Source organism: Passer montanus, unplaced genomic scaffold, assembly GCF_014805655.1.
Source record: "Passer montanus isolate IOZ18808 unplaced genomic scaffold, ASM1480565v1 scaffold129, whole genome shotgun sequence".
Lineage (NCBI taxonomy): Eukaryota > Metazoa > Chordata > Aves > Passeriformes > Passeridae > Passer > Passer montanus.
The window spans coordinates 479039-551127 of NW_024359721.1; the positions used below are offsets into that span (position 1 = coordinate 479039).

General features: G+C 38.8%; 2 protein-coding genes across 6 annotated transcripts; one reads left to right on the forward strand and one right to left on the reverse strand.

Moving 5' to 3' along the window:
• The first annotated feature begins 1981 nt into the window (after positions 1-1981).
• CUNH18orf21 (chromosome unknown C18orf21 homolog) lies at positions 1982-7135 on the forward strand. 3 transcript variants are annotated; one of them, XM_039698721.1, is made up of 5 exons: positions 1982-2287; positions 2401-2527; positions 3126-3325; positions 6313-6521; positions 6927-7135. In XM_039698721.1, exons 3-5 carry the CDS (start codon positions 3212-3214, stop codon positions 7078-7080), a joined length of 477 nt encoding a protein of 158 aa, XP_039554655.1. In that variant the 5' UTR covers positions 1982-2287; positions 2401-2527; positions 3126-3211; the 3' UTR covers positions 7081-7135. The 3 variants fall into 3 exon arrangements, with proteins under 3 accessions (XP_039554655.1, XP_039554653.1, XP_039554654.1); XM_039698719.1 differs by having other exon boundaries at positions 2124-2287; positions 2401-2423; XM_039698720.1 differs by lacking the exon at positions 1982-2287 and having other exon boundaries at positions 2493-2611.
• Positions 7136-9411: 2276 nt separating this feature from the next.
• RPRD1A (regulation of nuclear pre-mRNA domain containing 1A) lies at positions 9412-52539 on the reverse strand. 3 transcript variants are annotated; one of them, XM_039698697.1, is made up of 7 exons: positions 52204-52539; positions 42727-42856; positions 41950-42056; positions 41773-41867; positions 40808-40934; positions 40534-40709; positions 9412-14061 (listed from the first exon to the last, which is right to left on the reverse strand). In XM_039698697.1, exons 1-7 carry the CDS (start codon positions 52352-52354, stop codon positions 13912-13914), a joined length of 936 nt encoding a protein of 311 aa, XP_039554631.1. In that variant the 5' UTR covers positions 52355-52539; the 3' UTR covers positions 9412-13911. The 3 variants fall into 3 exon arrangements, with proteins under 3 accessions (XP_039554631.1, XP_039554633.1, XP_039554634.1); XM_039698699.1 differs by lacking the exon at positions 9412-14061 and adding an exon at positions 37975-38067; XM_039698700.1 differs by lacking the exon at positions 9412-14061 and adding an exon at positions 37975-39919 and having other exon boundaries at positions 52204-52538.
• Between the last annotated feature and the right edge of the window lie 19550 nt (positions 52540-72089).

Consider the following 72089-nt stretch of genomic DNA (forward strand, 5'->3'; position numbering starts at 1 on the left):
CCTTGAAATGCGGATGAATTCATGCCACTGATGGCATAAATACTGTGCCGGGGATCTGAGGGTTGTCTGGTTTTAAGGGTTTGGTCCTGCCAGCACTGGATGCACAGAAATACTGCCTTTTGATGGGAGTTCTGCAGGAAGGGGCTGGTAGAGAGCCATGAATTTGAGGCCATGGTTTTTGGCCATTTCCCCCTTGTCTCCAGTGCTTTGTTTAGCACATTCAGCACCGCACCTAACATGGGAAAGCCTCATGTGACGGGACCCGGGATGAGGCACATTGCCCTGTGTGTGGATGGCACTGGGAGTGGCTGTCTGCCCTGCTTGTTGGAGAAAGATGATCCATAATGCAAAGAGAATCCGGCAAACTAAGATGAAAAAAAAAAAAAAAGAATGACCCAGTGTTGTCTCAGGAGCAGAAGGAGAAAAAAGTGTAAAAGCATTTCAGACAGAATGGAAGACACTGAGGGAGAAAAAGCAGGGATAATAAGGAGTGTAAAAGTAATGGGGGGGGGGCGAATATAAATGAATCCTTTGCATTGTGTTAGTCACTGCTTAATAAATACAGCACGTGCTGGTTAATCAGGTGGCTCAGGCACTTGTTCTCACAAGAAAAAGTTAATCCACGGTGCTGGTGCAGATGCTCTGGCCCACCTGCACCACTCCAGGGGCAGGGAGGAGTCAGGTCCCAGCTCCAGGCAAAAGAAGAATCCCGAGCACATTTCCCTTTATCTAGGCAGAAGCTGGGAAAGCGCTATCTTGCCTCCCCATTCTTCCTCCACAACCAATTTCCCTAGGGAATAAACGTGTTTTAAAAATTATAGATGCAGACCCACCCCTCAAAAAAGCATTGGAATCATTTTTGTTTACATGCGTTCAAAAAGTACTTTCATTTTCCCTCGCCAGTATTAATAAATGGGAATACTTCATTTGCCAAAAAATCTGTAGACTGATGGACACTGATTGTGTTTTGAATAGATATTACATGACATCTCTGCTCTTCCACTCAGAAAAGGTAGGAGCTCGCTCAAAAATTAGGATCAACAAAGCCAGCAAAAGGCAACAAAAATGTAACATTGAAAGATTAATTGAAAAAATTAGTTTCATTAAAAAAATAGAGTCAGCAGAGGCCCTAATTATACCTATTATGAACATTTCCTTAACAAGTCCAGATTTATTGACTGTGCAGTAAAGTTGTATTAAAGGAAGCCTTGAAACTCCTTTTTCCCATTGTTTTTCTATTTTTAAAGCCCTTGGCTACTCTGTGTCAGAAAATAAGAAATAATTACATTTATTCAAATTCCTTGATAGAATACCAAAGCCTGCTCAGCTGAATACCTCTCCTAAATGAACACCATTACCAATAGATCAAAGGATAAAAACGTCTAGCAAATGAGCACGTCTGAGGGAATTAATAAAACACACATCAAATGGTGAAAAGCTGAAGGGTTTGGTTTTGGGGCTTTTTTTTGGGGGGGGGGGGGTGGGTTTTTGGGGGTTTTTGTGTATTTGGTAGGGGTTTTTTTGTTGTTGTTGTTTTGGGGTTTTTTAGTGGGAGCACATTTGCTGAGTGATAAAGTCTGCAGTCACCAAAATCCACGGAAAAGGCACCTCCAATAAAGAGCGTGACAGATGAAGTTCAGCATCAGGCGATTTCTGGAGCTGCTGCTGCAGATCTTTCACCTGACAAGCCCTCACAGAGAAATGTGTGGGGTTTGGAGTATGTGTTTTTTTTTTTTTTTTTTCACAGAATCACAAAATTTTTACGGTTTGAAGAGACCTCTGGAAATCATCCAGTCCAGCCCCCGTGCCAAGGCAGGGTCCCCTGGAGCAGGTGGGATTGGAATGTCTCCAGAGAAGGAGACTGCACAACCTTTCTGGGCCAGCCTAAGCGCTCTGCCGTCCTCAGCGTAAAGCACCTTGGTTTTTCCCCTAAGGTTAAAGTTTCCTTTCCTATCGGAAAAACTTTTCACTCGGCCGGGGACACGAGCGGCTCCCGGGGCGGGTGTCGGGCTCCCAGCGGGCTCGGGCGGGCTCGGCTCCCGCGGCCGCTCCGCGCTCGCTGTCCGGCCCCGGGCCCTCATGCGGGGCCCGCCCCAGCCCGGTACCCTCTGCCGCGGCCGCGGAGCCGCCGGGGCTCGGCCAAGCGCTGCACATCGCCCGCCTTCCTTTCTCTTCCCTTCCCGTCCCTTCCGGCGGGGCGGGCGCTCGGTGCCATGGGGCGGCGGTGGCAGCTGGCGGCGGCGGAGCAGCTGGCGGGGACCTGCCCGGGACAGGCGCGATTCCTGCTGTAAGGAACCGCGGCGGGGCGGGGACGGGCGGTGCGGGAGCCCGGCGGCGAGGCGCGGGATGTCCCCGCCCGTGCCCGCGGCCGCGCCCTGACGCTTTCCCTCTCTCCCGCAGGTGGATGCTCCGCAACTCCCGAGGCGAGTGAGGCGCCCCGGGCGCAGGCGGTGGAGCGGGGCCGGAGGAGGGGGCTCCGGAGCCGGGCAGCGGAGGCTCGTGCCGTGGGAGAGCAGCGGAAGGACAGGAGCGTGGGGATGAGTGCCCGCTCGCCCTTTGCCTCCCTTTTCCCCGTGCCCCTGCGCTGCCGGCAGCAGTGGCGAGCTCGCCGGGAAGTGGGGCCAGGTGTCCCAGGGGCTTTAGGGAGAGGCGCCCGAATCCAGCTCCGGCAGCAGGAGATGATGAGGCAGATGCCAGGAGCGAGCCTCTTGTTGGGTCTGAAATTTATCTCAAAGAGTTTCCTCGTTTTAGCCTGAGATCGTGTCATTTTCTCACACTTAAAATGGGCAAAGAGCTTTACAAGGCCTTGGTGACCCTGATGTGGTAGACGATTGTAACTAAGTGGAACTCTTTACAGAATTGTGAGCCTCTAGAAATTTTTGGGAAGGGATTAAAATTTTTCAAGAAAATCTACAGTTACATATTGTGAAAACTTGTGCCATGCGTTAACTTCCTCTGAATTGTGCTCAGCTGAGCACATTCTGGTGCTCAGCTTCCTCTTGTGTTCTAGTGGCATCTTAAACACAAAAACATATACCTAGGTAATGTTAAAATTGAAACACACAATTTTAAAGTTTGCTTATAGAACATAGTTATTTTATCCTTTTGCTTTTATTTATCTGTAGGTGACGAACGTGGATTAGAAAGGATATGTCCTTACTGCTTCCAGTTCCTGGTTCCTGACAGCTACCGAGTGCGCCTCAAACCAAAGATGAAAGTGACTCCACAGATAGAGAAGGTTCTTAAACGAGAGGCAAAGAATCATAAGCTTAACATGAAACAGACAAAGCTTTTGAGAAAGTACAGGGAGTCAAGAAGCATTCTGGTAAGGACAGTTATTTGGAACTGGCATGTACATGACATTTCCCTAAATTTCATGTTCCTATTTCAGTGGCAAAAAAAGAAGATACAGAAACCTTTCTCTTAGAAGAGGAGCCCACACATTTCTTTTTCACAGGCATAAGACTCTTCCTTTCTTTTTTTGGAATAATTTTTATGCATAAATGACATTTTAAAAATCTATCTTCCACAATAGATAGATCATGAACACAGGAACAGTAAGCTTTTCTTGTCGAAAAAAATACCTTATGACCCCACATATTAGAGAAGCTACACAAACATCTCATTTACTGCCTTTGTTTCAATTTATCTCTTGTTGAACAAATGTTTTGACACAAGCTTTACTTCTTGTATTTCACTAGCCTCTCGTGGCTTCATCAGATTATTATTGCCATCTATATTGTATTAATAGAATTTTTTACTTTTGTCTGAATGTTACTGCTTATAGAAACTCTCTTAAAAGTACACTACAGAGGTAATTTCAACAAGTTGATGTTTTTCTTGAGGCCTGAGTTATTTTTCCTAAAAGCACTCAGGAATGTGACATTTAATTACTATTGGAAGAGTAATAGTAAACATTTTACCTAGTGTTGCCAAGGTATGTACTGTTTTTAAAACAGGTTATGTATGTATTTAAAAACAGTATGTACTTTTAAAACAGGTTGTTGTAATAAATGAGACAGCACCCTATTGTGCCCAGCAGTTGCTGGCACACTTGGAATTTTCTTGGATAAGAGTCTGGTGGTTACAGGAGTAAATTTTGTGAAACCAAAAATGATTAAAGAGTCAATTAAAAATTTTAAACTGAGGAATATATCACCAAGGGTTTTGGCTGTCAGAGCAAAATAAGAGGCTTCATAAAGGCACTCTCCCCAAATTGTAGATCGAAGTTGAGCTTCAGAAAGGACATCTGAAAAGGTTCTTCACCCAGAGGGTGGTTGGGCACTGGAACAGCCTCCCCAGGGAAGGGGTCACAGCACCAACACTGGCAGGAGTTCAAGAAGCATTGGGACAACACTCTCAGGCACATGCTGTGATTCTTGGCATGTCCTGTGCTGGGCCAGGAGTGGAAATTTGATGATGCCTGTGGGTCCCTTCCAGCTCAAGAGGTTCTGTGGTTCTTCAAGTGGAAATGCTTGCTTTATTTTTCTGGTGTCACTAATGTTGAGGGTACATTAAGAACTGTCCCTTTAAGCACCTGATGAACAGAGCAGTGTCCTATGAAATGATGATGGGCTCTTAGACTTTCTGTGTAGCTGGAGAGTGTTTGTTGGGGACACACTGTGCATTCATGTGAGTAGTTTAAAATTCAGTTTAAATAGGTCCAGTTTAAACTCTGGGTAATATTTTGATCTTGGTATGTAATTACAGTTTGCTGTACTTGTGTTTTGTTCAGTTTGAATTTGTCCTGTGGATTATGATTTAAGTGTTTCTTGTCTTAAGTCTTTAAAAATGCTGTCAGCAACTGGCAGCTTTCAAATTAGCAATGTAGATCCCTGTAATCTAATACCTGAGGCTTGTGCAAATGAAAATTCCAGTGTGGTTGGAAATTAATGTGAGCAATAATGTGACAGGTTGAACCTCTGAGAACTTTCTTAGCAAGTAGAACTTGATTTTAGATTGCTTCTGTCATAAAAAGGCATGTAACATAGGGACTGTTTCAAGGCTTTAAAAATTTTTGAAGTGAACTGCTGATCCATTTCAGGGAATGGAAATTAGCTGCGAAGTGCTATGATTAATCCAGTAATTCCTTCATTGTAAAGTGGTCACCTCCATTTATATTCCACGCAGTGCTAAGTCACCATGAAATGCTGAGTTTGTTTCCCACCTGAATTTAATTTAGAAGAACTAAAAATACATTAGTACCTGAGCATTAAAATAGTTAATGCTATTTCTTTTTTTTTAGTTTGTTAGGCTGACAAAATACAATGTCTAGAGGAAGTCAAAACACTTAACTAAAAATGTTTCACTTCAGCATCTCTAAATGTAATTTTTAATAAACTATCTGAATTTATACACTTTGAAATGAAGAATGATGTGGTGTAGATGTTTTCAAAACTGCTTAGACATTTTTGTGACAGTCTTTTGAGTATGTTATTTTTAACCAGAAGCGTCACATAACTGTTTTTCTGTCAGTCTAATTGGTGCCTCAGAAAGCTGTCTGGCTGTATTACTTTCATATCTCTTAGTATGAGTAGTTGCCATGGCAGTAAGGGATATCAGGAATGCCTGACAGCCTCTGACTGGGTGATGTGATCAGTTCTGATGCACCTCTCAGCCTGGTGTGCTGCTGAAGTTCCCCGCAGCCTAGAGGTACACAGAGAGAAGAGAAAGTGCCCTTTGTTTCGAACATCCTCCTTATTGTAGTAAGTACTTTTGCCCTAATACAAAGCCTTGTCTTTGTTCACTGAGACTTGCTGTTTTTGGTAAAATGGATGACTGGGTTTGAGAGTTTGGTAGTTTAAATATTTTATCCCAAGATTCCCTGAAAAGTGTGCAATATAACTTCATTGGGGGTAGAATATGCTAATGAATTTAGATGGCACAGAATGTCACATTTTTTAGCCAGATTCCCAATGTATAGGAATACTCCAGTATACTCAGTATGTCTTGTACACTCAGAATATGATTTGCCCAGTTCAGGTGCTGTGTCATGCCTTGACAGTGCTGTTCTCTGTATTTCACTGTACAATATTACATTCAGCAGTATGGGTCTCCGGAAATTAGTTTGTAGGGAATTGGAGTAATCTCTAGATAAACCCAAAGGACTTGTTTGGCTTAAGAAGCCTGAATTAAAATATGAGTTACAAAATGTATCTTTGTACTTTTTAGTATCTCATGTTTCACTTAAGCAAATATTTAATTTGTGTCATGGTATTTGTAGAACAGTTTGGATAATTCTTCTAATGGCTTTATAACATAAAGGTGGAAAGACTGAAACACAGCTTGATACTTCCTTTCTTCTCTCCACAGCTGGTTACTTGCAAATCTTGCAACAAAACAACAAGATACTATGGTAAAAGCAGGGATTTTCTGGCAGCCAAAACACAAAATTGTGGCACTCCAGATATCAAATCTAGCCTGAAGACACCAGATGTAAAAATTCAGTCTGCAAAGAAAATGACACCTGCAAGCTGTAGTAGGTTGGGATCGAAAGGGAACACTCCCTCATCCCTTTCCAGGTACCTGTTTCTTTCCTATTTAAAGCAGACCTTTGCCAAGTAGAGTGTATTAAATCCTGTTTATTTTACATCAGTCATTTAATAAAGTTTAAATTGATAACTTAGTGTGTTTCTCATTTGGTATGGTTGAAGAGATCAATTTTAACTTTCTCACCTTTAAAATCAAAGATTCTCATGAAAAGCCACTGTGTGCAAAGAATGCCCAGTTACATTTGTGTCTTTAATACACTTTAATGTCTGTCCTAAAATTTGCATGACAAACAATTCTGACTGCTCACCTGCACATAAAAATACACGATTTCTCTTGGATATTTTTCACTCAAATTATATATGTGTGCTTTCACAGTTGCTTTATGTTAATTCTGATTTCTCCCCGTTAAGACATGTGAATCTTTTGTTTTTCAGGACACGTGAATCTGGACAGACAACAACCAACTCTACTTCCAAGACTCCCCGAAATTCCAAATTTCACTTTTCTAAGCTAAAACGGATGCTTGACCTAGAAGAAAAAGAGAAAAACCAGAAGGCAGATTTCAAAACCTTCTTGACTTTACTTTAGTTATATATTATTTCAAAGTAATAAAGATTATAGCAATAAATTTGCTCCAGTTTTAGTAAATCAACAAAGTGATTTCTTTCAAACGCAAGCTAACGTCCTGTACCTTGTGGAAGCATAGACCATATTTTTTAGAAGAAAGGTCTGTTTTTAAGGGGAGTGATAGTCTGCCAGAGGGAGATGTAAAGATAGCCAGTTTAATATGCTTGGGAATCTTGAACATGTTTTGCAGTTTCTGATGCCCCAAGAATTAAAAGCCAGAATTTATCCTTTGAGCAAGCTGATGATGACCCCATCAGGACCATTTAATTGTCAAGATTAAAGATTTTCAATTTATGTTTGGCAAGAGATGAGAGGAGAAAGTATAAAGTCCCTGTTCAGGACTGAGGTTATAGCCTGTCCTGCATACAGTCTGCAGTGAAAGTTCTGTGGATGGTGCTTCATATTCGCCCCTGAGAAATAGAGCCAATTAGTTAAAATCACTTACTTTCTTGGATTTAAAGGTCTGTATTTTCCTTTTTCTTTTGCTAGTTTAATGAATAGTTTACTTTAAGTGCCTTCAGACTCAGTGAACACTGCTTAAGAAATAGGACCAGCAAATAACTTGGTGGACTGGGAAGCAGTCCAGGGCAGGGGAGAAGAGTTTGTTGTAAACTGTACTTAAGAGTCTCAGAGATTGGCATATAAGCTTTTTATATCTCCTGTACACTTGCACAATAACTGAAGGATGCACTGCTCATTGTCTCCTATGTACGTGTAGGATAAAATGAACTGCCACTCTTTAATCAAAATACAAACCTTGGAGTGTTGCCTTTTCCAGTGTAGAACTTGGCATTAATTAATCTGTTGCTGTACTTACAATCCAGTCCTCTGGAAAAATACTTCATTTTGTTGATGGAAAACATTCATTGCACAAAAGTGTTTGAAAATACAAATTTTGCACTAAATTTTCCCATTAAAAGTACACACATTAGGTACTGCTGTGCTTCCCGTGAGGCCAATGTGAAACCTGCACAGGCATCTGCTGTGTTTTAAGGTGCCCCAATGTGTTTGTTAGATCAAAGCACATTTCCCCATTGTCCCTGTTTACAGTGCTTTTTACACATCCTGTGGTCTCAGGAGCATATTCTTTTTAGATAAAACTGCAGAGAAGGGATAAAAGACATGAAGCGGGGAGTACAACCAGTGTGCAGAGAAAGCTAATGGGTGATCTATCCACAGGATCACAGGAGAGCTTGTCTAAACTATGCATTTCCAAAAATGTTTTGTGGGTGGTAGGCACTGAGCTACAGGCATTCTGAACACCAAGTGTTGTTACCTTTGCAGCACACTTTGTTAGCAGAGATAGAGCCTTGTCATGCTCCAAACAACATATTTTTTTTCCTTTGGAATTACCAGAGTTATCAGATACATCAAGATGTGATGTTAAAAGGGATTGTTATTGTGAGCTATTAGACTTTATTCTGGGAACAAAGGGAAAGAAGTCATTCAGTACGTGCCTTTTCTTGTTTTACAAGTGTACTTCAAAATGCTGGGTAGAAATTATCTCCAGTGCTTTTACATTACTCCTAGGCCTTTAACAGAGTGTTTTTTCTGTTAACTGGACTTTCACAGAATTGCTCAGAAAGACAGACACACATACCTATAAACACATCTCTATGCATAGTATATGTAGGTATATACATACCCACATATCAGAGGCTGGTATGCAAACACGTACTACATACGTGCACGTCATGCACTCTTCCCTTCAGGACACATTACCTTCCTGTACTTGATGAAACACTGAAGGCTGTGGCTGTGAGAGACTTGCTGAGCTCCCCTCCAAGCCACTGCCAGGCCACATTACTGGCTTGTGTTTGAAGAGCTGGAAGAACAACTCAAGAGAGGAAATGCCTTCACTGATTTCAGAGAGACTTTGTAAAGTAAGAGCAAGGTCTTCTTTAAGCATACAGCCCTGCAAAGAAGCATTTGATTAGAGACTGGGAGTTATTTCCCAGCTCAGACAGATTCTACTGGGCAAAGGTACGTGTATCACTGGCAGTTCTCGTACCACACTGAAAATTTACAAAATGTGTTTTAAAATAACCAGCTCAACTAAATTTACAGTTCTAGAAATAGAACCTCAGACCCTTTAATACACTGCTTTCTCACCGAAAACTGTCACACAAAATACAGGGAATAATAAACCTTGAAATTAGTATCAAGCATTTCCTCAGCATCACCACTGAGATGAGATCGTGGCTGCCTCCTGAGTACAGGGAACAGCTGACATTAAAGCCATTTCCCACCATGAGACTGAGAAGGCAAGCAGGGAACAATAATTTTCAAAGATGTTTTTACAACAATGTTTTATTAAATATGAAAGAGCGTACATACAGGTGTAATTCTGAGGACATAAATTACACAAGGATTACAGGTTCTGTCAGAAAAGCACAATAATGAAACATTACATTTCAAACTTTTCTTGTTAGCTTTTAACAAATAAGTCTATTTCTGTTGCAAACAAGTAATGAGTGCTATTGAACTTTTGCAAATTCCCACAAAAACATCATGCTTAGTAGGATACTTCAACTATTGTAAATATGAAGTCAGAATTAGATTCCTAAATAACACGATGGAAGAGATTTACTACTTAATCAAGATAAATGACACACTGAAATAGGAGCCGAGACAAAATTGGTCATTCATTAGAAAAAAATTCCACTTCAGACACTATGTTTGAGTCTGCTTTCTTTACTTGCAGGAATAATCACTGTGATTAAATGTAATGAGCAGATAAACTGGCCTAAATATTTGTAAATGTAACCATCAAATTTTAGACGTGCTGGTTTTCACTGATTTTTCCACTGAAAAAACCCCACACCCACAGATCTATTTCCTTACATTTCAAAAGGCTCTTCTGCAGAAGGCCAACCAAGCCTCCGTATGATTTCCACGTCCTCCATGGTCATTGCACTGCTGGCTACTGCTTCCTACATATGTACATCCCACCTATGTGTTCAGGGTCATCATTGAAGTACCAGACTGAGTTACCACTGAGATGTGAGAGCAGAACTACTCTGTGCAAGTTTTAACACAATGGTTTTTTTAAAACTTCAGGTAAGCAGGAATGTAATTTCATCATAATGAAAGCTCTCAATTTGACACTCAGAAGACTAGTCGGATAAAATACATAATAAGCATGTGGTTTGGGTTGTGTTGCTAGGGATTAACAGAGGTGCTTTAATATATTAATACAAACATTAAGAGAGTGAATCAGACAAACTGGTATTACTGCAGGCTGTAGTCTAATTTCCAAAAGAAGTCATGAAACATAATTTCTAAGAATGGCAATTTTTGTAACTAAGGACTTCACATTTATTTTTAAACCCACAAAAGTGGGGTAGTATTCCTGATATCTTTCAAAACATTCTGCAAAAAACACAGTTTGAGCCTGCAAACACTAGAATATACATACAAGCAGTCCCAGTGACCTCCAAGGTAAGCATTCTCATATGGCAAAGTGTTGCAGGAATATCTTTGCTTTTTTTCAGAGAATGCTTAATAAAAGTGCAATATAGTGAAGCAAATAATCTAATTATTATGCCTTTATTATTAGATGAAAAATATTCAGATATTTTATAATTGTGCCTTTTGCAGGGCAGGCATTCTGCATTGCCTAGAGCCAGACCACAATAGAAGAGGTAGGCAGGGCATGCCCACACATTTTCTTTCCCAGGATGGCAACACCCCAAAGCAGTTCTGTGGTACAACCCCACCTACAGATAAAACACTGTGCTGCCCAGTCTCACAGTTATTTCTGTTTTGACAGAAGCTGACATGTGGTTTGCTTTACCTTTCCACCCAGGCATGTTCTCCCTTTTGTCTCCTCGGCACCCTACTCTTCCCCACACAGCCTCTTTTCTTCCTGAGATGTCAGAAGTACGTACATTAAGCTTTGGAACCTGAGAATTTGGAGGTATTTTTTGACACTACAGGGCTGCATCTGTACTGTACCATGCTATCTCCCACTATACTATTACAGTTACAGTATAAATCTCCTAACTACTTGATACCCAATGCCTTTCCCATATAAATAAAAAAACCCCAGCGTACCATTCAGCCACTAATATATGACACTTGCTCTAAGAGTGACCTTAGCCTTTCACAAGCCCTCTTTTCAAAACAAATATCGAGGGATCATTTCCAAAACCCCAGCTATGAAAAACTCCTTGAAGTAAACCATTTCACAGTAAAACAAGGAAAAATATATCTAAAAAATAACTCTCAAAAGTAAAACTTATATACAGCAAGAAAAAGTTGAGTTTTTTTCCTCACTCTTTTATCAGTTCTACATTAACTACAGATAAGCAATGTTATCACTAGGAGTTATGAATAGGAAAAACAAATCCAGTGAAGTGTCATGGTTTTTTAAAACCTTTGAGAGATCAAGAAAATTCAGCAGTCAACTTTATTATTATAACTAATTTCAATTCAGGCAGCAAAAGATTGTTTAAGCTTAATTCCCTATGATTCTGAGTAACCAATATAGATCTTTCAGTGCAGTGTAATAAGCCTTGTCACTGTACTTATAATCACCTCTGGGCACAAATTAAGTTTTCTATGGATGGAATTCAACCATGAACTCACTATTTATGCCTCTTGTTTTATGATTTGTTTTAGAATTCCTAATAGATGATTAAGCTGGTTTCATATTTACCACAAATTTGGTGCTATTCTTTAGCAAAACTGAGCTTTAACTGCAACTGCAATGCACATACATGTGTGTAAGAATTTATGTGAAGAGTTTAACATACTAGAACAGAAATATTTAAAACATTAAAATTGTATCAGAACATTTTCTTATCAACAATCTACACTGAAAGTGTTATTCAATTTTGCATATTACACTTAAACTAAAGAAACTAATCCTCTGGATTCAATATAGTCAGCTTTTTTGTCCTATGGAATGGAAAATTGCCACTCAAAACCTTGAAATTTTGGACCTGTAGTGAGCTCTGATAACTATTTTGTGCACTCCTATTTATCAGTCAGAATTTTTTAGAAAATCAGTATTCTACATTGCATGCTATGGACTGCTATGTCAACAGCTTGTATGTCTGTCTTTTCAGGCTTTTTCCCTACTTAACTGAGGTCTAATTCATGGCAACTTCCATGAAAAAAGGAAACTGGACTGAGCTGCCTATGTCCAAGTGTATCTATTTTAAAGAGAGTGGTTATTCTCCATTCACTTCCTACAAGTATTCTAGTGATTAGCCCTGTAGAAGCCAATAACAAGTGACAGATAACTACCTTGAAAAATTTCACTCCAGGACTATTTTGACTTGTTGTGGCTTTTGAAAAGAAAGAACAGCTTTTTGTAAAAAAATTTGCTTTCATGTGAGGTGTATTAAACTTGTAAACTGTGAACTTAACTGGTACAAAAACAATGCCTGACAAGTGCAAAACCATGAACAAAATGCAATCATAAAACAGTCCTATGATGTATCCAACTCAAAACACTTGCAGCCCAGGTTTTTTAGGTCATCAAAATGCCAAAGGTACAGGTAGGCATTTTTAAAATTGCTCAATGATTTCATGGCTCATTCTGATGAATTGAAAAGCCGTAAGTTTCTGGCAACGTGCTAAATGCCTATCTGTATCTTTAAGTTTTTAAGTGAACTTAAAAGCTGATGCATAGTATGGAAGCAAGGATTCTTCAAAAATTCAGCTGTTCCCAGAAAAATACCACATTTATGCCACGCAACAGAGTTTTTTAACTGGGCAATAGTTTTCTACTGTTTGAGTTATACACAGGCCTGAACAGTCTCCTCCTGTTGTGTGAGAAAAAGACAACTGAGATTTAGAAATATTTGCTGGAGCAGGTGAAGGTGGGGAGGTGGTAGTCCATGCTGGCCTCCAGGGTTTCTCAGTGGAAGAGGATGTACAGTACAGCTGTATCACCATTTTGTTGCATGTACGGATGGTACATTGTCCAATTTTAATAATGGGCACTTAGCAACTGCGACAGTTTAGAGAATGACCTTTCAATTTAATTAAAACTGTAAAATGGCTTCACATTTCTGGGATTAACCTTTTTAGATGGAAACAGATGTTCCAGAAAGGTATTAGATTGCAAATGAATGGTCCCTCAATTTAGAAACGAAGCTGCTGTAAAAAGCTACAATTTCAAAACATAATTAAACTGGTCAATTTTATAGTTTCTACATGCTGACTTCTAAATGATGCAAAAATATTGTAGTATTTTGAGTCGTTTGAAGATCTGCTCAGTGTAACATGATTAATATTTTCCAATAGAAAATTGGTTGTTAGCATTTACTTCAAAAAAAACCACACATTGTTTTGGGAGTGGGTAATTTAAATGTAATGGACAGTAAGATCACTTTTAACTTTTAACTTTGCATTAAATTGCATCAGCCTTCTTGCGAACATAAGCCTGTGATTTCCACATTTCACTCTCTCACTAGTAACGGAAATGTCTCAAGTTAGAATTGTGTTTTCATTATATATTGATCTACATTAAATACAGGGTACATAAGAAAAATCTTAGTATGTTTTTTTACAGGGCACCCAACTAAAATCTTTACAAAAGATAATTATTCATTCTTCCATGTAACAGACAGAGATGCCACTTTTATAAATGTACCCTTATGTTCACTCACCAATAAAATAGTAAACAAATCAACTTTTTAAACCATTTTTTATAAATTATTAAAGTATTTTTACTGACACTCTGCAACAATATACAAAAATAATACTACAAGAGTACTGATCGGTCTGGCCTACCCCTCATTTCACAGAAAAGCAGAGGTTATGGGGGATGTTTGGTAATCAGTCATCGCTGTAGATGTCTCCTGCAAACGGTAGGTGCACGTGGCTGCCCGTGACGTTGGGAAGTCGAGAGAGATCAGGCAGGTTCTGGATGCGTGACCTGAGCTCTTTCCGTACTTGGGACACTCTGGCTAACTTGCGTTTGTACTCCTGTAATGCAGAAGAGTTCAATATGAGGTTTTATTGCTATTGCCATCCTAACTGCTTACTGCACCTGTGATTTTCCAAACTAAGCATTCCTTCTGCAAGTTAGGTAAACAGTCTTTAACAGGTGAGAACCCAGACATTTGGGTATTTAGGAGGCAGAGGTATCAGCTCTAGCATTTTCCCAGCAATGGACTTCAAAAGCATAGCCATGGGATTATTTTGGTTTAAATTCTAAGAACATAAATGATAAAAAAGGAAGACAATCCCAACTAACACAGCCACAGGCTTTTCTCCATGTAACTAGGAGAACAGGATTATTCTAAAAACTTAATTAAGGATAGTTGTTAGACATATTCTGCTACCAATAACAGAGGCTGGAAGGATAAACTTACTGATGTCAAAGAAGTTACTTTTATCTCATATTGCTGAAATAATAAAAACCAACCAAATACCCCCTAACTAGGACTAACAAGTTCCACCAAGCTGATAAATTACAAGTATTTTGTAACTTTTGTAATTTTTATAATAAAAAAGTACTTCCTCAGTACATTTATGGATTTACCCCTGACTTTTCATAAGCTTTTTTAATTGGGAACTTAGGATTTCATACTGTCTTGGAATACATGTCAAACCATACACAATTGATGTATTTAATGATTATGAGACCCTTTTCACTTGAAACAACATTGTATAAATAAAGTTCAACATTGTAAATCAGTGCACTAGAATACAGTCATTGGTCACCTCTTAAGAACACAAGACTTAATGGAAAAGAATACCAGTTTTTATAAAGTTATTCCAAAATATAAGAAGATTAACATATAATTCACAGGAATATTTGAATTTCAAATACTTGGCAAGTGTGGAAAGCAGAAGAAACTAAGCACTAACAGACAAAGCAGTGCTTCATTTAAAAAATACCACAATTCACAACACATCAAATGCAGATGCTTTCTAGTATGGCTGCAGGTTTTGCTGCAGCCTGAGAATGCCTGGAAGTAAAAACACATAGGTAATCCACAACTTGGCTAATCAGCCCATGAAAAACCAAGATGTCATGACTACAACTACTTCTAAATAACAGCTGGGGACCATTCTACATGATCCAGCAAAAGTAACAGATCTAAACACTTGATAATTCCAGCAAGTATGAAAACACTGTGCAATGTCTATAAAAGGTAACAATCAGGCTGTTTCTTTACAAGCTCTAAACATAATTTAAAATATGTTACTATATTGTTAATAACATGGAGAAATAAAGAATAAGAATGAAAAGACCTTTTGGTAGTATAACCCAATTCAGTAGAAAAATGTCATAAAAAATGTTAGATAACTGGGACATGATCAAAATTATTGGACAAGGTCCAACACAAATTTAAAAAGTTTGCAACAACATGACCTTCTTATCAAGGGCAGTAAGAGAACCATGAGATACCTTAAATTCTTAATAAAAATCGTAACGGGTAGCTAAAAAAATTATCAAATCTTTACATAGGAGAAAGAAAAAGTGTCCCTGAATTATGATCTTCAATTCCTTGGTATCATTTATATTTCAAAATCAAATATTATATGCAGATTCTTATGAGATACTAAACACAGTGAAAATACTACAGATGCCCACTCAGTAACAGTACACAGGGTAACAGTACACAGGGTAAAGCAGCATCTATTTTAGGATACAGGTGGCCAAAGAAGTCTTACAATGGCGAGTCCTTGGTCCTATGAAAACTTGCTCACACTTGTCCAAAATGTTCTCTTCAGTGCAAGTGACTTCAGGACATGGCTGTGGAAATGAAGGTCTGTATCCCAACACTATATCCCTGCACTAATGCCTTAAGGCCACAAATACTTCACTGTTTCACACCTGATTTTACAGCAGCATCCAGAGGCCTCACTGAGCAGACTCTGTGCCAGACACGTAGTCTTTTTCCAGCAGGTAAAAGGCCAATCTCAGGCATTCTCACTATGCATTTGTCCAGAATGCAGAGACTCCTGACTATTATTTTAGGGAACAGATTTTAAAGCTAGAGGATAAGACCAGCTCCAGGTTTCATTGCTTACTAAAACAACCATTTTCGTGCTATACAGAATACTAGTCAACTAGAATCCCTATTTTCAGAAGCAGGATGCCTGGAGATTGCTCACTGGGTGACAAGGATTTTGAGGAAGCTAGGTGATCTGGCCTCCAATGTGAAAGATGTACTGCTATACAGAAGAGGATGAGCAGAACTGTAAACAGAATCAATACACCCAAGGGGCCTAAAAATCATAACATATATTAACTATAAAATCCCTCCTGCAGTTAATTCTTGTAAAGAGCTGAATCCTGCTCAAGTTTATTCTGTCAATGAAGAATGTAAAGCAACAAACTGTGAAGGTACCCCTTCACAAGCTTGAAGCCTGAAGTGAGGCAAATAGACACAGTCACTTAGCAACAGACTCGGCAGCTATATTCCTGCTAGACTTTACTCCAAAACCTGAGAAGTGCCTTATATTAGACTATCAGTTCCTTGACTCCCTTAAAATTCCCTTTAGCTGATAATAAATCATTTCCATAACAACACTGCATTTCTGACATCCAGCATTTTCCATATAAATCTGCCTGGGACTTGTTGCCTAGTGACTATCAGCTTGATCAATACTACTAACAGTAGGTTCCTTTTCCTAAGGAAAATGCTCTCATAAATTGTGTGTCCCACATAACACAGTCATCTTCCTCTCACCAACATCTCTGGCATAATGCACTCTAGGGAGACAAAATTTGCTCTTTAAGCCTTCTCAGAAATATGAAACTCTGAGAAAATTTGCTTAAAGTTTTTACTGAAAAACTAGAGTAAAAAAAAGTAAGATTTATAGTTGATTAAATTATTGATGCAGTATAAATTACAGAATGCAATTTTAATCCAATTTTGGTAATTCAAAGCGTATGTGAGAGCTGAAACTGCAGGTTAGATGTTCACAGCAATCCTCCCCCACAAAGAGAAAAATTATTCACCTACCCAGAGCACCTAATTTCCCATGACACTCCTGAAACTATTCTAGAAATCACTGGAGATGTTCAGTTTTTATGACTGGTGAACAAGTCCAAAAGAGGACTGATTTTCAAGTACAGTGACTCAGCAGTTTAGAGGTATTTTCAAGGCAGCTGCTGTTCACGGTTTGATTCTATTTAAAACCACTAGTCTCTTCTGAAAGGTTTGCTTGTGTATTTTTATGGCTCTTACTATAGTCCTGGCATGACCTAAGTAGTCCTGGACTACTGGAATCCAAGTATTAACTACTCATTATCAACAACACTCACTCCATGTACAGTCTTTATTGTTTTACAATAGCATGCACATGTACCTATAACCTTTTTCCTCAGTGTGTATGTTGAGAGTTTGACAATGAAAGAAGAGACGTGGGAACTGGGATATCTAGATGTTATTTCCAGTATTGTTGCTCCATTAGAAATGCTGGATGTTATACAACCAAGTAACAATTTAACCCTATTTTTGACACTTTTAACTGTGGAAATCCTCATGGAGAATTGAGAATTTCAATTTGATTGTCACTATGCTGATATTAAGATAAACTTCAAATTACCCCTGTATAAATAAGGCAAGATTTGAGATATGTACTTCAGAGAGTCAAGGACAGGCAGAAGTATGATGCTTTATTTTGTTACACTGAGCTTAATTTGCATTTCTTCCTACCTATGGAGAACCTTAATTTTGGGATATATGGGCAACCTGATGTTTGGAATTAAGGTCTCTTCAATTTCTCCAGTGGCTTAAGCTAACACTACTTTCAGGCAATATTTGTTTCTACTTCCAGTCACAAAAGCAGCTTTATGAGGTAATTAGAATTTATTTTGCTCATTAGAGTCCCACCAGTTATTACAATATCCATTATTTGACAGTGTATATGGATATTTTGTGAAAGCAATGCTAATAACATATGGATTCAGAATCTAGATTAATAGTGATTCTCTGTCAAAAAGTACCGGACAAAAAAGCCAAATAATTTTTGATTAGACATTACAGACATCATAAATAATAAAAATGTGGGCAGGTCAAACAAGCTGTGCACTGCAGAGAATATATACCCTTCCAAATAAAATAGATATTTCTAAAGATGTTCTGCAATACGAAGGTGGTACAGATAAAAAACTTCAGGGATATGCTTTCCCTTTATAACATTGATATGACTTTGAACCTTCATCTGATTACTGCGGCTATGGAATGCAACAAAATACCGTGTGGCAGAATATGAATAGCAAAGCAAGAATAAAAGGTTTGCAGGAAAGAGAAGTGTTTAATCTACACCCTCATGAGCTACAGAAAAGTAAGGTGGAAATAAATACTTCAATACAGAAAACAAAACCCAGAGATTTAAAAGGCTTTTACAGTGTGGGGGGCATGTGTGTACAACAGCATCCATGGCCTGTATGAACATAGTACTTAAAACTGAGATCTCTGACTTTCTAGGTCCATTCCAACCTTCAGTTTCAGCTGCAGACGTCAGAGCTGCATCACAGAGCAAAGGCTTCTCCTGTACTGCGTCCAACAGTGCAGAAACTACCAGAATTCTTCAAAGGTTCAGATGAAAAGCAAATGTCATGTGCTAGCCTGATATCTAGATTCTCAAGTTCAGAATCAATTATTATAGACTCTTACCTTACTAGACTCTACCTCACCTGGTTTGGGTATTTTTCTGTAAGGAAGACTGACAACTAGACTTAGAGTACTCAGGTAAGCCTCACTATCACCTTGGAAAACAGATGAACAGGGTTAAATTTTGTGCTGCCTTTAAAAATTTGGTACGGCTCACATTTGTCAGCAGTACAATTAAAAGCTCAATTTTGTGTTAAATTTTGTGCTGCCTTTAAAAATTTGGTACGGCTCACATTTGTCAGCAGTACAATTAAAAGCTCAATTTTGTGTTAAATTTTGTGCTGCCTTTAAAAATTTGGTACGGCTCACATTTGTCAGCAGTACAATTAAAAGCTCAACCTATATAAGTGTTTAGTATAAATGAAATCCTGAAACAACTTTAAGAGACTGAATCAATAATATCCATAAGCTTCAGACATGAGGTAGAAGAACTAAGGACAGTTAAGACAAACTTAGAAAAGGATGGACTTGGCTAACCTTCCACTGCAAATTGCCTACTTCCCAGAAAAAATATTTCTGGAAGCAAGCTTCAATTTTTTAAATACGTTAATATCTAACTGCTTTGCATTTGGTCTTGCCAGGTGTTGAACTAAGCAAATAGCACTGAAGCAATGAGCATTGTTTGACTGCTTTGTTTACTTTGTATTGTTCTATGCACTGCCCCATGCATTACTTCCTGTACACATTATTCTGTGCATAGATTTACTAATATTCTCAGGCTTTCTAATGGCAAGCTTCACCATCACAACACACAATTTATTCTTCAGAAACCTTCTTTGAGCTGGCGGATGAAAATGAAATGCATCTTCTAATTCCAGGTATCCCATTTTTCTTAGTACTTAAAATTTCCAAGAAATTAACACTTCAAAGAAATTTTCTAAGTTAAAGTATTAGAGACTCCTCAGCTTGACTGTAAATGAAACAAAAGAAAGTAATCAACTCAGAAGTTTGAAATCCACAAACTAAATTAGTGACCATATGGGGAAAGCTTGATTATGTCACTGACTACCATCAACTGCTATGGTGTGGTACAGACTGGAACACACTGCAGACCTTCAAACCACAAATTCCTGTCTGGAACAGTAGCAGACAGAAACAAAGTATTTTATCAGGACATTTCCCCTCTAAGTGTGACTATCACAAATGCAAAGTCTTCTCAGTGACCACAAATTATTATTCCTATTTATTGAAAATGCAATGTTTGTCCAACTCCTTCCAGCCTGAAACATTATGTCAAATATCATCCACTGCAGCCTTGACTCCTGGTCTCCATCTCCATTCCTGAAAAATTACTCCTAGAACCAACCGTTGTCCAGGAAGGATGTTCAATGCCTCTCAGACTCCTGTCACAGCTCTATTCAGACACAATACAAACACTCACAACTAGTTCTTGCCTATCTCTTCCCATTTCTAGCTTTTCTGATTCTGATCTAAATTTCTCCCTCTCCAATCCTGGTCTCCATTTATCAGTCTCTCTATAGTTCCAATTCCAGTTATAGCTATATCTTCCCAGTCCTGTACTTGGCCTATCCCTATTCTCCACCTATATAATATCCTAATCAGATCTATTACCTCACATCAGTTTTTGCTTCCATAGTCTTAATCCAAATGAATTCCAGTTGATTTCAGTCCTACATGGCATTACACCCTTCTGGCTGGTCACTCCCTTCTCAGCCAGATAATCTCCTATTCCAGTCTTTACAGTAATGTCTAGTCCTGCATCCCTTCTTAATCTTCACAGCCTCTGGTGCCAAGTTCCATAACTTATCCAAGTTTTGCATTCAAACCCATTGGCCCCCATCTCCCCATTATTGAGACTCATGGGAGCCATGGACAACCCACCCATGGGAGAAGTTCTCACATCACAGAGAGCAAGTGGCCAAGCAGCACACGGCCAGCATAGAGAACAACTGTACGTGGTTGCAATTGCAGAAGTCTTCTTTAGTCCAGGCTGGAAAACTCTCTGGCAGAGATCTTCACAGAAGTTAGTAATGTTTTAAATAATCTCTGATGAGCATAATAAAAGTAAGATTTTTTTCCAAAGGCTTGTAATTTCATTAGATTCAAGTTCATTTTCATTAATATATTAAAATGCATGTCCCCTTACAAAAAAGGATTTCCCCATTTCATAATAATTTGAGAAAAAACATAAATTACTTAACTCAAAGCTAATTTTTAAGACTATTTTATTATAAACTTCTCTTTAGCCTTTCCATTGGAAGATTGCCAAAAAGTTGCTCAATGTTTGAAAAGGTAGAAGAAAAAACAGGATTTGCAAGCCTTCAGGGAGGTGGTGGAGTCACTGTGCCTGGAGGCACTTTGCACCATGTTCAAGAGGCACTTGGATCTGGTAGTGGGTGATGTGGTTTAGGGGTTACAGTGGTAGAGCTGGGTGGACAGTTGGGCTGGATTGGCTTGAAGGTCTCTTCCAATCTTGATGATTCAATGAGTAAACTTAATTAGCAGGGATATAACTAGGCTGGCTTAGTTTATATTTATCTCCCCTCAATCACAAAATGTCCAGGGTGATGAATATTAATTTATAAAATGCATTACTATATAAAGACATTGATTTAATTAGTCAATCTCTACGGGACTATGATTTAATTTAAAGCATTCCAGGATGGCAGATATGAGCAGCAGCTGAAATGAAGGATGCCTGCCTAAGGTTACACTTGGTCTACTTGTGTTTTATTATCTGATACAGCATTTATTTAGCCATTATAATAAACTCAAAGCTACACAATTCCAAGAGATGCTTAAATTATACTGAATTCTTAAGTTTCAAACACTGGATGACAGAACGAAGCTTTGGAGAACTTCTGATGATAAGCAATCAAGTACTTCAGAACAATTCTGAGCAATTTTCTCAAATACTCAAGTTGCTACTCTGCACACAAGGAATAAAGCAGAACAGTTTTGAAAATAAGAAAAAAATTAAATGGCTGGAGGCTTATAGATAGCTTCTTGAAGTTTCACTTATTCATGGAAGATCTACATGAAATCCAAATTAAAGGGTATCAGTGTTTAATTTCATAAGAATTTAAAATGAAAGAAGAATTTTGATGATCTATTAGAAAAGCATGCCTTTAACAATGGATTTGTGAACAGTTGTGCAAAGTCTTCAGGCTCAAATATTTGCTACACCTAACAGATGAACTGTAAAAATTCGGATGTGTCAGATGCACATTCCTCACTTCATGCATCCCTTGCCTGTAGGTCATTACAACAGTCTCAGTTCCAACTTGAGATTTCACATGTGCAATTCTATCTACCTAAAGCTGTAACTGTTGAACCACAAAAATGTGGACTGTGTAGTTATCACTACAAATGCACACACAAATGTGTGCTAAAGTATGAACTTAAAGTTCTTAATGTATGAAACTGCTGTAAAGCTAAGACTACGTGTATTTATTTTGAAGATGAAAGTAAATCTGAGAACGAAAGTTAACACTGCAGTCACTAGGCAGGGATTTATCTATTGCCAGCCAGGTCACAACTCTCTCAGATCTTTGTCAAAGACAGATCTACGTAACCATAAGAAGCATAAAACCTAGTTTTATTGTAGCAAGGCTAAGCACTAGTAGCATCTAATCCAAGCAACATAGAACTTAAAACAGGGTAGCGTATATAGCTGCTGCAGCTGCAGTATGGAACCACTCAGTGTTAATCTGTGGGCAAGAAAGAAAATAAGAAAGCATTCTAGTGACCTGAGACTGGGTATTGTCTTTATTTAGGGTGAAATAAATAAAGGCAGTGAAGATAGAGGACCCCAAATTTCTGCTACAGGTAAGCCCACAGTGGTGACCTTGTTCATTTAAATAATCTATCAGTGTGGGGTCTACCTGTGCAAAACTGGTCTTGGACATTTTGAAGAAGTTCTTCCAAATATCTTTTATTTTTTAATAATTCATGTCCATCCTTTTCAAGTTCACAAATTATGCCAATCCAACCCAAACAAAGAGGTGTGAAACACAGCCACCTTAAGTTTCAAAACAGTCTTACTTTAACAACATGTGATTTTTAAAGATTTTTAATGGATAGTTCTCAAAGGAAGTCAAGAAATGCTATGGGCCATCCAATATGTGATTGTTTCCAACATTCTAATGAATTTTATCAGCTAGACAGTTTCATATTACACTTGTCAACTCATTCTCACACCTTCATTAAGTAGGTTGAACCATCCATTTTAGATACATGGATTCTCAAGAGAAGCATTAAATTACAGCTCAAAGATAAGCATTCCCAGGCCTGATTTGCTTAATGGCAGTTGAATATGCTCAGTGTCAACTGATAACTGAAACTATAGTTTACATGACTAATTAGAGCAATTCTGTAAGACAAATTGTTGATATGCTGCATGGTGATTTCTGGGTTTTTCTCTCATTTTGTGTGAAATAGATATTTCAGATGCTGTGTGGAGCAATGGGGATGGGAGCATAAGAAAGGTAAAGCTGGAAAGGAGAACTACACAGCAGCAAGATATTCTGATTTACTTGCCCCTCAAAGACTCTGCAGGAGTATTTCCAGTGAAAACTCTACCATGTGTGAAACAAGAATCATAATCTAAATTTTCCAAAAATGCACACAGATACAAGTACTATAATTTAAAAAACTGTAGAAAAAAAGTGCTTTTAAAGAAAGTGCTTACCCTCAAGCTTTAGCATTAAAATATTATGACTAGAAAAATCTGCCTTAGAAAAGTGATACCAATAGAGAGCACAGAACAATTCCAAGAAAAATTCACAATGAAAAAGTCCCTTATCAATCAACCAATTTCAGGCAGCAAAATTTGGCACACCCACATGTTTTTTACATTTTTTACTCAATTCTAAATTGCTCAAATAGCTGGTTTTATCTTATAATAAAAAAGATGTAAAAAGAAGTTGTCAGGGAAGAAATTATGAGAAATCAGAGGGAAAAAAAGGCCTAGAGAGAGAGCAGAACACAGAACAAGTAAACAACATTAAAAAGAACAAGGAAAGATATTTATAGTGTTTTTTGCAACTCTTCTTTCCCATTATGAACTATATTGCTCCCAAAAGCCTACAGATTGCAATAACCTGACTAATGCACATCTTTCTGTGATCTACTGATAAAACATGTATCAGAGGTTAGCAATCACAGAATTACAGAATTTGCTGAGTTGGGAGGGAGCCACAGGGATCACTGAGTCCAACTCCTGCCCAGGACCATCCCCAAGAGTCACACCATTGTGCCTGAGAGCATTGTCCAAACACTTATTGACTCGTCAGGCTTGGTTCTGCAACACCATTTCAATCTAAAATATCTTAGCATTTTAAAGCACCTTTCTTTCATTGAAGCCACCTATAGTTGACTAAAATGATCTTTAAAATCATTATCCTGGTCTATATAGAACTCTAGGAGTATCTGTCTGGGTTTCCATTCTGTATGCCTATCTGTATGTCTGTATTCCTATCCAGCTGTGGAAAAAATTACCTTGGAAGATCAGGTCACGAGGCAAAAATAGTAAGGTTTAATGCTGTTACAGTAATTTACTACTAAGATATCTGCAAACAAAATTATGAGTAATTCAGTACACTTGTTACTGGGGGAAAAAAAGCAAATGATGCAAGAAATTCCTTAGGTCTTCATGTTTACACAGTGTCAAAAGAAATAGAATTATACAAAGCAGTAAATCATTTAAATTCCCTTTTTTTGTCATGTGCTTCTTGCATGTCAAAATGCAAATCACTTAAGTATATATTTTCACCAAGTTCATTACCCTGGGTTTCTTGCATGACAGACACTTCAATCTTCTCTCTTATTCACACTAAATCTGCTCTCACAAACTTGATACTGCTTTAAATTTGCACCAAGGGTTCTAAACAAAACCTCAGGCTCTACTTCCAGTTGCACAGCCTAAAATAAGAACTTGTACAACCTCCCTTTTAAAAAGTTGGTTTTCCTGACAATGTCTTAGAAAACAAGGTTTTAGCAGATTTGCTGTCCAAATTAATGTCCAAAGTAATGACATGTCTCATTTCACTGGTAAGCTGCTTCAAATTCCCTCAGAAAACAAGACCTGAAGTAGCAATGGAAACAATACTCTTGCTGCAGAAAAGAGCCTTCCACGGTGGCAAACTGAATTGAATACAAATCCAGTATAAACGGCTAGTATAGCAAATTAAGAACTTTTTTATTAATTGTCTATTCCTACTTGCTCTTAAAACCTTTAAGGCTGGTCTCTCCACAGAGTCATGTTTCCAGATCTGTAAATGTGAAGTCTGAAAGAAAAATAAAAATAAAGTACACCCAGCATCTGATGACTAGGGAAACAAAACCAGCAAGTCTGAACCTGCAGCTGATGTTCAGGCAAGAGCTGGACTGACTGGCTGGCACAGCAAAATCAGCCTGTCAAGACCTGTTTAAGATTTCTGGTCATGATCTGTGGCAGGCTGGAGTGTGTGTTTATTAAGAACTACACAAATGCCATCTGGGTATATGTTTCCAGCCCACTATGAGGTAGAGGGATTGAGTATTAGGCCTGGGTGTGCCACTGTTCTGTTACTCTGCAGTGCAATGTCAAGGGAAACCTTTCTTCATGTAGGGTGGGAAACATAACAAAATTATTTACTATTTGGCCATGACTTACAATAAAATGTAAAGATTTGCACACAAGATACCATCTTAAAGAGTACCCATACAAGTCACAAGGCATTTCAAATTTTTAAAATTTTTTTTAAAGGGCTTGCCTTATAAAGTAAAAGGTAGTTTCTCTACTGACACCCCACAAACACAGGCTAGCCAGGCACCACAGGCTGAAGGGCTCAATGGCCCAAATGAGTCCCTCAGTGACCCCCAGACATCTCTAGCTGGTTTTTGATGGTGCAAAATAGCAAGAGGAACCCCTGCTGAGAGGGGAAGTACCTGCTGATAGAACAGAAAAGACACATTTGTCCCCCCACTTCCACAGCTAGAAAAAAACAGAAACAAAAATCACCTTTTTGTTGCTGTTCAGGGAAAGTGATTGCTCATAGCTACCTTATCAAGAAGAGTCAAGACTACAGGATCAAATAAAAACAGCAAAAAAACTCTCCTCACAATAATTCAGGTGTAGGTGGAAAGCTGCAACTGTGTAGGGCATATTTCATTATGTTTCCAAATGAACTGAATTTTGGAGGAGAAAGTTCATTGTGCAACATGGCAAAAGCTGCATGACATTATATAAAAGCATGCTAGGTACTGCAATGTTGGAAGAAAAAGCATTGTTAATCACAGATGTGCCACGAAAAAGTGAGCAACATGCTTTAACAAGTACATCTGTATGCAGCAGCAGAAGAGAAAGCTTGTCTGCCATTAAACATTTTGAGGGACATGAAGAATGTGTCTCCTGAGGAAATTATTTCAGTGAGACTCTGGACCTTGCAGCATTCTCAGAATTGCACAGTATTCCTCCCTCCCACTGCAGCACTAAGAGCCTGCCCGCTGACCCTCACAACAGTCTGTCTGTGCATGTATGTTTTCTACCAGTAGTTTTATTTTCACTGGAGCTCTAATGAAATTCAGTATTTTCCAGCAACCTCTTCCTACTGAAATTTGGGCACTGTCTGGCATGCAGAAAATAAATATGTTCTAAGTCTTAAATCTCATAATACATTTATGACTTCTTAAATTAAAAATATATATCCTTAAATAGTAAGCCTTTATCGATTACATTGGAAGATGCAAATCTGGAGTTTGTACTCACCATTTTATAACTGAAGATTGTAAAATCTACGTTATGAACATCTGTCTTTATTACTCTTGGTATATTTAAGAGTAACTTCTGTAAACTCTCTTGCTATTTTAGTTAGGTACCTAACTGGATGTTAGCTATTCAGACTCCAGAAGACAGCGAATACTTTCAGGTAAATCCGAACCCAAAGTTCAAGTGACCAAGATTATTCTACCAAGATTTACCCCCAGAAGCCTAAGAATTATTGCTTACTATTTAACAGACACACAAGGTTGAAACCTACAGCTGCCATTGAGCATGTACAATTTTTCTGATCATACTGCATAAGAACATGAATTTTCCATTAACTACAGCAGCTGCTATTGAGCATGGCTTCAAGGATTTGGGGCTAGGATAGTTGCTGACTTGTATATGCACACACAGAGTGCAGAGGACACTAACAGAATAGGTGAGATGCTCCTAGTCAGCAGTGACAGGAATCTTCGCTATCTTAGAGTTGAAAAAAATTATGCTAATAATAATTTTGTGGTTTACATATGGATCAACACAATCATTTTCAACTGGCTTAAAAGCAGTTGCATTATCCAATATTAATAACAGTGATTAGCCAAATAATAAAGCAACATCCTTCTGGGACTCAAGGACTAAGCACAAAACTCAACAACTCTACTGGTGTGTGGGTTGGAAAAAAAAAGGAAGACCTTGGTGTTCCAGAAAACTGGATTCCCCTCTTTGCATAAAGTAGAAGACACTAATCAGCCAGAAGGCAAAAAATTTTTGAGGTGCTCTTTTCTAGAAATGCTGAGAACATGGATACAAAATAGCTGCAGATTACATTTTCAATGATGTTACGATGACTTTGCCTTAACAGGCACTACAGTAAGGAAATGCATCAACACTCCATATAAATTACAGGTAAGAAGCCAGCTAGGAAACCAAAGGAGTAGTGTCTTAAACACTACTGTCTGGAGGATAGCCTAACCATTTTAAATTTCTTGCTTCTGTGTTCTAAGACAGCACTATCGTACAAGAAGAAATCCAGAAAACCAGGAATAGAATGTGTTGTCTGAAAAAGTTCAGGCAGCTTCTCAAAACCAAACCTATGTGTAGTGACTGTACTTTCTGCTTTGGGTTTGCACCTGAGTGCAATAATCATTCAGCCTGAGTATAAAACATCTGTGAGATAACACTGCTTGAGCAAGAATGCTTGATTTCTTCTGCACATAATATTATAAATAGGGACCTTCCATTCCTGCATTTTCAGATAAGCTAAGTGTAGGTGTTGCGTTATCACCAAGAGAGCAAACAACAGGTATACACACACACAGAATTTAATGCTCTCTACAGAAGCTGAATCTAACATCATCCTATGACACGTTTCTCTACTGGAAATGGCACTCTATTCACTACATGACCTGTGACAGCAAACACAAGAAATGTCTAGCTTTCAAGATGGCATGCTAAATTGTTTTGTTTAAAGAATCAGCATATAAAATACTAATTACAATGGTACATCTCCTAGATTTTACATCTCCACGTAAAACTAACGACTGTTTAATGTACCACCATTTAAAAAAAAAGTAGCAACAAAAATTTGTCACGACAGAAGTTGTGTCAGTAGAAGACAGAAAATGAGGAAAGAGGAAACCATGATCTACTGGCACTCATCCAGCATCTCTCACACTGGTTATTATGGAATCATAGATGAGTAAGACTAAACAGATATGTCTGGAAGCTATGTGCTGAGTAACAGTTTAACAAAAACCCTGATTTCCTCTGGATGACAAATACTCCAAAATAAAGTTGATGATGGCACAGCTCACCAAATTTATTTATCAAATATGCTGGCCTTTTGAGCTACAGCTACCACCTTTTGCCCATGGTTCACTATAGCTGAAGGATGTCAGTTATCTCCACCAAAAAACACATAACAGTATGAGAAATTTCATGTTTCTAGAACACATTAAGAATGTAAACTTGGCTTTGCCTTTATACTTGGAAATCTTGAGTGATGAAGAACTCCAGCTTTCAATGTTGAGTCTGGATGTGTAGGACAGCAAAGACAAGGTGGAGGGATGCAGAGAAAAAGGAGATTTCCTATGAATGCAGTGTTCTCAGTGGTCTCTGCTTTGGTGCCCATGGTTTGAGGAGAATGCAGAATAAATGACGGTGCGCAAAAGAAAAAGATAAAGTGATGGGTCATTACAACTAGCAAATAGGAATGTGATGCAGAAAAGTACTGATTTCTTATCCACTGCCTTTGCAGAATCATTCCTCCTACTCTGGTAGCTACTAGCAACCTAGAAATAAATTACATCAAAACTTTGTGTGTTTGAAACATTGCCAAGTGTAACACTCGGGGGAGTTACACCATCTGCTGTCTCCTGCCTTCTACCTTCTTTGGGATCAAAGGGCTCACATTTACTGAGAACATGATGGTTCTAAGGCTTGTCTTTCAAGAAGTTATAAGGAGCTCAGTGTTCCACATAAAATCTGAGAACTGTTTAAAGGCATAAATAACTGTGGTAAAAACAAACAATGACGTCCCTCTACCTCCTTTGCTGTCCAATGAACGATTTGGGCTGGAGTAAAATGAGCCTTTGATACTGACTGATGAAAAATGAAGAAATACATAATTAGGAATGGAAAATGGTCATGACAACCTAACATCTGAGGAAACAGAGCGCAATAAGCTAACTTAACATGTAGGATCACAGATGTCAATCTTGGTTCTCCAGGCCTCTTCACATTTTATTGCTACTTTTGACATGTTCTTCAAGTTATATTTTCGAAACTGACCTTAAAATAATGGTCTTTTGAAGGGTGGAACTCAAGGCTCAATGCTATCTCCAATTTTCAATTCTTTCTGTTCTTGAAATCTGACTTTCAATGTACTAAGCAGCCACTATACATTTTCTACCCTAAATTCTGCTTGCAGCCAAGCTTTAAAACTGTTGCATGTGCTGACTACAAAACCAATTCTCCACACCTCTACAGGGCAAAAAAAAATCTGATTTGGATGCACAGGAGGAAGAAGAAAAAAAACCACCAAACACAGAGGGAAATGTCTAACTTTTGGGAAGTTAAAAAGTTAAATTTTACAGTGATTTCTAGCTACTTGTTTACATCAGGTTACACTTAAATCAGAGACTCACAAAACAGTTTTAAATACTTCAGGATTTGTGCTAGATAATCCAATAAAATACCAATGAATATCCCAGCACTTTGGTGCACAGCTACAGTAACATCTACAATTATTTTAGAAAGCATGTGGCATTTCTCCTACTTCTCTCACCCTAATTTAAAAATTATGTGTATACTATGGAACATAAACTTAACTATGGAGAGAGAGCATCTCTTCTGCACTGAGAAACAAGCCTGATTCAGGGACAGAAGGCCTGGGGTAGATAATGTTCTTAACAGTCCTTTACTCATCAGAGTCCTGATTTCCTCCACTAACCAAAATGTAACAAACTTGTCTCCGCCTAAAACTTTGCAACGTATTCCTCTCCTACCCAAGGCCCTCAAAAATACCATCCTCACTACACTGACTTAAAGTGCATCCGTTCCGGTTTGGTAATGTAGAAGTGCAGAAAAAGAAGAAACCAAAATTTCTTTTTGATACTAACAAAATGTTCCGAATGTTTTCATTTAAGCATGCACCATCTCACTTCAAATTCTGAACATGTTATTCAAATTCAAAAAGTTGTAAACAACAGTTTTTTCTTCTTTTTGTGATGAAGGGGTGTACTCTAGTAGATAATAGGGTTATCATCCTAGTGTGCATAAGGTTGGGGGGTTTTATAATCAATTTGAATTCATAATATATTTCTAAATTACCAACCCAGTCAGAATATAAGAATCTGCTGTGATGCCAGTTTCACAGATGAAAGAAATTAAATAAAGATGCTTTTGTGCAAAAAAGAAATGTAATATTGAATCAGGCAAGAAAACAAAACAGCTAGTGGTATTGGGAAAGAACACCTGAAATACTGGCTCCTTAGATTACTTACTTTCAGAGAAACATTGTTTCAATGTTATTATTTCAGGCAATTATTTTACATCCACATGTTCTAACTTCATCGCAGTTAGTTCAACTCTCCATCTCACAGTAGCTCCCAGCCAGTGTGCATCATCCAACTCTCCCCTTTCCACCCCAATATTCCTTGATGTCTTCTACATCACCTAACTACTGTTGTGGCAAAGAACAGCGTAAGTTATGGCTGGTTCCATGTTCCATAGGCTGACTAGGATAGACTGAGGGGAGAAGAGCTATGAAACATTCCTCTGGGCCACTCTTCTCTTTACATATTCACAGAAGTAATTTCATCAAACTTTTAAGAGCTAAATAATTAGGATTGTTTCCCTGCCAAAGGAAAGAATTTATATGACTGGCAGCATAACTGCAACAGTCAAGTCTCACAGGAAATTGGACAATACCTGTAAGCCTTATGTAACTGCAACTCACTCTTTCCTCTTCTGCCAATCAGTGCCAGCAGCACCTGAGAAATACTACAAAAGCGTTCTGCCCTCTCTAATAAAGTCAACTTTATGCACTTTTTATGTCAGAGATACACCTTCATACTATATAAATAAAATTAAATTCCAAGACAACATGGAGTTCATTTACATGATTTATACATCATCCTGAGTTGTTTCTCTGCATTCTGCTCCTCCATATTTCAACCAATTTTAGTCCACGGCATTTCAAACGTTACAGTTTGGCAGTAGAAAAATTTTACCTACCACATGTCAGATTAATACAATATTCTTTACTTTCGTCAGAACTGAAAAACAGCATAACTGCTTCAGTCAAATGCAAAAGTCAATGTACTCTGGCTATCCCTTTAGTTCAGAATAAAGTTTACACACTTAACAGGTGGTGGTGCGTACTCCATGACAACTTCCATTTCTTCATGGCTAAGAAATATTCTCAGCAAGAACAACAGCTGTGGGATACATTGTTTTCTCACTGCTGCTAAAACTGCATCAACTGCTCTTACATCACACGGCCCAGAATAACTACGCATACAGCTCCAAATGACAGTCAAAGAGAGCTGGTGTTTCAACATGTTGTCCTCAGCCTCAACTCACTTTCCAAGTTGTTCTCTCCACTTTGCAGACATATGTACCATACACCAACCAATGAGAGGAATCCAGGTATGAAAAAAATAACCCAACTTCCCAAGACATTTTCAAATAAGTGCCATGGGAAAAACTAAACTACAGGTGCTACTACCTGAAAGGAAACATTACCCAAAGTTCTGTATTTCATCAACGAGCTTTAACAGAAAGACAGTTTTTAAGAACTAGATTTTTCAGCTCAGTCCAGCTAAGAATTATGTTACCTAAGAGTTTTCATCTTTCCTCTTGACCTACTGCACCATGAAGTGGCCTACTATTCTCCAAGTATTTTAGGAATGAGTCTTAGCTGGTTTTATTTTAAAAGACTGGATATTTTGAAGGTTAAATTACCTAGGTTTACTATATGAAGACATTAGTGTAACTGTGGTGGTTTGGTGATTTTGATTTGTAAAATTCAGTTTCACTGCGAGTCCTACTGAAGAGTATTTCCCCCCCTCTACATTTAGCCTTAGCTGAAGAGACAGATGTTGTCAGCAACATCACAATAAACCCTGTGATTAATTTAGTAGCATCATTACAGAAGATCATAATGAATTTGAACTAGGAAAACAGAATAGCTTTGGTTCCCAATTAAAGCAGTTCAACTACTAACTTCTTCATTTTGATTCATTAGCTCAATTTTGACAAAATTATTAAAACTAAAAATTCTGATCTGATGAAAGATTCATATGTATTCTTGAATGTCCTTATTATTTCCAGTGATATTTTACCCATAACTGATGGGCTTAGTAGTAGACAAATTTCAATTAAGGCTCTGGGCTTAAAGAAAAAAATAAATTTAAAAAACTGTAACAAAACCCAAAAAGCAACAACAAAAGCCAAACAAACAAAAAACTCACATGGAAAAGTGCACTGTTCTCATCCACTACAAAATGTTGATTGAAAACTAGGACTATTTCACTCTTAATAATGCTTTTTCAAATGCAAACATTTTGTCTTTAAGATGGCACCTATACTTCCTAATCACTTTGTGCAAGTTAACATTTCTTACTTGCCCTTATGCTGACTTGAAATACAACATAAAAGGCCATACATTATTCACTAATAGGCTCTGACAGCATTTGCTACCTCAGACCACTATGCAAGATGATTAATTATTTTCCTATGGAAATGTGAGTACAGTGAGATATCAACACTCTGTCAAAAATCCACAGTAACTGGATGCATATTTTCTTTAAATGCCACCTCACAGCTACTTGCTGTCCACCTGAAGACTTTCCTTGTTGTGTACATTCAAATTCTCAAAAGGTATCAGCTCTGTTTACAGCATGAGTGCCACTATGTTCTACACTGGATGTTACACAAATTTCTTAGTCTATGTAACACTGGAGCGGTTTTGAGTGAAAACATCACGTGTGCTGTAGAATAAAATCTATTTTGCATTGTTTCAGCAAGGCTGAGAAAAAGCAGGCTGATGTTCCAGCCATTTTCTTCTTTATTCTGTCGGAGATTTCTACAAGCAGTTCTCATCAGCCCTTCTAATCAATCAGGCAAAACATTATCAAAAATGCAGCAAATGAATGGAACTACTGTTATAGATCATAGTAAAGTATAACTTGAGCATGGTGCTTCCTTTTAACTTCACATAGAAGCTTGTTAGCCAAAAACCCCCTTATTTATCCTTAGATCACTAGATTTTAGTGATAGCAGAAAAATTAAAATAAATTTAAAAAACTAAACTGTAAAAGTTGTAGAACAACTTTTGAATATTAGCCCAACAACACAGGCCTTAATGTGGACACTGTTTACAGAGAACGCTAAGGAACACTGCTGTTGAGTCAACTGCATTTATCTTCAAATTCACATGGGTTTATTTTACTATTAAATGAAACTAGCAGAAGGCATTAGCTAAAGCAACATATTTTGATTCAGCTTTTTCATACAAGTCATCTCAAATTGTGAAGCAGAGCTTTCCAACACCCTCCCTTCCATCTCCTTTTTCATCCTTAACATTAAGGGTTTTTTGAAACTAGATTACGAATATTTCCTTAGTAACTCCAATGCAGAAAGACTGATGTTTAGTCTGGCTAGAACGACTACCTACCATTCAGTGTGGTCTTGTGTTCCTATTTAGAGTTTATAGCTGCTTCAACAAATAATTCCAAAAGCTTCTAATTGTGGGAGGAATACAAGCAGGGTTTACAGTTCTACTTTGTATTCAAAATAAAGCTTTTAAAAAAAATCTTTAAATTTATTATGTCCAGGAACACAAACATCAAGTAACAAAATATTTTAAAAAAATATTTAAACAATAACAGTATTATTGCTGGAAATTAAGGCTTGCAGAAAAGGTAGTTTGAACTTGAAAAATCTCACTGCTACTACCGACATAACATAAACAGACACTAACAGTATTTCCTACATAATTTTCACATATCTACGTTTTCTTTTTAGTCGAGCAAACTCCTGCTCAAAGCAAATACCTACTGCAGAATACACTACAGAAAAGTGACTTGCTAATCTACAGCTATCCTTCAAAAAACTTAAGTTAGAGCACTGATTATTCTCCTTACAATTTCCCATCATCTCAGATGTTTGCACAAGGTTTTACATACCTGCAAAACTTGTTCTTCTGAGGATGACACAAATAGATGCATTCATTTTGGTTAACAGTATGAAGTTTTTGGCTGGCAATAGCCAGGAACATTCTGGCTAAAAGTCTCATAAACAACAGCAAGTTCTACCTAGGCAAGTCCAGTATCTTCCCTCAGTATTTTTATAATGAATTCAAAATGCACTTCAAGGGTAATAAAGTAAAGTACCTCGTATCTTGTAGTATCTCATACATATATACTTCCCCCCTTCAATAAAAACTAACAAGTAAGTTGCAGAATGAATGCTAAAAAATTCCTACCCTTCACAAATAATAAGGGTGAAATAGATAAAAAAAGCATAAGAGCTGTAATACATTTATTACCTTGTTTCAAAACCAGAATATCTTGAATAACAAACTTATTTTTAGTTTACAAGGTTGAGCAAAGTATAACCTACAACTTGCTCAATTTGTCAGAAAAGCCAGGATTTGTATGCAAATATGTGGTAAGTCAATTTAAAAGGCAGAAGCCTTCAAGTGTTTCTGCAGCACTGAATGACAATACTGAGCTGTGAAGTCTAATCTTTCAGGTACAAACTCAGTAGCTCTATACTATGGTATCTGAGGCTGCAGTCAGTAAGCCACTTTATGAAAGAAGTACATTTATTGCTCAAGTACAGAGAGGTTGTAAGTTTGTTATGAAAGCAGTTCAAATTAGCATTATTCTGACAGAATGGCTGTAACACAAAGGAACAAAATGCACTGACCATTTGACTTTGCTTTGTTGTGTTTGACATAACGGCTGCTGTTCTACACTAGTCTTGCAAATTACTTCTACAAAACTCTACAAGTTTATCTGTCACTGAAAAAAGTGCTTATGGAAGGTAAGAATCACATCTGAAAGATAGGTCAGCAACCTGTAAAAACACTTAGCAAGCCTAAGAGATGTAACCTTATGTCTTACTTTAAACATCCCCTCACCTTAACTTCTAACTAAATAAACCTTAAGGAGAAATTACTATTTCAGTGATTACTTAATTCTTCCCAGTCACCTTTGTGTAGATAATCCAAACTACTGATCTTACTGAAATATAGTTTTGGTTTTTACAAAACACAACCCCAGTGCTGGTATTCAGTAAAAGATTTGCACTGTGAAACTCTAATAAAGCATTTACACTACACAAACCCTCTCAAATGGCCAACCTATAAGCAAGGGATTTCAACCAATCTACACAAATATTTAAGTATAGCGGCCTGCTCCTAAATTATATTTCATTTCGTACACAGCAGGATAGGGAGAGCTAGAACACAAAGAATACACCCATTAGAGAATACACCCATCTTTACCCTACATTTCTTTCCTGATGATGAAGAACTACATGCATTTATCTGAAAAACAGTGCAACTTACTTGGAACTGGGCCACTAGAGAAAGAAAGTAATTTCAGTGAAGGCTCTCCCCCCTTTATTATAGAGATCCAGAGTAATGTTATCCTCAGCCCAAGAATATGCGCCACGACTCAAAACATTTCCTTCAGCAGAAGTCATATAGTCCCTGAACTGGAAGCTCTGCCAAGTCAGCTTCAATTTTTGAAGCTGCCATTGTGAAAAATGAATACAATGCTTCATCATGTCAAGAGATCACACAGTAGAGTCTGTTTGTACCACTATCAGGTACTATTTCTCTTACCAAGCATGTACCAGAGGATCTGAAAACAGTCCTAGTGGGTTTGGATGAACCTTACTGACCACTTCCTGATACCTTCCAGTTACCAGTTCTGTAATCACTACACTGTTAACTGCTCAGCTCCAAATCCAAAACAACTTGAGTTACTGTGCTGCTGCCACATTTATGGAGCTGTAGATCACCTTCACTGCTGCAAATTCCACCCCATAACAAAAGACAATGTAGGGTTCATCCTACAAATCAATCTTCAACCAAAGCTCAGTAAAATAATTTAGGTGCTCAATCGGCAAGGTTACAAAGAAATTAATCCCAATTACCAGAAGTGGACTTGAAAAATACGAAGCATAATGGAATATATCACCCTAAGCACTCTGTCACTGAGCAAAAAGAGCTGACATACTAGCATACTAAGGATGAACAATGGGTTTAAAGAAAAAAAAAAAAGCCAGCAAGGAAATCACTACACCCTGTGATAACATGAAGGCTATGGTGAAGGGCAACAGTAAACTGTAAAACAAAACTTAGGGATAAGAGGTCTGTTATACCACTGCCAGCCCTAAACTGTTTGGTTAGTATTTTTGTCCACATTTGAAACCATTAAGTGTGAACTGAGTAGGAAAAAAAAGTCATTGAAATCCAGAGCTAAAGTCAAGGGTAACTGCTTGCTGTGTATTTGTAAAATTCCAAGACAAAATTAAAACCTTTAGGAAGGTAAGTCAAGCTATATGGAGCCATAAAAGCTCAACCATGAAATAAATGTGCATTAAACATACCATATTCTCTCGACATGCTAAGAATTACCATAATTAAAACTAGACGTGTGAGCGTAAGAATATGAATACTACTTACAGAGCTGTAGAAAATCAGAAATGCAAGATAGCACCGTTAAGTGTTTTAATTGAATGCAAGCTGCTAAATGAGAGCAGGCTTCCACGAGTAGCACTTTCCTCACAAAACTTTGAATCTAGTGACAAGATAGTCCCAAACTTAAAGTGGTAAACTGATAGAAGCATGCAAGAAACTGTACATCCACTATATGCTAAGTGTAGCAATACTACATCTTTCCATAAAGTCAAAATGAATGTGAGATGGTGTCTTGTGATCCCCTACTCACACCTGTTCATAAGTCACGTAAGATGTCCAACTATCAAACTTTTTATTTGAAATTTAGTAAGAGACTAATCACTATAATCCAAGAGACTGTGGGAGGGAGAGGTAAACACAAAGACACATGAGAGAACAATAAGTACTTCTCTTGTTCATGTCACTTTTAAGGCCATATTAATTCTAGAATAACAGGACAGCCTAATCAAAAGGACATGAGCCAAATTGATACCCAGATATGGGTATCAATTTATGTACCCAATTCCTTGTTCCTGTAGAACATAAAAATCTCATTTTATCCTTCAGTGACACCAAGAGACCAACCAATATTTTTGTTCAAAACCTAGGGGATGGGCAGGGAGATAGGAGGGAGATATAACACAGAGGGAAAGAGGGGAAAATCAACCAAAGTAGTAGAAAACAGGAATGGAATTAGTCATCAAAGGCTTCAGAAAAAAAGTGTTCCACAAAAATATTTCTGTAAAAATTTCCATTTCCTCTAATAGACAGAATCCTATCTAGCTAGAAATCCTAGCTGGAGCCACAGTACACTGAACCTTAAATATTTATACTGCTTTAAAACTACAAAAAGTGAAGGGAACAGACTCCTTGGTACAATCCTAAATTTGAGGGGGGTTCTAAAGGCACCTAAGTGCAACTATAAAGCACACCTTCTCTGTTACCTAATAAAGTGAAAGTTTTTCTATTGTGCTTGTAATGGAAAAGCCCTACATTCATCACTTCTCATGTCTGATCATGTAAACCCAACAGTGTAAGTTAAAAAGCAAAAGGCTGAAAAACTCTTGTTTTCACAGCTTTCTCCTTTCGGAAATGGCAGTTTACTGTAAGCAACCCCCCAGCTTCTGCCTTGGAATTTTGAATTATTTCACTGAAAGAATGTGAGAGTTTTAGGAACAACCATGTGAAAATTTTAGTCTTCAGTAAAAAGAAATGACAGTGGATAAATACTTATCCATCTCAGGCATAAACTCAGTAATGCTTGTGAGAATATACATGAAAATAGCAGAGATTTGGTATGAGTAGTTACAGAATTCTTCCTCCTCACGTTTTCAAAAACAACAGACAATGCAAGATTTTGATTCTTAAATTTATTTTTAGCAGGATGTGTTTACTAATGGATGGTGATCATTAGAAGATAGGTCCATGTCCACCACCTGCAACAGAAGCTAGACAGACGTTAAAGAAAACAATTTAAGAGTTAAAGATGACACTACTTACCCCAAACATACTTAAGAAAAGTCACCTACCAAGCAGTACAGTTAGCTCTTGATGCAGACATAACATTATTTACTTGTTATCAAAATTTCTTGTCAAGATTTAGCACATACATTACCTTGATTTTGACGGGAATCACACACTTCTGTTTCAGAAATAACTATTAGAGAGACTCTTATTCTTACAAAATTAAGAAAGATGGAAAGACTGGTTATGCATAATTACTTACCTGTAAATTATCTTTAGGAGATAAAAGAACTGCAAATTTAGGTCTAAAGCTTCTATCTAATGCTAAAAGCTACCGACAATTCTTTGGGAATTCCAATTCAAATTGTTAAACAAAGTTAACATCAGGTAATATTTCTAGACTCAACTAAGAATACATCCACTTGTTCCTTACTAAACCTGTTTGGTATAGTAAGGAATCAGTAAGGTAGGATCTCAGCATTATACTCACAGATTGATGATAGTAATTCAGGAAGAAATAAAGACTTTCTGTTACAATTGAGAGATCATGTTATACTCGGGAAAGTATCAATAGCCAGAAGTCAAACACAAGAAACAAGCTTGTCTGGAACAAATTATTTTCACCAGAAATGGAACTTGAACAGCAAAAGCTAGGGACAGACAGTTCAGGGAAATACATTCGCAAAGAATACATGACAGGCCCTTCCCAGTGCTATTTCAAATGAGAAGCCAAGAAGCAAGGTTCAATTTGAGCCATGGAATTTCCCAAATATGTAAAAACAGGGAGTCCTTGCTTCATCTTCACCAAAATAAATCCTACATTTGCTACGTCAGCAAGCCCTACAGACAACATCACTAAGACATCCTAATCTTATATTTCAAAACTTCAGAATGTTTATCAGCCTCTACTTCCCAAACAAAAAAGCACTACTGATAGTGAGCACGAAGGCACTTTACTCATCACTTGTTTAGAAACTTCATTTTTAGGTTCTTGTTTTTTGAAATCTCTTGGCTCAAAGGCCTTTATTAGTAACTGGGTTAACACCATCCTAGCTCATAGATCTGTATTAGGACATCATATTTATGCCACAATAATCAGCCTAAAAACATTCTTGCAGTGTAGTTCAACATCCTAGGACTTCACTAGTTTAAAACAAGCTCCTACAGACACTGAGGACTATCTCCTACTTTTTAAAGAAAGACCTCAAATTAGTCCAAAAATGAAATTATACTACATTAGAATTAAGTTCTTTAGCAGTCTAAACCATGTGAAAGACCATAACAGCCCAGTAATATGCAATTGCTTTGTCTCAGAATTATTAATTCTCTGATCTAGCAATATTGGGAAATTACACTGGTTTCTATTTGTTGAAAACCAAGAAGGGTGGAACCTGTTCACAGCTGTGCTACTATTTTTAATTTCTTTTAAACTGAGCTCCCTTGTTTTACAGAAGAGTAAATCTGTCTAAGGACTAAGTCACGGCCTTACTGTCACTAACTCACTATCCCGGCAGTCTACCATAACTACACAGGATGCAATTGCTAGTAATGAGCTACATAAACAAGTCAGTGCCTCTAGACAACCAGCCCTTCAATGAAATTGTTGGAACTTGTCCTTCAAACCCATTACACAGGCAGAGGGAAGGTAGGGCATGTGATGAAAAGCTTAAGGCTTCCTGCTCTTTTATCTTCCAGGTTCCATTATGCAGTTGGATCAGTTGCTATTGAAATCAGCACCACTGTGCATACCATCTATCTTACATGAAGCTGGTTGATATCCTTCCCACAGGATTAACACAGTAAGGTTGACAGGAAGAACCTTCATCAATTGCTTTTCTGTGAGGCACAGAGGAAAGGAAGTAAGTCAAGAAATAAGAGTAGGCTAGGAATGACACAACTGATCTGAATGATGACTTCAAACACATTATGAACAGCATTTTCCAGAAAAAAAAGCGTAACAAAATCCGAATCCAAGTTATGAAGATAAAGGTAAAGAAACTACTAGAGAAAGCAAATGTTCTTGACAGGCATATATGATGAAACCTGAAGAGTAATTAATGTTGGGACCACATATGCATATGCTGCAGTTACCTGGAATTAAATTCTTATCCTTTAGCAAATACATAAAAGACTTAGAAAAATGAATTAAAAGAGCGTGGAAAGAAAATGACACTATGAAGAATTAAGTTTGTAACACCAGGTATAAGACTTTCTATCTGCACTACTAAAACTAAGTCTGTAGGTATAACCAAGGCTGAAAAGCAGAAAGAGCTGGTTTAGTAGGTTTAGAGCATTAGAATCAAACAATGTGTTATTAACATGCTGGAAGCAAAGACATAACAGTGGCAATAAAATATTTATCTTTGGAGAGAAAATTTGTTCAGGCTAACTAAAAACATTTGCAAGAACAAGATTTAGTGAAGAAGAGACTAAAACAAAACATTACGCACTTCCAGCTTATGTTCTTTCTCTGCAAGGAACTCTTTTTGACATCGGAGAAAGTCTGATAACATTCGAGTTAGCTGTTTTCTATCATCTATTTCAGCTGCCAACCTGCCATTGTAATCCGCCAGCAACATACATGCATCATCTACCATTTTGGAAAGTTGCTCTCCAGATTCCTTATCTAAAAAGCAAGCAGAGAAAACCAGGTAAAGTGTGATTCCAATATGTATCATTAAGTTCATAGAAGAGCATTTTGGTTACCAGGCCCCCAACCCTCACCTGTTATTCTGTCTAACAGGGACACATCCTGGACCTCTATAGGCAAGGAAGCTATTCTCTGGTGAACTGCTGCATCCCCAGAGGCAGCATTTTCTAGTTCTTGTAATGCTCTAATGAGATCTGTAGTCTGGAAAAAGCATGCAAGATTGAGAACTAGTTTAAATAAACAGATTCTAGAACAAAACAGAAGTATTTTACAACAAGCTTATAGTATTGGTTTAATGGTAATTTTAGCAGCATTTACGTATCACCTTTACAGTCAAACAAAATAAAACCAAACCTTTAATCTCAGCACAACATTGCAGTGTTTCTAGTTTTAAAGGTCACCTTTCTACAAGAGCTTTTTCATTTAAACTTTTGGTAGAGGAATACTTATAAACCTTTTCTTCTTGACAGTAGTGATTATTTTACAGTACCTTTCATTTCATTATACATTTTTTAAAATTACTTTTCTTGTTGTTTTGCTTCACTATTGCAAAAGACTGTATCACTGCACTTCTTCTGGAAGTAGGGCTGATGTTCACAGAAGCCCAGATATCTGCTATAGAGAAACATACTAAATTGTGATGACTTGAGAACAGTCGTTCTTTGCTGTAACAGTTCAAGGCAGACAAGAATTCTTCACAGCCATTGTGAGTGAAACTTTGGGAAATATTTTATTTATAAATCCATAACAATCTTACACTCTAACACATGTGTTACTACTACCCTGAAAACCAAATGAGAACTCAATACTTTGTAGAAACTACTGCTGAAATACATGAACAAAGCTGGACATACAGTTCATACATCTGGGTTTAGTGTCAAATATGTAAAGTTACAGCATACCCTATTAAAAACTATTAAAAGTTTCAGGTGTAGCCACCGTTGCCCAGAAACAGAGCCCATTAACAAAAAAAAAGAGTAACTGAAAAATTCTATATGAAACCATATATAAGTAGAGAATTTTATAAACATGCTTTTACCTGAGGAGGATCAGTGGGAGAGCTTCGAGGTGAACAGTTATTTTCATCAACTTTGATCTGTTCATATGTGCGCTTCCTCACCTTCCTGTCTCCATCTAAATGAAAACAAACACAGCAGTCAGGGAAGCACCATTTCAAATAGGAGACAGAACCTTCATACACTCACAAAATACTTACACAAAGCTTGCCTAAGTTGTTCTAATACATCATTTTCATAAACAGACCTTTCTTCCCAGATAGACAGCACTCGGCCAAGGTGCTTCTTACAACTCTCATCAGACTCACTGTTACAAGGAAAAAAGCAAATATCAGCAATAGGTAGAAGTATAGCACTGTTTTATAATTATTTTTCACAGATCTTAGCAATATCCAAGTATCAGAAATCAATCAACCTCAGAAAATAACAAATTCACATTTTAGCAAAGATGAGTTCAATGTGCCCTAGCAAGCAGATGAAAGAAAAAGGGCCTACACCCAACTCCTTTTTTTTTTTTTATTAACCCATAAATCTGCAAACACTACAAATAGGTTTAAGTTGCTTCAACAGCTGTGTATCATTGTGAAGATAATCCTGTATCAAGACTCCAGCTTTCTCATGCATTAGAGGCTGCTGGGGAAAAACAAATCATGTAACACCCAGTAATGAAAAATGTCAAACTGTTGTAGCACATAACACAGACAGTAAGCAAGTCTTAGCTTCTTACTTCTTGGAAGGCTAACAGCCTTCCAAGGCAAAAAAGGGACTCAATGCTGATGCATTTACTATCAAACTTCATCCAACCATAGTAAGACTATCCAAGTTCACAAGAACACTGAATAAATGAAACTAACAAGATTTCAAGTACAGAAACAGCACATGAAGAACTAGACGGGCCAGAAGACATCAAGTGATGACTTCTCTAAACGCCCCTCAAATGCAGTGTGAAGGACACTGCACATACAAGTTTACTGTACCTTGAAACATGCTTAAAAGCCTCCACTATTACTGGAGCAAAGTCTTTTGTAAACTCTGGTCCTTTCCTTTTGCTGTTCTGTATGACATCATTGGCCAAGTACAGGAATGTCAGCTTCCTATTTGGTTTTGCTAATAAAAAGAAAAATTAAAAATAATTAGAAATTTTATTTCCTTCAACTAATACCTATGTATCCAGGCTCACACTGAATACAAACATCCACTCCCCCACAGCCTGAAATCAAGTGTGTTTTTCCCATTTTCATTACTGCTTACACCATTATACATTTTCAGTATTTTCATTTGAAAGACTTCAGTCACTCATTGGGTTTTCTCTCCTTTCTGCTCTCTTTGTTCAAGTTCTTCTTCCTTTTAGCATGACGCAACTTCCTTTTAGTGCAAAAAACAAACAGAAAAAATCCCCAGATATTCCAAAGTGTTCTTCATCCCCAAACTATTTTCAGGTGTTTTCCTGAGCCTTTTATGATTCCTGTTTGGCAGGCCTTCATGGATTTCTTCAAAGTACTTCAGCTTTCTTCTAAGCTTACTTAAATTTCTTACACTCATGAAGTCTCCTGATGAGGCACTTCACAGATCCACAATCACTCATGTGAAGAAACTCCTCCTTTTCAGTCTGAATTTCACTCAGTCTTACATAATCACTCCTCATTCTCACATTTAAGCAAACTGAACAGTCAATCCCCTAGTCAGTGTCCCTGTGTCACTGATCACAGTGATACTCCCCTTCCTCACCTCGGAATTGTTAAAACACTCACGAGCCAGCAGCTGTAATAGCACAAAAATGTTTTCAAAAATCACTGTCAAGCTCCTGTGGTGTAGCTCTTCTCCAAGCCCCTTAAACATCTTATCCCACCTCTCTTAATGTGCAATAGACTACAAGCTTTCAATTTACAAGTTGCTTCTCAAAATTTACTCTACGTTTTCTAAGTGCTCCTACCTGGGTATTTTCATTTACACTTCACCTAATTTTCATTACTCTACAAGTTTATTGGAGCTGAAACTCTTATTGTAACATTTCTACCCTTGGTTAACACTGGAATACCATTACCACCACATAACCTCAATATGTACACTCTGATTTTAAAAAGAGGTTTCTCCTGAAAGACAAGTTTTTTCTGCTCTCTCAAGGAAAGCAGCACTGTGGTAATGACAATCCAGGATTTCTTATAATTTATGCAAGCAAATATGATTTGATTTTGTTACTTTCTACTCCATCCTTTCAAAAATGCATAACTACCACCCTCACATATAAAGAGAAAATTCAATGTTAATATGCTTTCACTCAAGGGAAATGCTTTTGAGAATAAATTTTGCACTACAGAAAGACTCCTCTGAAGGATTTCTCCTTGAAGTACTGAATTCTTTCCAGTCTCTTGAACAGACATATCTAACAAGTTGGGAGTTCTGGATTGACTGGAGAAAAACCCTCTGTTAAATGTAAAAATGCACTTTGCTTACAGTCAAGGTAAACTAAAGAATAGGAAACAAAAAAAAAAAAAGCTTGGAAGTGCTGGACACACTCTATTTAGAGTCTATTTAGAGACTGCTCTAAACAGTGAAATCACCACATGGAAGCACACAAAAAATTAATCTATTTTGGTCGAAATCTGGCTAACCTATAATGTAGGTTTTACAAACTTGCGCTGCTCAATTTCTATATTTAAACCTGACTGATGATAAAACAACACATCTCCCATGTTCCACATGAATCAGAGTTCTGACACCTAGCAAGTTTTGAATTATTCAAAGAGAGAATGTCAGAAAACACATGTTGTCTCATAGGCATAATCAACAAGTAACTGAAGTTTACCAAAGATGGCCCTGCCCCCTCTCTCAGTTCTTAAATAAGCCCAGAATTAGGATTCAGGCTCTTCCCCATCCTATATCCTCTGGAACTGCATGCAGGACAGGCCCTTGTCTATGCATTCCACCAGGAAAAAAACCCTCATTTTTTAATCCTGAGTGATGTAACCCATTTGTGAGAGACCCTAAATTCCTACTTTCCAAAAACAGCAAAATCAACTGGGCTGGCAAAGACATGAGATGGATACACAGTGACATGAAGTCAGGTAATGCTGACTCTCACAAAGCCGAGACTTTATCTATTCACTACAGTAAAAGATTGATGTATCACATTGGATAAAAGCATCCTAAATCACAGAAAGTCACTTTCAGGCTTACTTCCCTGAGTATTACCTTTTCAACTTCCTACTACAATTCAACATAAACAAAGCTGTGCAGAATGAACAGAAATCCTCGACCCACTATTAAGCTATCTGTGCCTTTGGTTGAAAATTTTAGTGTTCTACCCTTATCATTCACAAGGAAAATGGTGAATTAAAATTTAATTCCTCTTGCTTTAAGAATGTGCTGCAAAAAATTCCAAAGGTAAAAATTATGCATAGTCTTGAGAAGGGCTCCCTCTCTCTTCACAAATCTTCAAGACTTCCATACTGGTCTATTGGCACTATGCCTTGCATGTGAGACTGAAGTGCAACGTAACCTCTGGCAACTGAGACTGACACCCGAGCTGAAAACATTCTACTGCTAGCATGACTATAAATTGACTAGTGATGTCTGAAACAAATTAAATTCAGGATCAAACAGATCTGTTTTGGAGAAAGAACTATGTTTAAAGCATCTCCAGTAGCAGTGAAACTAACTTCCCAGCCCGGGGCACTGATAAACCTCAGAACATCAAAATGGATCAAACAGACAATTTTTGAAGGTCCTCAACACATGGCAAGGCTAATAGGAAAAGCATTCTTCCTGTCAGAAGAAAATGAAGGGAGAAAACCTGCAAGAACCTAGGTTGAAGAAGGAGCTGAAAGGCACACACTGCCTGAATGTACAGTGTTAGAAGTACATCTCTGTACCAACAGTACCCTCTGCAAACACAAAATTGCCAAGAAATCATCCGTGTTGGATTGAGTCATCTTTTCAGAAGCTCTGTGCAGAGCTCACATAACTCCTCTGCTCGTTGCAGCTAGATTCACCATTCAGCCACCAAAGCAGCTCCCTGAAGCACTGGATTCTGAAGTATTTTAATATGTCAATAGTGCTGGTTGGTGTAAGAGCCATTTTATGCATATTACTCTTGAAACATCTTCAATGAGACTACATGGGATTGGCACCTTGTAAATGAAACTATGCCTGTATCAAAAATGTATCTGACATGTTTAAATGCCAATGAATATTCTTCAGATAATAATGATATTTCAGCAACAATTAGCATACTGAAGATATCTGCAGTGGAGACAACATTATCAAGTCTTAGTTTTTGGCAATCCATTCTTCTCAGGCCTGCCTGGGTCCACCTGGTTCTCTAACAGTTCAGTATCAATGCCTGACATTATTTGCTTTAATCCATAAGACTTAGAGAACTCTTAACACTGACAAGCCACCACTTTAGTGCAAGTAACCAGTATTTTACCCTGAAAGGCAATAAATCAGTCATTTTCACCGAGGTTAGCCCTGGCAATCAAAGTCAGTATAATCACCTGTATTTGTCTTCTCCAGATTTACCTCCTGCATTTGAAATTGAGCTCCCATGAAGTTTGCTAGAAACATGCCCATTAGTTTCATGCTGTTTTACACCTAGAGCCAACAGATTTTTGCTGTCACGGATATACTAGAAGAAACTACAGAAAAACACACAAGCGTAAGAGATTTCAATTACATCCCACTACAAGTGTACAGACTGACTGAACCATCTGAAAATGTTACATCAGGCTGTGTGGCTTTCGACAGGCCAGCTCTGCTGTGTCAGCTGACCTTGAAAGAAAATACCTCCTAACAAAAGGGTTTGAGACAATAAGCATCAGTATGTTAAAATCTCACAACAGTCAGCAGCCCTAAACATTTCATTAGCATACTTAAGTTCTCTAGTACGGATTCAAATAAAGACTTCGCTAAATCGCTTTCGAATTACTTTAGTCTATACACATGCAGGACAGTTTATGAGTGCCACCACTTCTCCCAAAATCTCTGGAACACTCTCACAGCATGCTTCACACCTTTGCAAGAGGAGCTCGTGACATCTCTGTAAATATCTGACAAGCTTTCAAGCTTTTTATTACGAGACCAATTATCGTTAAGTCAAGCAGCACTGAAACTTGAGTGCAAGATCACTGATCCTTCACACTGCAGAGAGCTAACCTGGGTTTTTATGCAAGCTGACTAAGCAGAGCATCTTTGGTAATATGACTCTAAAAAGCCACTTGAGAGGCTGCCACCCGAAAAGCCAATTTAAAAGACAACATAATCCATAAAAGGCATGTTGCACAACAAACCCTTGACCTTAAAGTTCATTAACCTTCTACTAAGAAAAGGTTAAACTAAGCGTTCCACCCTGTGCAGTCACTGGGTGAATTTTACCAAGGTTTGATAATTGCTGTGTTTTCAAAGAGGGAAATGGGATTGCCCATTGAATGCGTTCAAGGTTTGAGAGTCTAAGTATTTTGACAGGGTTTGGAGATGAGTAACAAAGGGAACACAACACACAGCCACTGCTGGGAATAAGGCCATTAGCAACAAATTACCACAGGAATGCCAGAAAGCTGGTCACAGACCAAGGAAACCATTCCAACATAATTAGACTGCAGAAGCTTCCCACAGCACTTAGCGCATCCTGAACTACCTGAACATATGACACAAACCAATCCCTTTCATTGCCTCACGTGGCAGGTAAAATGCCAAGATGGATATGAATCAACCGCAACAACAGCTGCAGGATAGTAAAAAGACCCTACAGTTAAGTATTCAGAACGAGAAAGGTGAAAGACACACAGGCTTGACACTACACAACCCAAATATAGTTGTTTTAAATAAAAGGCTCTTATATTGCCACTCTGCTGCTCCTAACTGCAGATCATTTTTTGTAAATCATGTACACAGCAAATAAGTTTTCCTAACTAGACTCAACAACGCCCATTCATCTGAAGTTTTGCCTGTTGCTCTCCAAACCTTTTGGCGTGGATGGGAAGATTGATATGGGCATAACCAAAAAATGAAATCCAAAAAATGAAATCCAAGAGCCATAGTGTTGCTTCTCTTAAATAAAAGAAACCAAAATTATTTGTTCTCTCACACTGGACAATGACACTATACTACCACTAAGTAAAATAATCTTACAATCACCAGAAAAGAAAGATTCCTCCTCCTGGCAGAAAAAACTACACTACATGGTACAGAAAATAATTGCTTTAAAGTGGGTACTTGCTTCCTGCGAGCCACTTCCCATCTGCAAGACAATATATTGCAACCACTTTTGGCTGTAATCGTGCTCAAAAACAGCTCAGTGTTAGAGTAGTTCAGATGTAGTACAACTTTCAAATCTGCTTTAAGTGTTGCTAGGCCTTCTCAATTTACTCGCTAAAATCTGCTATCTTCCAAGTTTCAGCAGCTGCCACAACAGCCAGTACCCTCAGAAAAATATACTTCATCAGTGCCAACAGTTATAGTGGATGAGGACCCCAGCACCAGCATATGTCCCAGTGGCAGAAGCTGTAGGCAAACCATAAATACGAAGAAAAGATGTAGCTTCTCATACCACTGAAAGAAGAGTGGTATGAGAAGCAACACCAGGAAAAAACGAAACAAAAATACATCTCCCTGTAGCAGCCCAGATGTACCTACACAACTGTGGCCCTCCTAAAGGCAATACACAATGGCTCTACTGACCTAGATAAGCTGTGGCTGTGCAGGGAAGACAATGATCAGTGTGACACGGGTGGGGTGACACTTGACAGCCTAAACAAGAGATCAAGCGATTAAGGAGGATGGGGGATGATCACGATCAGTTTCTGTTACTGACTTATCATTGAGATGCCGTGTTGGGCTCTGAAGAAACAAGACACTTGAATCTGAAATTAGGTTTAAAGATACAACACAACAATGTCCCGCGAAGAGCCAAGACTTGGACACGATGATCCCTGTGGGTCCCTTCCAACTCAGAATATTCCGTGCTTACTAAAATGTCACTAAGAAATAAAAACAAGTGACAGAGCTGAACCTGGAAAAGCTAACAGAAAATGAGATGACAGGAAAAGATTCTTACAGATAACTAACTGGAACTGAAAATAACAAATCCCATATTACAAACATTTAGCAATTTTGGGTTTTTTCCTTCAAAAAATAACACATTTTTAACCAAGTACCGCAAATCGCACATTGAGCCTGCTGAACAAGCAGTTACTGTTCACCCTTGAAGACAGATGCTTTGAATTACAGAATTGCAATCTTTCATTTCCAAAAATGAACAAACAGGTAGCAAACCTCCACAGTTGCAGAGCATCCTGAAACCAGGGAGCAAGTGATGTATGCAAGAGAACACACCTGACTGCAAATAACAAAAAATAATTCTCAAGAGACTCCATCTCAGAGGAGCCTATTCAAAGGCGTTTCTTCCTAAGGGGTTTCCCAGCAGCCATTCAGTGACTGCAGGTTCATACAACAAATTTGTTATGCCACTACTCAGTTTAAAAAGAAACCCTATAAGTCATTCCCTTTATGGATACACAAAACTACAAAGGTTTAAATGGGCCCACCAGTTGCCTCTTTAAGTGACTGAGGTAATCACAAGTTAATTAATTAGTACTACTTAACTACTGAAATACTGAATAAGCTTATGACTCCTGAGTAATTAACTACTTAACTTTGAGAGTTACATTTCATACCTCTGAAATCTAGCTGAAGCAGGACCATTTCCCTCAGTACACGCTTTTCAAGAAAACCTGTCCATGAAGGCATACTGAACTGATGATCCATAGGGATGCCAGAATATGGGACCTGACCACTGCCAATTAATCCAAGTAAACAGAAAGGCACTAACATTTTATGCTGTCTAAATTATATGCAGATTTGAAAAGTTTTCTTTTCACCTCTACTATAATGTGGCATAAAGAAAAAAGTTATTTTAAATATAAAAGATTCAGAGCTAAACATCTAGGAAGGAAAGAGCTCTGATCTTAGGACATGTCTTTATGAATAGCTAGAGACATGTTCAGAAAGGCTCATGAAAGCTCATCTGACGTGAATGATCTTTTACCAAAACTGAAACCATCCAGCAAAAAATGTAATATCATTGCACTGTGTTCAACCCAACTAGTTATACAACGTTCCTGAAAAGCAGTGGGCTGGAAGGAAGGTCTGGAGAGGCGGGGTGACAATAAAAAAGGGGATACAATGAAACAAAATAAAATCTAGAAAGACAAGGTCCATTTTCAGTTCCAGGACACTACTGGCTAGCAATAACAGCTGACAGTGTCAATAATTTTGATATCCATATTCCCCAAATAGAGGCAGTTTTCCTCTAAGGTAGGAGAGAAATCATTTGCTATGGCTTGAATGACAGGCAAGTCAGGAGCCTTAAACTTACTCTACTTATGGCCTCATTTCCAATATCCTACTTTGTGGTGTTTTATGCACTCACTTCACCACAGGACAGTTGTTTTCCTCTCATCCTTCCCATGCTGTCTGCTTAGATGACTACTTCCACCTTTGGGGATTGGGCACCATCTTACAAATCTGTGCAGCAATTAGCCAGAAGTTAGTATCAGGTAAATGCAAGCTAACATTTATTAAGCTCAGATATTATAAGAGATGGAAAATTAAAATACATCCTGTGTGTATTAACTATGGCAGCTTCAAATGAAGCTTCCTGTCTTCCAAAATAAAGCACTTCACATAGGTCTAAAAGCCCAAAGGGTCAGGACCTTGAAAGCAACTAAACTACTCCTATAGCACAGGTAGGGTTTCACATGCTTTCCACAGACCCTTGAAAGCTGACATCCAAAGAGAGGTCACAGCAAAATTTTACTTTGAAGCAGCAAAAGCAGGACAACAATGTCAATTAACAAAACAAACCCAATTATGGCAGCTATTCTCACCAAAAGCTCAAAAGAAGGTTGTTATCCTTGCCTCTCAATGCCCCTTTCAGACACATAGCACAGGTTTCAAAGATTTCACTTCATTTCTCTCTTAGTCAACCAACACAAGAGGAAAATTAAAGTTAAGGACTGCCCATTAATATCACAGAATACTATGAACTAATATTGTTCATGATAATTAAGATGAGCAACCAAAACTGTGTGTCTATTTCATTTAGTTTAAGATACCTTCCTGGCATAATTCAAAACCCCTAACATTCCTGTTGTTTGATTAGAAGGCCCAGAAATGTGAAATGTTTCAGACACAGGTGGGAGATCCATTGTTCATTTGCTCCTGGAACAAAAAAAAGCAAGCCTGCAACTAACACAATGAAAATGAGCTTATGTCCCAAGATGGAATATTGCCACCAAGTCAGTCTTTCTTCAGTCAACACGAAAAAGAATTTAATTCATACCTCAAAGTTCAAAAGACAACAAATCCCAGGAAAAGAGTATCTTAAACAAAATCACAGTAGGCATATTATACTATACTCTGTGGTTTCTTCCTCTTTCTTAAGTCCTGTAATGCCTTAGTACTGTTTTTCTGCTCAGTCTGAAAGACTGAGACTTCCATTTTTCCCATTAAAGATCCATATATTAGTGAGGCTCCAAAGGAAGCTACTGTAAAACAGCATCATTGTGTAGATCGAAGTGGAGTTCCAGTAAGTGAGTTTTCTTTTTCTTAAAAGAACCAACTTAAGATCAAGTTAGCATCCAGTCATGCCAAATAAACCTTCATATGCCAGTTCTCCCTCTCACTCCCTGAACCACTGTCTACAGCTGCAAGTTCTTTCCTGTTAAACAGAAAGCCAAATTAGCCTTTAAGTCTGCACACTGATCACAGCTAAAGAAACTCAAGTTTTTATTATGTTAACATTGGTATTAACCATCTGGCAAAACCAGGAAGTTAAAACCACTTTGGATACATTACAGTGCTCTTCCCTCAGTGTATTCCCATCCTCATCTGCCCTTCAAGAACAGTTTCTGGCACGAAAACCTGAGTAGACATAGAATTCAAATAGTATTACACCTAACCATCACTACAGACGATGAGGAAAAATACCCAAAAAGGCTCCGTCTTGAAAGAGCTGTAATTAATATAAACAACAAAAAGCTCTAAAACCCCGGCTCGCCGGATTCCTTCCGGTTTCCCACTTTCCTTTCTCCTTAAAAAACGGGAGATAGAACACAAGGGGCAGGCTCCTCAGGGACACCTCTTTATGAGGAGACGGGAAAACGGGAAGAAAGGAGCGAGTGAAGCGGAAGAAAATAAAAGGGAGAAGAAGCACCTGCCAGCCCACGGAAACGGAGACCCGACGTTTAACGCTGGCCCCAACAGTTCCGCCCTCCCCGGGCGCTCAGGCCTACCCTCCCTCTCTCCCCGCCCGCTCCCCCGGCCTCGCAGGCCGCGCCGCCTCCCTCCGTCCCTCCGTCCCCGGGGCAGCCGCGCTCCGGAGCGGGCCCCGCCGCCGCCTGTGCCTCCCGCCCGGCCCCGCGCCTCCGGCGGGCCCTGCCCGGCCCCCGGCTCACCTTTGCGCAGCTCCCGCTCCCACACGCTGACGATGAGCGCCGAGTGCTTGCGGTGGTGGATGAGCCACAGGCTCAGCGTCTGCACGCTCTGCTGCGAGTTGCTCAGCTCCGACAGCTTCCGCTCCAGCGCCGCCTCCGAGAATGCCGACATCGCTGCACCGCGCTGGGCCCCGCCGCTCCGTCCCGTCCCCGCCGGGCCGCGCTCAGTCCCCGCCTCTCGGCCCCGACGAGGGAGGAGCCGACGGGCGATTCCCAGCGATTCCCGCCCCGGCGGCAGCGCCCGGCGCCAACAAAATGGCGGCGGCCGAGCCCCGTGGGGAGCCGCGCGGCCCCGCCCCCTCACTTCCGGCCGAGCGCGAGCTCCCGCTGGAGCAGGGCTGCTCGGGAATGGGATCGCTGGGGAGTGGGATCCCTGAGGGATGGGATCGGTCCGTCAGCGCTCTGCCCTGGGAAATAACTTAAAAATGCAAATGTAAATTTGCCCCCAGAAGGCAAGCCGGGCCCTACGGTTTCTTTCACCCCGCAGGTTACGCATTACAGAATCGTTGTGGTTGGAAGGGAGCTCTGGAGAGCATCCAGCCCAACCCCCTGCCGAGGCAGGGTCACCTGGAGCAAGTTAGACAGGAAGGTCTCCAGGTGGCTTTGGAATGTCTCCAGGAAGGGAGACTATAATCCTCCTGGGCAGTCTGTTCCAGTGCTCTGCCACCCTCACCATAAAGCCGTTCTTCCTCAGGTTAGGATGGAACTTCTGGTATTTTAGTTTATGGTCATTGCTCCTTGTCCTGTCACTAGGTGACAATGAAAAGAGTTTGAGACCTTCCTCTTGGTATCTGCTTTTGAGATATTTGTCTGTATTGATGAGATTCCCTCTCAGTCTTCTTTCATTCAGACTAAACTGACTAAGACTGAGGCCGTCTCTTCCTAAGAGAGATGCTCCAGAACCCAAATCATCTTTGTGGCTTCCACTGGACCATCTGCAGCTCCTCATCTTCCTTGTGCTCAGGAGCCCAGAACTGGACACAGCACTCACTAGGGCCAGCTAGAGGGGCAGGATCACCTCCCTGCACCTGCTGGCAGTGCTCTTCCCAGTGCATCCCAGGATCCCACTGGCCCTCTGGCACTGGTCAGCCTGTCACCCACCTAGACTGCCAGCGCCTTTCCAGCAGAGCTGCTCTCCAGTGCTGGCACTTGGGGTTCTTCCTCCCCAGGCACTTACTGTGACACTGCGTGTATGGTATTTTACATTTGCAGGTAGACACATACTCCACACAGGTGTCTGGCCTCATTTCTAAAAGCTGTCTCTTTTATTTTTGATTTCTGGCACTAACATTGTCATGTGACACAATTCTACTGTTCACTGGCAAGATTTATGTGCAAAAATGCTTCGTCTTTGTTTTTGCTCCTTAAAGCGTCATTGCATTCTTGCTACTTCTGCTATTTTGGCTATAGTGAATAAAAATTACTGTCTGCTTACCTTTACATTCTTTTCTAGATTTTTTTATTCCCCAAATAATCTTTGTGGCTTCCACTGGACCATTTGCAGCTCCTCATCTTCCTTGTGCTGAGGAGCCCAGAACTGGACACAGCACTCACTAGGGCCAGCTAGAGGGGCAGGATCACCTCCCTGCACCTGCTGGCAGTGCTCTTCCCAGTGCATCCCAGGATCCCACTGGCCCTCTGGCACTGGTCAGCCTGTCACCCACCTAGACTGCCAGCGCCTTTCCAGCAGAGCTGCTCTCCAGTGCTGGCACTTGGGGTTCTTCCTCCCCAGGCACTTACTGTGACACTGCGTGTATGGTATTTTACATTTGCAGGTAGACACATACTCCACACAGGTGTCTGGCCTCATTTCTAAAAGCTGTCTCTTTTATTTTTGATTTCTGGCACTAACATTGTCATGTGACACAATTCTACTGTTCACTGGCAAGATTTATGTGCAAAAATGCTTCGTCTTTGTTTTTGCTCCTTAAAGCGTCATTGCATTCTTGCTACTTCTGCTATTTTGGCTATAGTGAATAAAAATTACTGTCTGCTTACCTTTACATTCTTTTCTAGATTTTTTTATTGTCATCTTCAGTCATTTTTCAAGGATTCTCTGAACAAGGAAGGTACTCTGTGCTACTTAACATGAGTAGCATTCCTGGTCTTGATGTGAGAATTTCTTGCCTTTCCTGCTGTCCATCTGAAAAACATTTGACTTAATTTCTTATTTTAAACATTACCAAATGGCTGACAATTTCAGAGAGCTATCCACCTTAACTCCTACAGGTCTATCCTGAATCCTGTTTCTGTAGCTAATAATTATGACTGCAGTTATCAGTATTTTTAATTTTTCTATTAAATTGCATGTGTATTAATTAGAAAAATATGCCTATACCTTACTCTTAGGACATACTGACAATGGCTAACTATCCATCCTTAAAATGGAGGATTCATATAACCTTTTGCACACCCAGTTTGTCCTCATCAAAGAGCAGAATGCTAGTTATGAACAAAAATATTTGTGGAGTATTTTAAAGAATCACAGAATGGGTCAAGTTGAAGGGATCACAGTGGATCATCTGGTCCAACCTCCCTGCTCAAGCATGGCTATCCCTGAAACATGACACAGGATTGTGTTGGGACAGTTCTTGAGTAACTCCAGTGAGGAAGACCCCACGCCCTGTTCCAGTGCTTGGTCACCTGCACAGTAAAGAAATTCTTCCTCATATCCAGGTGGAAGTTTCTGGGCATCAGTTTCTGCTTGTTTGGTCTTATCCTGTTGCCCAGCACCACTGAGCAGAGCCTGAATCCACCTTTTTGGCACCTTCCCGTTGGGTACTTACAGATATTGATGAGGTCTCCTTTCAGTTGTCTCTTCTTGAGGCTGAACAGGCCAAGTTCTCTCCACCTTTCCTCACAAGAAAGATGTTCCAGTCCCTTGATCACCTTTGTTGTCCTCTGCTGGACCTGCTCCAGGAGCTCCGTGTCTCTCCATGTCTCTGCTGTGCCCAGAACTGGACACAGCACTCCCGATGTGGCCTCACCAGGACTGAGGAGAGGGGCAGGATCTCCTCCCTCCACCTGCTGGCAATGCTCTTCCTAATTCACCCCAGGACACCCCTGACCTCTTGGCTACAAGAGCACTGCTGGCTCATGGACAGCTTGTTGTCTGCCAGGACCCCCAGGTCCTTCACCACAGAGCTGTTTTCCAGCAGCTCAGCCCCCAGCCTGTCCTGGTGCCTGGGGTTATTCCTCCCAAGGTGCAGGACCTGGCACGTGTCTTTGTTGAATTTCAGAATGTTCCTCTCTGCCCATCTCTCCTGTCGAGGTCCTTCTGAAGACCTGCACAGCACTCTGAGGTATTGGCCACTCATCACTCATTACACCTTTTTTTTTTAATTTCTTAAAGGTTTATCCCTATTTCATATCTGACATTCAGAGAAGGTGTCTCAGTGGATTGTTTTGGGGCAATTTTCCTAATATTTGTTCTCAGTGAAATCTTCCCTTTAAACATAAAATTTTGGTGGGGGAGAGGTGGGAGTGTTAGGAGGTTTTAATGTGAATTCTATTTACAAAATCATCCATAGAATGAGTGATTTAGGGGGAACTAGAAAGGATTTTGCAAAAATGCTTGACAGATAAATTTAAATAAGTTGCACAGATCCCTACAGAGTTTCTTATTCACTGCCTTTTGATCACCATGAATGAAAGAATCTGTAATATACTGCTATTTTTGCTATGTACAGCAGAGGACACTCTGGCATTAAATGGAGCTGACCAGTAAAGAAAAATTAAGACAGAGCTAGCAAACAGGGATGCACCCATTAGAAAAATGAAATATGAGTGTTAATCTAGTAACCAACACCCAAATAGCATTTGTTGAAGTAATATATATTCTGATGTTAGCAGGAGAAACTTTTTGAGCAGCTATGGAAAAAAACTATTTCTTTAGCAACCAAGACTAGATAGTATGCAGCAACAAACAGTAAAATTTACATGGTAAATCCAATTTAAAAATTAAAAAATAAGGAAATTGGTAGAGAATTTTAGTAATGTTTGTGAAAATGTTTATTACTCCTTCCTCTGCATCTTCCCAGATTATCAGAACATTTTACAAAAAAAAAAAATCTCTTGAGATTGGTATTTTTTTAAATAAATGTATTTTAATATTGAGAGATTTATCTTCTGTGTTATATACTGTACAATAAACTACAATGCAAAATAGAGATTTCACTTTTCTCGTAAATTTTTGTAACACATTTTAAATTTGTAATAAGTGTTTACATCAGTAAATCTAATTTAAAAGCTATGCTTTATCCAGTCAGTGAATAGAAATTTGCCAGGAGACTTCCTCAAAGCAAAGTGACTCTCAGACAGGAAGCATGCACAATGGAAGGTTCATTTGTTGCAGAGCTTGGAAAACCTCAGCTTTCATTCAGAAACAAGTCATACATTATTCACCTGCCTTTAAAATTTCACCCACACCCACAGGGGCGGAGCTGTCAACAGATGTCAAATTTTCTTCCGCCCATTCCTGTGTTCAAACTGCAATAGCATCTTCCCCCTGAATTCCTAAGAACAAAGTTCTGTACTGCTTCCCTTCTGCAGGGGTAGTCCGCTGTATTCTCCCAGTCCGGGAGAAAGGAGCCACATGCAAGTGTAAGACAATAACTGTGAATAAATTACTGGTTTGATGTTTTTGTAGAACATGGTACTGGGACGCTCTAGGTAGTTCAAAGGCGTAATTATAGCCACCAAGAGGTTGTACAGCGCTCTTACTTTACATCCAGGTTTTTTGTTTCTTATCCTTAGTATTATTCTATGCTTCACTGGAGTTTTTTTAGGAACCCTTATTTTACACTATTACATAGAGCAGTACAACAATCTGTGTATGTACTGGTTTCCTAAACATTGCTCATCAGCCATGCGGGATTTGAGTTAAAACCAGCTCTTGCACCAGAACAGATCAGATCTTTCTCTGTATGAGCCTGGCATTTTCTCATTTTAAACTTTGTTTTGTATCTTTTTCTCAAATAGTCTCACCTGGGAGATACAATAATATTAAAGGAAAAATGAGATTTCTCTAGTCTTGTTTCCTGTCTGAGAATTTATATTAGTCAGCACAGCAGTCGCTACCTGGATCTCAAAAATACAACACTGGCAGAGCAGTTCTTTTTTTAATCTTCCAAGTGTCTGGTCCATCAAATATAACCGTTTCTGAAGTTTTATACTTAAAAATATTTTTCCATCTTTCACGATATGTTTGTGCATCTTACAGCCCAGTTCTGCATAAATGCTCCTACTTCCTTACCCCAATAAGAACATGAAAAATGGAGATATGCAGAAACTGAAGTATAGCTGTAAAGTGTTTCTTGACTGAGTGACGGTAATTCATCTGGGTAATTTATTCAGAAACACTAAGCCCCATTTTTTACCTGAATAGCAAGAGGACATATCCCTGACAGAAATTAAAAATAAATACATCAATCTATTAAAAAAAAAAAAAAAAAACAAACAAAAAACAGAACCACCGAAAAACTAACATTGAGAAGTTCTGCAGGAGGAGAACAAAAGAAAGCTTAAATGAAAGGAGGAAGCCCTCTGAAGTAGCTTAAAGGAGCTGCCTACTGGAGCCAAAAACCCCAGGGTGATTAATCATGCTTTTACATGAGTTCCTGCCACTAAGCACTTCACCTTTTAATGTAATTCATTAAAGACAGAAATCATTTGCTGTTTAGGAGATTAACAGAAACCACTCTCTGAGATATGTATATGTGATCCAGCAAAGCATTCCCATATATTGTGGGGAAAGATAGATTGAACAATCTAAAAAAATATGTTCAGCATTTCTGTGATTTCTTTGGCCCTCTGTGGAAATGTAAAAATATTTGTGGGAAGCCTTCCTTTTTCCCTAAGTCAGGCATTCCGCCAGACAGTTATGTACATCCGGCTTCTTCATCATTACGCAATTAAGTGAAGTCATACTATGTAAACATCCACTGTGATTAATATATGGATGCAATCAAGTCCCAGTTTTTTGTAGTAGAGAGTGCTGTAACCAAGCAGGAAAGCACTCCAGGGTATGTATTAACTCAGGTGTCCAGAAAGTCACAAAACATTAGACTGAGTAATTTTAAACATCTGAACAATATATTAATGGATCATTAATATGTGCCCTAGAGTGCATATAGCTCTTAGTCACAGCATAAAAGTAAAAACACAGACATTCTTGACAATAAATAACATTATCTTTCAAGGAAAAGGAAAACACTGCAATATATTGACATACTGTGTGTGAAGAACCCACCTGAAATTACAAAAAATGCAAATTTAAATTTGACTTTAAATCATAGGAGATGGGCTGATTAACCTTTGTGATCCAGTAGAGGACCCGATGTTCCAGAAGCCATTTAGCTGTAGGAAACAGACACTGTGTTTTTGTTACTGTGTACCCAGCTCATGGTAGTGGAGGTGGTTGCTAGCAGCATACTGAGCTGTACTACCACAAGCGCAGCCAGAGGGCTCAGGAAAGCACTTATTCACCTTTACTCCACACTCAGTCAATCACATCTGGAATAGTGCGTCCAGTTTTGGCCTTCCCTAGTATTGGAAAAATATTTATAAGCTTGAGTAAGTTCAGCTGAAGGCCACCAAGATGGTCAGATGGTTGGAACAGAGAAACCAGATGGGGAGAATGTGGAAATCTGGCTCATTTTACCCAAGAGAAATGAAGGGTTTGGTGCAACCTAATGGCAGCTTTCCAGTACCTACAAGGAGGTGAACTGAGAAAATGGAGTGATTCATGGACATGCATGATGACAGGCTGACAAACAATGGTGAGAAACTGAAATGGAAGTTCTAACTAGAAAGAAGGAAACAGTTCTTTCACCATAGGGACAGTCAGACAATGGAACAGGTTGCCTAAAAAAGTTTTGCATCTTTGAGTGTTTTCAAGACTAGACTGAATAAAATTCTTACCACTGTGGGCTGATCACATGGAGGTACCTGCTTTGAGCAGGAGGACGGTGGAGTAATGCTCCAGGTTATGTCTGTACAGTACACTATTCACATTTGTGGCATGCAGCTTGGTTTGTACTTGTACAAGTTCAAGTTCAAGCTTGATGGGCTTCCATCAGTTGGCTCCACATAGTTCAACAGGCTGTGCAGCTGCACAGCATTACTGTCCTGTCATGCAGAGCCTAACCGCAGGTTAACTTGGATGTCAGTGTCACCCTTCAGTACAGAGGGTGCTTGTTGTCTTATCGAGTGTGCTTACCCGCAAACTGCTCAGTGAGCAGGCAGAGGAGGATGGAAAGGTCTGCCATTAAAATTGTTACTGCACAGCCATCAGCCATATGTTCTACATGTTAGCCATCAGTTATGTTGTCAAAAACATTGATTACTTAAGTAGACATAGTTTTCTGAAATGCACAGGGATCTATATATAAAAGCCATGTATTTTTTCATGCATACTTGCTCTTTTCTCTTCCTTAAACAGAAAAGACACCTGAGCATTGCCAGTGTGCTAGTGGCTGTTCCCAATGGAGATTTATTTGTTCACCTCAAAACTGTATTTTTGAGCCCAGTTTTTGAGGAAAGAACAATAAACAAAGTGAGTTTATGAAGAAAGAAAGATTGTGCAGGCAGTAGGAGCTCTTAGTTTGCTCTTGCAACACCTTCAGGAACATGACTCAGGCACAGTAATTTTCCCAGTCATTGTTAATGACATGGTACTTGGTCTCTGTGCCATTGTCTTGCCATATCTGACTCAAAACCAAGTCAGAGCTGGTGATGGATAAGCAGCTGTGTGCAGGAGTCAGCTGTAAATGCAATGGAAAATCCATGTTTCTTCAGAGATCTGCGGTTTATAAAGCGGTGACCAGACACGCTGTCACTGTCTGGTAGTGGTCCAAGGCCACCATATGTTTTTTTTGCTAGGTGGCTCTCCTAACCTGTCACATCTGGCACTGCTGCCTAATTAGAGTAAAAGCCCCTCATTTCTATGGAAATTAGATTCTTATTCCTCTTGGCAAATGGGAAGCAGGGGACAGGAAAGTTTGGAAGGTGGATAAAGATGCTGTAGCTGAGAGCACTGGGAAAATGTGGCTGCCCACAGTCATTGTCTGATGTTTCCCCTCTTCCAGCTGTCACTACAACTTTATGCCCCCAAAAAGCATAATTTTCAAATGAACATGTTTGCAAGGTGTTTGCTGTCCCAAGAAAGAGAATCTGATTTTTTCCTGTGCAGTTCTCCAGCACTCAGAGTGGCCCTTTGCTTTGCCTTTGTTTTAACTTGAACTAGGCACAGTGTGGGGAAAGGAGGCTCATGGCCTTCCCAGTACTCTGTTGTGTTCTCAGAGTACTGTGAGGAGGGCAGGTCTCACTGGACCTGACTCAATTGCATCTCTACTGCTTGTGAGCATAAGATTTAGATGCAAGTAAGGTGCTTCCACAAGTTCAAGGTTCACACTTGAGCAGCCAGATGGTACCACCCCAGAGCATTTCTGAGTGCACATCAATATTTACAGTGTGTGGACAATCAGGGCATCGGTCCTCAATGAAAGACCAATGATGTAGCCAGACAGCACAGACACAGATGTGGCAAAATGTCTGATATGTTATAGCATCACTGCCTTTCACTGAGAGGCCACACCTGCAAGCTCTGTGTCCCTTACTGAAGCACAGATTTAATGCACATATTTTTATTGTCAAAGTCTGTTTTTCTGGGGTAATGCTGTGCAGAGCTTTGGAATCACCAAGCCCTATAGTGTTGCAAGTGCAATCAAATGCACTTTTCCAAGTTGCGGTGTTAATGTAGCTACTGGTATTTTTCTTGGAAACTAGGTGTCACTAGTGGTTTAGAAATAGCAGATACAGTTTCATTCCTCTGTGCTTATTTTTCCTCCAATTCATTTATAACCTCTCAGCCTCTCCCTGTGCACATCCAAAAGAGCATGGAGCTGCCTTCTCTGTAACTGAAGAGTGAAATTAGATCCTTCTGTAGCCTTTTTCTCATCAAGGCAAAGAAAGATAGATCCTTTGTCTCTGTATCTCATCTTAATCATCCTGGTGTACCTTTGTGAAACTCACACAGTTTTTTTTCCTTTTGCTGCTGTGGGACCTAGAGCCAGACAGATTCCAAGCATGATCTCACAAGTGCCAAGCAGAGGGCCCTTCCCTTGGCCTGGCCATGGTGCATTAATACTGCAAGTATGGGATGCTCTTCCATCTTCACTGTGCCTGTTCCACAGTTCTGCCTCTAGGACTCAAAAAGTCCTGTCCTGCAGAGCTTCTCCTCAGCCAGTGCTCCACAGCCCCAGTGGTCTGCAGCACCTGCATTGCAGAGTCCCAGGACTTTGCACTTTTCTCTCTAAAGAGTCTTGATATTTCTGGCATCCAAATGGCTGCCCTATCCACCAGTGCATGGAGTGCATGGAGTGTTTTCCCCCTCCTCACCATCCAGCCACCAGTGTGCTGTTAACTGCAAACTTGCTGGGGGTATATGCTGTTTGCTTGCCCAGATCACTCACAGGCATTAACCATTTTGATCCTGATTTTGACCTCAGGTACCTCTAGTGGGGCACAGCCAGTGACTGAACATCAGTTGAATTCGTTTTATGCCATTGATCACAAAATTCCATTTTTCACCACCCAATAGCCAGCTTCTCTAGTCCTATATCTGACTGACGCCCTAGAAAGATACTGTGGGATGCTGTCTGCTAGGTCTTCATGTTCCTGGATGCATTTTCTGGGAGTATTTGCTCCCTAAACTTCCTGGAGACTGAGGTTAGGCTGACTAGCAGGTAGCCCATGGTTTCCCCATTCTTACCAATCTTGAAGCGATACTAATCCCTATCCTCGCATGGTAATCCCAGCCAAGATCTCATGTTAAACCACTACTATGAGTAAGGAATCCAGCAGAGGCACCTCCAGTGCTTGATACAAGCTGTATTAAACAATTGCATCTAAATTCCATAGATTTCCTGAATTCTTGCACCCTACTGTGTTGACCTTACAGTGAATACCCAAGAATAACAGTATTCTACAGTGCTGAAAATAAAAAAGTGTGATATAATACATTCTTATCTTCAAGATGGGTTATCAAAGACTGCTTGAAAATCAGAGTGGAAGAAATCCAAGACCTGCATAGTCCTTTTAAATAAGGAACTTTTTATGTAACCATTATGTACTAGAATTCCTTCACTAAGTTTCACTGTATAGGCAGAAATTCATTTTTTAACACCCCTCAGAGAAAATGTACAGATTCAATAAACTGTTCATATCAATGCTATGGTCTGTATGATCATGGAATGGGTGGACATGCATGATTCAGACTGTAAAGATACAAGCTGTTTTTCTTTGCAGAAAGGAGCTCCACTGCTTTGAAATGCCTGAAGTAGACTTCTCTACCTCACAACAACTTCTGCAACTCACAACAACTTCTGCTATAACCCAGCCACAGTAACACACTGTGGCTCAGGCAGGAAATGGCAGAAGGATGACCCCCAAGGGAAACTTTATACCAGTGATGTAAAATTAGCAATTTAGCAGTTCCTGACATTTTCAGCTTGCATATAATGATGGTACCAATCATCAGCATTCAGAACTAATCATCATCCTGTGTCTGTTCAGAGCTGAGATTAAAAAAAAAAAAGCATATATAAATAATGTAGAAGCAATTCCTCGAATAGTTATTGGATACTGCCTGGTAAGTTCAATCAGACCTATTTAGTTGTGATCAAAGTCACTGTTGTTTCATGCATAAATGAATGAAATAACCCAACTGTGACCTAGGAGTCACTCAAAACATTTTAAGAAGGATGATCAGTTGTATGTTTGAACACTGTCCTCATGGCATGCGTAAATGAGATTTCCTGCAAATAAACACATATCCTTATAACATGAGACAATACTTTAGAGTGATATTGTTTGCAAAACATAAAAATTAATGACATAAATGAAATAATTTCATGCTGATACAGATATTGTTTTGCTCGTACTCAACAGACTCTATTTTCAGCATATCTTCCCACCCTGTATATTCCATAAAGCTCACAAAAGTTGTCTGGGCATCATGAATATGAAAAGGAGTCAGAAGAATTTGGCAGGATAGGGAGGTATTGGTTGCCAGAACTGTTTTAAGTGCTGCTTTTATAAGGAAGGGGCTGGAGTTCTGTCAGTTCCATTGGTCTTGTAAGGTACCAGGACTATGCCAACAGACTTCATATGATATAATAAAAAATTTTTCTCACACCAAGTCAATGATTACTTCCAATTAGTATGTATATGATTTGTAATGAATATTGCCTGAAATCCCACCCTCCCCATGACAAAGTTGTGTTTTGTTTTTAATCTGAAGTTTGCTGTGTGCACAGCTAACCACACAACACAGACAACTGTCCTGAGTTAACTGCTGCTGTACCTGTATGGCAAGAACATAATTTCACCACAGGCATTCCTCCCAGGATTCACTGCATGGCTGCCAAATTGCCAGTGCTTATTTTGATGTGTCTGTCTTTGCTTCAGCCATCATGGCATTTATTCCTTGCCATTCTCCACCTGTGTTTAAGTCTCAAGACTTAAAAGGGCCAGCTAAAATTTCTTAGGGGTCATTTCCCATTCAGCATGAAAAATAGCGGAAAATCACTCCTGCCCTCTCTATCCTCAAACTTTGACCTTATAGAGCAGAAAGTTTACCAGCCAAAGACCAATTTTCTGCTTTGACTGGGAATCACTCAATTACTGAAACATGACTTGAAGGTCTGTTTTCACCATAACACACAGGAATTAGATAGCAGTTGAAAAAGGCTGGAAATTTTCCAGATCTGTGTGATGTTCAGATGCATAGCCAAATTATTTCAGTCTTAGTATGCTTTGAGGGTTGGTAAAAAAATGAAAAGGGTACTTTGCCACAAATATCTTGTGTCAGAGTGCGGAACACTCACACTGTAAGTGAAATTTTAATTCATTCCCAGCATGGCAAGGCCAGACTGTGGTCTCTAGTTCTTTTTGCTCCCTTTTTTAAACTTGTAAACTCATGATCTGAGTTTGTTGTCTAAAGCAAAAGTGATTCTCATCTTTCTTATGCTGGTACCAGTGTACCATCAGTGACCTCAACAGGGCACCATCAGTGTAAAGCAGTCCTACAGCCGTGTTTGGAGTTCACCTCCAGTTTGCATGGCCCAAGCCTCTCTCACTGGTATCAGTGTGCAGCCACTGGTGAGCTTAAACGCATGTCCTTGCCCCCTGGATTTAAGGTAAAATGGAATTCAATGTTGCTGGAGCTTTCCCTACACTCAAGATTATTATTCTGATCTGGATGTGGATAGACACCTGGTGCTGTGAACACTGCAGGACTACGAACTGCACATTCAGGTACTCTGTGTCCTGCTTTGGCTTTTGCTGATGGCAGTACTTGCCAAGGGAGTAGGGTCCATCTTTTCAAATAGGCTCTTATTGATTTGAGTGGCTGTATTTTCTATTTTGCTATTGCACTGTGCATAATTTAAGAAAGACTTTCCAGAGGTTCAAATTACATGCAACTAAAATCCACTGATTTTTTTTTGCATTTATCTTTGGTCCTGCTGGTAAACAAATATCAGTTTAAAAGGTAGCCTTAATATTACAGTATATGTATTGTCACAGTACAATGTATTTCTCCCAGTCTGCTGTACAAAGGTCCACTTAGTTTCATATTTTCTGTTTGGACTGTAAAATTTATCTGATAGAGTACAAGAAACCAGGAGAAACAACAGTCAGTATGCCACTAACTGTATCAGTGCCACAGAACAGATTTTAAATGTCAACTTTGGAATTAAAAGTGACATAAAGGTAGCTGCCAGTGAAGGAATTTCTGGGGAAAAAGTAGATTTTGAAACAAATTAAGAAAGTTGCACAGAACTAGTATCATCTTAAAAATGAAAAGAACAAGAGCAAAATACAAGCCGGGCAAAACAAGATTGTTACTTTGCAATTTTTTTTCCAGCTGATAAGAATAAAATCTGCTTTCCTGTTAGGCTTTCAACAGTCTCCAGAACATATCTTCCTATTTCTACTCTTATTTGTTTAACAAATGTTTTTTACTCTGTGAATATGTGTGTGTGTGTGTGTATGGTAAATGAGATGTTCTGATGCTACATCTTAGCTGAATGCTTTGTGTGCTACCAAGTGTTACCCAAATAGAACCTCTGACTACAGCTCTCATATCTCATTTGATAAGTTAGATGTATCCACTGGATTTTATTTTCATTAAGGAGTGCTGGATGGAAAGTTGATGGCTATAGCAGGACTGGTTGGTGTTTTACTTTGTTCTGCTAATACTGATTTGTAGGTTGTAATTTTTTGCTTACAATTAGTCTCCAATAGGCAGACTAGTGAAAGGTAAAAGTTTGATTTGAAAACTCAAAGGTAAAAGCCTAATTTGAAAGCTGTGTGATAAGGCTATCGGTTTGTTCTTCCAAAAGGAACCACCCAGATACAATAAAACTGCAGTGAGATAGCCCTGTTAGCAGAGATCATGACCAGTAAATAGCAAAGTTCCTTTTCTGCCATGAACACCACCTGTCAGCAGACTTGGTGGCAAGTGACTGCTGAAAAGAACAACAACAAAAAAAAATTTGTAAATGTTTATCTTTTGGACTAAGTGCAAATATAAAGCTAAACCTTTTTTATTCTTTCCAGCAACCATGGGGCAACAAACCAGAGCTTCCTTCTACCTATCATTGCTGCAGGGCTGTTGTGGTTCGGGATTAGAGGAGCAGGTCTATTGGCTGGGCATTGGGAGAGCACCTCAGGTCCTGCCCTGCCACTTCCAGCCTTACCCTGCACACTTGCCTCAGGAGATAGTTTTGCTCTTGCCAGAGGCAGATTCTCCCTGACCTCCTTAGACAGAACTGTGTGAAGTTCACTTTTCTTTCCCTTCTTTACCCAAGCGATTCACATGGTGCAGTTGGCTACAGCATGGTATTTGCTCTTTGTTATAGTGACTTCTCCTCCACCACTTCTCCAACCATTTTGTTCAAAGCTATTTCTTTCTCTCCCCAGCACAAGCTTCACTGCTTAGTTCACTCTGGTCTGGATAAAAGGTTTACCAGGAATTTTAATACAAAATGATTTTCAGAAGAAGAGCCATGTGCTACATGCCAAGAGAACAATTAAGGAATCACTGCTAGACTGTAGCCGAGTTCGATGCCGTGAACACAGAGTGCGTTTGCTTTTGCATGTCTGCAGAACATCATTAATCATGATGTTTCTGGCTACCACAGCCCTGTTCTTGTCCTGTTCCTTCTCTGCCTCTTCTGAGCAATCTGTTTACTAATGAGAGTTTCACTGTGAAAGGTTTAAAGGCTGAGAGGCTGAGATCAGCACCCTGACAAGCCACAGGCTTTTATCATCTGCTCTGGGCATTCTTTTTTGACAGTGTCTGTCTCTCCTCTCTTCTGTCAACAACTGACTGAGTTATGATTTGGGCACCTCTCTTCCAGCTGAAGTTAGGAATGATTCTCTAGGCTTTTCCCCTCACATCAGTTCTGAAAAAAGAGCCAACCCACCCTTGTTCCCTTGGTTGTGGTAGCTCTTACCCAGTTGGAATTTTTTATGAAAAAAACCCAAAACAAACGAAACCCAGACAAACAAACAAGCAAACAAACAAACACACACAATTACCAAAAAAGATAGCCTCGAAAACTTTAAACCAAAGCAGAACTAGGAAAGCAGGGAATAAAAATCAGGATGCAGAAGTATTTTTCTCTTTACATTCAGTAGCAAAAATGAAAAAAAAAAAGAAGAAAGGAAAAAAGCTGTCCCAAAAAGGCAATTTAAAGAAATATTTTCTCTTAGATATTAAAAAATAGTTATATATATAATTGTATGATTCAAAAATATCAGTATCTGATGTGAAATAATTTTAGGAACAACTATAATCTAGTCACAAATAGAAAATATTTTTACTTTAAATTTATTAGTTTATTAGTTATATTAGTTAAAAGACTATGTGCAAATACCATTTCATTAGCAAAATATTTCTTGTCTAAAGTTATACCATTGTGTTCAATGGATTTTCTCCTTGAATTTTTCTAATTCCTTTCTAAATCCAATTTTACTTTGATGTTCACAATTATCTTGTAACAATTAATTTCAGAGTTTAACTCTACTCTGTTAAAACTTACTTCCTTTTTGAGTTGCTGATAACTTTAGTTAAACCCTCCTATTTTCTGTATTACAATGAACCATAAGTAAAGACTTCCTACTCATTCTCTCTCTTTCTCCTTTGACTCGCTGAATTCTGTTATCACCACACTGTCATCACTTTTCAAGGCTAGCAAATCCTGGCCTAAATGCATCTGGTACAGCAGTTTTTGTCATAAAAACTAAAATGGTACTAAAGCTCTGTAACATAAATAATTCACATTGCACAAACCACCTGGAAGACTAATTCCAATTCATTTACACTCAAGAACCTAAGTAATTTAAAATAAGTCACTCCCTTAACAACTACAGTTATTTAACCCTTCAGAATATGGCCTCTTCTGTTAAAAAAATAACCAATGGCAACATTACCAAAGTGTGTAGTTAATTTCTGAATAAGAGCATCATTTTAGATGCTCACACTTGCTCCTCTGTTGCTGCTTGTAGTACTCAGGATTAGTATGGTGTACACTACAGGACATATCTGTCAGCTTGAAACCTGAAGAACAGATTGTGCACTACTGCTATTTCAGGCTTGTCAATGTGAGAGATATATCCTGTCCTTGACCCTAAGACTTTACATACCTGAATGGATCAAAGTGTGACACAAAGACCTTTTGCAGGAGTACCTTCTTTTTCTTCAGAAACAAATACTGCATTAGCTCTCAGCCAAAAATCTATAATTGGGTAATGATGTTGAGTAATTGTTCTTGTAAATACCCTTAGCTCCTTATTTGTCTAGAAAATCAGCAAGGAGAAATGTCAAGTGGAAAAAAACCACAAAATTTTAACATGCTTTAAAAATTGTAGCTGTTTTAAATTACTGTGTTTTGACTGTGAGAGTTAATCCTCTTTCTCTCTCAATCACAAAATATTCCTCCTTGTGGTGGTGTAGTCAAAGTACTCTATAATTTACTCATGTGCAATCTTCATTCATTTCGGCTACATGGACATGAAAAAGAACCACCTTTCATGGAGGAAAATTTCTATTATGTGCTCTAATTTCAGAGAATACATCCCATCTTTGTCAAAGGCAGACATGTGCATAGGGTAATTGCAGAATGTATTTTGCTGAACCACATTACTCACATGTGAATTTGGTTTTACATGCATACAAGACTGAGTGCCAGGTCCTGCTAAGGCTGCTTATGTGAATTGTCTTGTTTATTTCATGCCTTACTGTACAAGGAAAGCTGGATTTAGCCCACTGTGTTTTTAGTATATATATATTTCTTTAGTAAGAAAATCTTATTTCTCCACTCCCCACAACCAAAAAGGAATGAATGTGAAAGAGCAGAGAGTTTTTAGAGCTATGTCTTGCAGCCAGTGTTTCTTTGATGGTAAGAAGAAAAGAAAATTCTGCACTATTCGATTCTCCCAGCACATTTAGCAGTGCTTTCAGGTGGGGTCTCCCCAGGTGATAGCTACGCTTCCCTGTGTTATGACCCACCCCTGTGGTGGGGTAACTGCAATTCTTGTTAATCCCTTGGGACAGAATAGAGTGAAGTTACACAGAATGACTAGTGTTTATATATTTCTTATTTCATCTTTCATATTTCATAGTCTCGATTTATATTTATATTTAATACTATCTATATCTATATTTAATAGTATTTATATTTATATTTATATTTATATTTATATTTGTATTTATTTATATATACACATATGGCAGATGCATTTTAGAAGAATTTAATTGCAATGGAAAGCAGGTATGTAGCATTTTGGGGTATTATCTATGGAAATATAGCTATTTAAAGTATAAGAATATCGCTTAAGCAAATACATAAGGAAAAGCCAGAAAGAGAAAGAAAGGATGAGTAGATAGGGGAAAGGAAAGCTATCACCATGCATGTATCCAGCAGCAAGGCTTGATTGCTTGATTTCCATGTCTGATGGTTGAATTGATGAATAGATCACAACTGATGAATAGATCACAAACTTGATCTATTGGGGAGCCAGGGAGAGCTTGTGGAACACAAAATTCAGTGGGTTAATAAAAGCTCAGGTTCAGATGGGAACACCCAGGGACCTCACCTGGAGGGGGAGTTTAACATTCTCTTATGCAACACTGAGGGTCATGCACAGTCCCCTGGTGTGAGGGCCCAGAAATGAGTCTGGCAGGGCTTTGAGGCTCTTTGATGGTTTATGACACATTTTAATGACATGATAGCTGCCTCTCATGCCAGCATGGCTGAGCCAGTCATGCCCCATCAGAAGGGATGAACACCTGCAGACATAGGAGTGAATGTCCCTATACCTCTCCCAGGAGGAAGTTTGATGCCTGAGCCTTATCAGGACAGAGGGCATTGGCATGCTAAAAAGCATTGTACAGCTTTGAAGGATTTGTCTTTCCCTTTCTCTGACTCAAAATCCGACTTTTTTGTTTGCTGTTGTCAGCCTCTGGTGGAGGGTTCACATCCACTCTGCACCTGGGTTATTCTTATGGAGATCAGAGTTTTCTACCACCCACCCAAAAACTCTCCTCCTCCCCTTCAGTTTGAAGGCAAACCTGCCACAGGAATGCACCCTTTGCTTTTGCAAATGGCTGATTTGAATCATTAACCTTTAATACATCAGTCTCTCACATTTTCCTGTGCAAACCAGAATTGTCCAGTGGATTAGAGTGTGGCAGTGACACAGCTCCACTCTGTCACAGTCAGGGTTCTGTCACATGCTGCCCACAACAGCTGCAGTTCTGTACGGTGGTACTGTGGGTTGTATTACACTGAGCTAGGTAAATGGGATGAATCATTGTGTTCCCAAAAACTGCTCTGGCACAAAATGTCACGAAATGTTGTTAGATGGACACTCAAGACAGTTTGAAGCTGTGTGCCAGGTTCACCGTCTCTGACTGATTTCAAAACATCACATCAATCAGAATTTACAAAGCAATTTGTAGAAGGCATTACTCAAAATAAACTGGAATTTATCAAAGTCAGTGATATGTGAAATGTTTTTTATATATTATAACATTTAAAAATAGATACGCTTTCAGTTTATCTGTCTTCCAATAGCTCCAAAGTATTATAATTATTTTTGGATGGTTGGCCTATAAAGCAGGATAGGGTATGTTAAACAACTGTTCTCTTTAAAAGAATCACATTATTTTCATGCCTTGGCATCACTTCTCACATAGTGGCAGAGCCAGGTATTTCCAGTGTAAAGGTCCAACCGACGATCTGACAGAATATTATCATGTCTCATTGGAGTCACACATGGCTTGCTGTTATAGCTCTCTATCAACAGGAATCCAAATCCTGCAAGTGATAGAAATAGGTTTATTATTTGCAAGACAGAAAGAAGATTTCAGACAAAGTTATTTGCACCAAAAGCCAAACTCAGCTTGTTTTGATTTCTAGACTGTTTTGTTCACATTTTTCCGTGGATTTTTTTTTGTGTTATACACTGTAATAATTTTTTCTGTGAATTTCTTACAGAAATAATGATAGATAACTGCTAATGTATTATTATAATTTATTTTTATGGGGTTTGAGTTTGTCCTATTTGTTCCATCCTTATGGAGTGCTACTGCCTGGTGACCCTTCTGAAATGGCAGAACTCCAAAATCGTTTTGGCAATAAAAATGCATGATTAGAGGCATTCCTGCCATCACATATATTGGTAGCTTTCTGAAATTTAACTTGATTTAATCCTGGTGTTCTTTCATCTAGAAAAGCTGGGTGTAACAACTGTAGCCTACACACATATTCTTTGGATTTTAATGACAAAGATAATAGCACTTTTCATGCTTCATCCATTTCTCTGACTGTGGACAAATTACCAGTCATGCATAGTTATATTTCTGCCTAACTTTAATATAATAAAGCTCTCTGATTCCAAGTGCATCTTGGAGTGAAATTCTTTCTCCTCTCAAGCACATAATAAAACTTCCACTGATCCCTGTAAGTTTCATAGACTTCACCTGTGTTTGTTTTATTAGGATTGAACTGTGCAATTCAGATCTGGTTCTGGATTTCAAACACTGCAAAATTTGAGAAAATCTAAATCCCAGATTTAATGATTGCCCATCTTGCATGAACCCGTAGTTATTTAAAAAAAAAAGACATTTTGGGACTGAATAGAAATAATACTAATTTTGGATTTGTGTTTGTTTGGGCGACGTTTTTTTTATTTTATAGTGACTCTCCAGATAACTGCTGTACCTCTGTGATTTACAGTAAGAGTGTTTTAACACATCACCCAAATGCTAAAATCCTGATACAAAAGACACTGCACCAGTTCCCTGACAGTTGCCCCACCATCCTATTAACTTTTCTACACATAATGAGGTATAAATCATAGTATTACTCATACAAGTTCTCTAATCCTTGAACACTGCTACAGTGGTTGACATGAGTTTTGCCCAGAACTGAACATTTAGTCCTGACCTGGTTCAAATAATGGAAAAATAATTTTGTGAAGTGTACTGTCATTCTGAAGTTTCTTTGTTTCTAAAGGCTTAAAAGTTGAGATTTTTTTTCCACCCACATGTTTGTGACCTTTCAGAAGAGACTATTCAAACTGTTATTTTTTCCTGTTTCCACTTTTTTCCTTTGAGTGTAAAAAAGAACAAGTTTCAAAGTTTACTTTGGGTTGTTGTTTTTTTTTTTTCCCCAACTACTTTTCATCTTTGCTATTCTACAACTATTCAAAATTGCTCCAATTCTGAAGCAGTTATCAGATCATATCTCAGATATTTTTTCAAAGGTATGGAA

Bases quoted from the DNA above. Each gene is read 5' to 3' on its own strand.
- RPRD1A (XM_039698697.1), bottom strand. From the start codon at position 52,354: ATGTCGGCATTCTCGGAGGCGGCGCTGGAGCGGAAGCTGTCGGAGCTG. The intron at 42,057-42,726 runs GTACAGTAAACT...TCCTTGTAACAG, and splicing joins GCTTTTAAGCATGTTTCAAG to TGAGTCTGATGAGAGTTGTA. The intron at 41,868-41,949 runs GTAAGTATTTTG...GTTTTCATTTAG, and splicing joins ACAACTTAGGCAAGCTTTGT to ATGGAGACAGGAAGGTGAGG.
- CUNH18orf21 (XM_039698719.1), top strand. From the start codon at position 2,214: ATGGGGCGGCGGTGGCAGCTGGCGGCGGCGGAGCAGCTGGCGGGGACC. The intron at 3,326-6,312 runs GTAAGGACAGTT...TTCTCTCCACAG, and splicing joins GGGAGTCAAGAAGCATTCTG to CTGGTTACTTGCAAATCTTG. The intron at 6,522-6,926 runs GTACCTGTTTCT...TTTGTTTTTCAG, and splicing joins ACTCCCTCATCCCTTTCCAG to GACACGTGAATCTGGACAGA.